Source organism: Uloborus diversus, chromosome 3, assembly GCF_026930045.1.
Source record: "Uloborus diversus isolate 005 chromosome 3, Udiv.v.3.1, whole genome shotgun sequence".
Taxonomy (NCBI): Eukaryota; Metazoa; Arthropoda; class Arachnida; order Araneae; family Uloboridae; genus Uloborus; species Uloborus diversus.
The window spans coordinates 176,388,626-176,460,714 of NC_072733.1; positions in this window are offsets into that span (position 1 = coordinate 176,388,626).

The window sequence follows — 72,089 nt, forward strand, 5'->3', positions numbered from 1 at the left end:
TACCTTCACACTGATAATTAAAATTAATTTAGCCCACCAGCGAAAACACTTAACAATGGTGCATATCAATTCTTATAATGACGGTAAAAACTTAAATTATAAGTTGTTACATTTTGACTCGTTTAATATGTAGTCGTAATGTAAGTACATCTCAACGAATGAAATAGTAATCAATATTTTATTTAGTGCTACTTGTTGCAAAACTTTACTTAACACATGTTTCACTTGAAATCTTTTAGGTTTTCGCAAAGCTTGTTTAAAGGCTTGAAATGAAACACAATCTTATTTAAATAAATTTAAGGTTCAATTATTGTGCTTTGAAAAGACTTTTCTTGTTCAATAGAACTCGTTAACTTTTCTGTAGAAGTGGAATATAAATCATTTGATTAAAGAATTACTCCAAATGAAAAATCACACAGTTGGTACCTTTAATTTGTTCGTTTTTATACCAAGGATTAACTAGAAAACGAGCGGATATCAAGGGAATTATGCTTTTTTGTCTTTTAAGCTGAACTTTGGGGAAGCATTTTAATTGAAAATGCTGAAAAAGTGTTTTACACGAATCCTAAAGTTACTTGATGAAAGAATGGTAGATTTTAAGCGAGCAAAAACCTACATCTACACTAGGAATATTTATATGCAGTAATTAACTATGCATACATAAGAAACACAGTGCAACTGTTAGTGAAAAGATAAGGCAGTACAGAAAATAAGCTTTCTTTTCAAAATATCTGATACAGTAAAATTCCTTTACAACGAATACCATTACAACGAAATTTTTGTTTCAACGAAATACATTTTCAGTCCCGATTTACTTTTCAATACATTGCTTGAACTTCGTTACAACGAAATTCCTGTTATAACGAACAAAATTTGAGGTCCCTTTAAGTTCGTTGTAACGGGATTTCACTGAATATCATTTCCGAATCATTCTTGAACTTAAAATAATTGAATAATTAAAGTGTTATCTCTGATTTATAGCCAATGTTTTAAAATATCGTCAAGATTCTAGAGAGTTCAACGGAAGACATATCGAACACTGGCAAGAAAAGTGACACAACAAAAAAAAAAAAAAAAAGGAGAAAATCAAGGTTTTACTCAATAGTAGTTTTAAAAGATTTAGTCTGAATTATTACAATACGCGAGAAAAAATTATGACGTAGTGTTTACTAGTTAGCTCATGTTATCTAAATTAATAATACATACTTAAAGCTTGGAGACATTTCTTCTAAATTATGAAAATGTAATGATGTATTACTATTGATTATATCGCTTTTACGCCATCACGTAATACTTATGCAAGCTAAATTTGAAGGCGTTTTGTGATAAGAAAGAACAGTAAATTTAGATTCAAAATCAATATCTCGTACGTTTTCCCCAAATTTTTGAGTTGTGTCACTTTCCTTGCCTGGATGCGATACATGGGCGAACGTTTGCTCAATTTCTACCTTCCGTTTTACACTTAAAAATGCACAGTTATCTGACTAATGAAAATACTATTTTACAAAAATAAAGAAGACAGCTGACATATTGGCATAATATTGGACATGGATTTCTGGTACAAAGGTGTTCTCGTTCGCTTCAACACGCTACAGTATGTGCCTTCTATTCGTGCATTTCTGATAATTTGTGCCCCAATAGACGTACGAAAACTTTTCATATTGGTTTTTTCATATCGCTCCTCCCCCCCCCCCCGCCCCAAAGAAATATCACACATAAATAACGTGTGCTGTCAATTAGGCCTCCAACATGGTTGGTGCTACCCAATAAGAAGAGCTAAAATTGCGGGAGTGCAAACTTTAATTCGTGAAGCAAAGAGTCCAAGTCACGTGATAGATTTTAAAGCAAAGCATTGGAAGGACTCAGGTTTCGTTCTCTAGTTTCGCACAAAGCATGTCAACCATTGGTCCTTGTTGAGTCACATGACTTGACGTCTTTGTCTCAGTTTTTGCTAAGTCAATGATTGGACTTGATCCCTCCATTTACAAATTCCTGCTCTAAGGTGCTACCAGTTCTGTTGCAACGGGGCCCGTAGATCGGAGGTTCATGTGTCTTCTCAGAAAAAAAAGAGGAAGGGAAAAAAAGAAAAGAAGAAAGGAGAAGAAAAAACTTGATGTTTTTCTGTTAACACCAGGGTTGCAGAGAGCCAAGGCGGGCCCCTTGTCAGTTATGTCACCGGGCCCCCTCCCCCCCCCAAAAAAAAAAAAGAAGAAAAGAGAAGAAAGAAATAAAAGGGAAGAAACAACAAAGAGAGAAAGAAGAAAGAAAAAAAATCCAAAAACTGTTTACGAAAAAAAAAAATAACTATTTTAAGTACAACAGTAAATGCCAAAACAAAATTTTTTACTTCATCTTTATATTTTCGCTTATTTGAAGTCACCCCTTCCTCTTTTCTTTCTTCCTTCTTTTCTTTGTTTTTTTCTTTTTCTTTCTTTTCTTTTTTTTTAGTTTGTGTCGCCGCCCTCCCCCCCAGAAGACCCGGGCCCTTACGTCAAAATATGTCAACTAGGTTGACATGACCTCTCGTCGGGCATGGTTAACACTAACAAAGTAGCCTTAAAGTGTCTAAACACGCTCAAGCACGTTCAAACTGACTAAACGACTAAACTCATAGTCTGTATTTGCTATCGAACACTGTTTCGTGTCAAGCATCGACTTTGAAGACTTAACAGTTGCATTCTCTTTGTATAAAGCAAGGAAAGTGACAAAATTATTGGTTTATTACGACTTAAGGGATAACCTGAAGCCAGTAGTCACATGGTCGGAAGTCTGACGATCTAGAAGTGACAAATTATGCAAGAGACGGTTATTGAAGGTATTTTTGAGGACGTCTATGCACGAAGTCTAACGTGTAGAGAAGCTTCATCTTGTGAAAGTGATGTAAAAGATGGTGATATCTAATTGATGAATTGGTTGTAAATATGTACATCATTTAAAAACAACCTCTGGCCGTGAAATTGGAAACTTTTCTTAGTCGCTCAAATTCTCAATCTTTCATTATGTTATACACCAAATTTCTTAAATTACTGAGCTTAGTTTTCTCTATAGGATACTTAAAAGTAGTCTTGTTTAATTACAGTCAGATCTTCTCTGTAAAATTGTATTTTTATTCAACTAATCTTTCCCCAAGCCTTGCATAGTACTCGTGCATCAGTGCTTACGGATATTTTTCTTGAACAGCTAAACAATTAGAAGGTAATATTATGTCTATCCATCCAACTTCCTGTATGTCTGACTACCTATGTATATCATTTTCCATGGAGTCGTACTGTTATGGTCAAAAGTGATCTTTGATTGAGTATCATATATTTTGTAATTGTAAATAAGAAAAGTATCTTCTAGAAACTTTTTTGTTTAACTAAACTAAAAACAGTCCTTAAAACGTCAGTCAATAACATTAAAGAGTAAGAAAAATTTCACAATTATATACAACACCAGGACTAAAATGATACACTTTCATAAATTCTGAATACAATTATATAAAAAAATTGTATCTTTTACATCCTCAAACTATTATATTTCACTCTTAATCCTTCCAAAATGCACTCAAAATTTTCCAAGTGTCCTTTAATAATAATTTGAACCGAAGCATCCTCATATAACCAAAGTTTAGAAATTTTGGTCAGGAAAATGAAACTTTGCTTAGTTCATTAGCGTAATCAGGGTGCAGCAGCGGATATTAAGGTGCATTCAATGCTGGTGAGGCACTGCCCTAAGTACACGTTTAAAACTCTGCCAATTAAAAGAGGTTGCATAAATTAACGCCTCGGCGATTAGGTTAAACATTGTTTTATGCTTCCATGAGTAACTCGGATAAGACAGACAACGAAATTGATCCCACGGTAGGCTGAAATTCCGGAATGCATTTAATGAATGCTGTAAATTATTTCCAGCTTTGTTGGACAACACATGTGCTTTTCTGTTCTGCGCTGAAACTTCCGGGAACCGATCTTTGTTCACGATTTGTGAATATTTTTATTAGTACTTTGAGTTTGAATTTTTTTTTTACTTTCAGTGAAGGCGTATAAGTGTTTGTCCGAGAAATATTCAGCTCCATTAAATAGTTTCCGTAGGGTTATTTTATTTCTCAGACGAAAGTAGCTGGTTTACAACCAGTATAAAATAAAGTTAACTTCATAATATGGTTATACTGTTTTATCATCATATTATTTTTCTTTTGTAGTCTTCGTGATTTAATGAAACGCGTGAGCTCTAAATTTTAAATCTTAACAAATGTCTTACAACGCAATATATGTTAGGCCTTATGCTCCATTAAAACACTCATTTTTATTCAAGACTAGGTGTACCCGACGGGCGTTGCTACGCAACAAAAAAAATACATCATTATACTGATTTTCATGACAATCGGTTGAACGGGGCAGAAGTTGATACTCTGCAGTGCCACCTGGTGGCGTGTGGCTTCAATGAGCATATTATGCACCTTCTCCGTGAAAAAATACATATATATAGCAATTTTCATAATAATCGGTCCAGGTATCAAGTGAAGCCGTGACTATACTCAAATTTTGTACTCATGCAGTTTGCAAGATCAATCAATCGCTAAAAATATCAAATAGAAAAAGTTTTAAATCCCCCCGTTTGCATAAAAAGCCATAAAACAATAAAGAAAGAATTTATTTGTTCTAACTCAAGAAAAATGGCAACAGCTAACTTCTTATCAATGAGATCTTTCACGCGAATTAATTTCTGCAGCCGATAATTTTATTCGTATTCACCCAATGGATTGTGACTTAAATTGGAATAAAAAAAGAACTATCGATCGGATTTTTTTCGAACTGGTCTATAAACATTCCCAGTACCAAAAATAACAAACGGTGAAAGTTTCAGCCAAATCTGCCGGGTAGTTTTTGAGTTCATGGATGACATACAGACAAACATTCTTTTTTATGTATATAGATTAGAGTAAAGCCATTTCTTTTGCATATAATTACTGTCTACGACTCCCATTTTTTTGAAAAAAAAAGTATTTAGTTTCTCTATGGTAGATACGGAGATAAAAATTTGAATGCATAAAAAAATACAATTTTAGTTGTTGCTTTTATTTAAAATAGCAATCATGTTAGACATAATTATAAAAAAAATCTCTCTTACTCTACTGCTATAAAGATTTTAAAAAAATGTGTATTAATTTTAAAAAATGCATATCTACTTTCACATTCATCGAGATTATATTCAATGCAAATTTATACATTTTAATAGTTTCTCCTGTGAAGGATCAAGACAACGTTATATAAGAGCAAAAAAAAAAAAAAAAAAAACTTTTTTTTACCACTGCTGCTAAGCTTTCGGAACTCGGAACAGTTTCAATATTAAAAAAGATGTTTATTTTACCCGGAACATTATAAACATGACTATTTTTTAAAGTGACTATCCCTATTGAGAAAAAATATTTGAATTGTGTTATGTCATTTTATAGTAGTTAAACAAGCATGAAGTTATAGTAAAGTACCTTCATCTGACTGCTTACATGTACGTAATCAGAACACAGGGATGCCCAACAACTGATCTCATTCTAATATTCTCACGTAAGCATTCATTTTCAGAAATTCATAGTATCGTTAGCATTTGTCACATGACAGTAAAATCCCTTCAGATACTTTAAGTTGATACGTTTGAAAAAATGGGAAACTCTCTTATGGTTTGCATCGGGCTTTTTTGGGGGGATTTTAATGAAAGAAAAGTGCCGCAATATAGAGACGGAACATCCCAACCAGTGGCCAAAGGCAGCAAGTTCTAGTCACTTTCTATCTGGAAATGAATCCTTTTTCTTTCAATAAAATAGCTTATAAATAATTATAAAGCTTATAATTAATAATTTATAATTAAAAGCTTATACGTGTTTGATGGAGCTAATTAATGTGTAAGTAGAATTAATAGCAAATGATGTACCTTTTCTTTTCTCGTGTTCAATTATTTTCTAAGAAGCTGAATACCGCAAGCTATTTTAATTACTAGCACATTTAATTGTTTTATTTACTTTCATGTTATGGGATTTATTCTTTAAAAATATCCTTAGTCGCATTTTTTATCATTTACTAACACGAATACTATCTCATTTTTCATTTATGAACATTTCTCTTCCGAGAATATTATTACGATTATATTTATGATTGCGAGCACTTTCATTTGTGAGAACATTTACTAGTTTTCATGTTAAAGATTTAATTTTCTGCAAAACAATATTTAAATACGTTGAGATGCTATTAATAGGGCACCAAAAATTGCACAGATGTTCATTGAAATTGAATAGTATTGAAATTGAAAAAGTTTAATTTGAATAGAATTGAAATTGAAAAAGTTGAAATTGAACAGTATTGAAATTGAATAGTATTGAAATTGAAAAAGTTGAAATTGAACAGTATTGAAATTGAACAGTATTGAAATTGAATAGTATTGAAATTGAAAAAGTTGAAATTGAATGGTATTGAAATTGAAAAAGTTAAAATTGAATAGTATTGAAATTGAAAAAGTTGAAATTGAATAGTATTGAAATTGAAAAAGTTGAAATTGAAAAAGTTGAAATTGAATAGTATTGAAATTGAAAAGGTTGAAATTGAATAGTATTGAAATTGAAAAAGTTGAAATTGAATAGTATTGAAATTGAAAAGGTTGAAATTGAATAATATTGAAATTGAAAAAGTTGAAATTGAATAGTATTGAAATTGAAAAAGTTGAAATTAAATAGTATTGAAATTGAAAAAGTTGAAATTAAATAGTATTGAAATTGAAAAAGTTGAAATTGAATAGTATTGAAATTGAAAAAGTTGAAATTGAATAATATTGAAATTGAAAAAGTTGAAATGGAATAGTATTGAAATTGAATAGTATTGAAATTGAAAAAGTTGAAATTGAATAGTATTGAAATTGAAAAAGTTGAAATTGAATAGTATTGAAATTGAAAAAGTTGAAATTGAATAGTATTGAAATTGAAAAAGTTGAAATTGAATAGTATTGAAACTGAAAAAGTTGAAATTGAATAGTATTGAAACTGAAAAAGTTGAAATTGAATAGTATTGAAACTGAAAAAGTTGAAATTAAATAGTATTGAAATTCAAAAAGTTGAAATTGAATAGTATTGAAATTGAAAAAGTTGAAATTGAATAGTATTGAAATTGAAAAAGTTGAAATTGAATAGTATTGAAATTGAAAAAGTTGAAATTGAATAGTATTGAAATTGAAAAAGTTGAAATTGAATAGTATTGAAATTGAAAAAGTTGAAATTGAATAGTATTGAAATTGAAAAAGTTGAAATTGAATAGTATTGAAATTGAAAAAGTTGAAATTGAATAGTATTGAAATTGAAAAAGTCGAAATTGAATAGTATTGAAATTGAAAAAGTCGAAATTGAATAATATTGAAATTGAAAAAGTCGAAATTGAATAATATTGAAATTGAAAAAGTTGAAATTGAATAGTATTGAAATTGAAAAAGTTGAAATTGAATAGTATTGAAATTGAAAAAGTCGAAATTGAATAGTATTGAAATTGAAAAAGTCGAAATTGAATAATATTGAAATTGAAAAAGTCGAAATTGAATAATATTGAAATTGAAAAAGTTGAAATTGAAAAGTATTGAAATTGAATAGTATTGAAACTGAAAAAGTTGAAATTGAATAGTATTGAAACTGAAAAAGTTGAAATTGAATAGTATTGAAACTGAAAAAGTTGAAATTGAACAGTATTGAAATTGAAAAAGTTGAAATTATATAGTATATTTACAAATGTGTTACAGTATGATATACCCTTTTGTAAAATTAGTTTTCAATGACAACTTTAAAACAAAATGAGACTCAAAGTTTTTGATTCGTATTGATTAAAACGATACAAAAATGTTCTTATATTGATAAAACGGAAATGTATAGCATTAGATTGAAACTGAAATTCCATTAAGAAATAATTGAATGCTTCGTATCAAAGTTGTTACTTTAATGTTTCTAATCCTTCTTAATGATGCTTCAATGCTTGCTAGTTGAAAACATTTCAGCTTGAAAGATGAAAGAGTTTTTAACTTTCAACCATCATTTGGGCGGAAGAAAGTAAAGGCTAAAGAAAATAAAATGTTAAAATTAATTAATGCTTTGAAAAATAATGTATCATGTTAAGAAAGTATAAAACAGACACTTTTGAGTACCAAGCCTTTTTAAATTAAGGATACTCTAAAATATGCAAAAAAAAAGGAATAAGTTTCGTCTTTACGCTTCCTTATTCGAACAATAAATGTAAAGAGAGGGAGCCCAATATTAATTTTTGGCACTTATTTTACTTTTGATTGTATTTTGCCAGCATTTTTTTTTTTTTTTTGAACATTAAATCGTCATATTCAGGGCACTGATAATTCGTTATTTTCTGTATTTTTGTTACACATTCCTGCGCACATATGTGCAGCATATGATCATATCCTCCACCTGATGCTCCTGTTAACTATTACAAAGACACCGGTGTGCTAATGAGGTGAATCATGAGTTTCTTGGACTACAATCAATTTTTCTGGGTTATCAAATCGCAGAAAAAATTGAAGGTAACCATCGACATTTTCCTTTTGGAATTCGTCTACTGCATCAATCAGACTTCAAGAACAAAAAACATTTTTTTACGCCAGTAAACTACAGTGCACTATGAGGAAACAAATATTTCTGTAAAATAAGATCAAGTACTTAAATTACAGAAAAAATTGAAGGTAACCAACGACATTTTCCTTTTGGAATTCGTCTACTGCATCGACAGAGGCTGGATTAACAGAGGCTGGATGCGAGATGTTGAGTGCGTGATGTTTTTTTTCCTTTTGGTTTCTAAATTTAATAATTGAAGAAGCAGTAAACATTATAGGGGTAAATTCAAATTTAGAGACTATCTGCTTTTGCGAGACATTTGGGATGCTTTTATTACTGTACAGTCATTACATTTTTCCTCCTTCGAAAAAAATAAGTTTAATAAGCAGGTAAATCAGACTTCATTTCACCCCTTCAATGCAAGGAATACTTCTTAACTAACTTTAAGTAACAATGTTAGAATATTTCATTCTAGTACGCAAGATTTTACAGAAAACTTTTACTTCATCGATCTATTGATAAATTTCTTTGAAGCAGAAAAATACTCCTTTTTCATATTCATGTTTATAAACTTCTCTTACTTTTGATCTTAAACTTCCTAATACTTTTTTTTAGAAATATAATAAAAAGAACATCACGAACGCAAGGGCGTTCAAGCTCTTCAACGATCCGAAAATAACGCGGATAATATTCAACATTTGCTGACGTCATTAAGATGTTCCTCCCCCTTCTGATGTCAGTAATGAACGCAACCTCTGAGAATATGGGCGATTTTATATGCATATCACATGCAAATGAAGATTTAAACGAAGCTCCGAATCTCGACCAAGCATTCTTTATGAACCTCAGCTAACGAAAGAAAGCACGGAAAAAATCTTTAATCTTCTTTCCTCAAAGATAAAGTATATTTAAACAAAACTTGGGAGAAAGTTAAATTTCTGATGTAAAGAATTTAGTTGAAAAGTTCAAAATAAAATATTCTCTTTGTATTAGGGAATATTCTAGCTCAAAAGAATGATAAAGCACAAAAGGAAGCCGATTTAATGATCTTGTAAACGATTCTTTAATTGAATGGGGACATATCAGAAACAAAGGAGCTTTATTTTAAAAATTGATTCCTATACTACAGATATGCACCTGATGTTCATGATCTGATCGACTTTAATGCGAGCAATATTTTGATCATGCCTCTAGGAGATTTTTTATAACAAACAGAAATAAAAAATGTCGGTGAAGTATTTTTTAAACATAAAAATATCAAAATATGCTTGAAGAAATATAAAAATATTGTTGAGGAAATCTTGTATAAGAAAAAAACATGAAAGTATTTTTGATACGTGAATTATCTAACTGCATACAAATATTTAGATCATGTTTGGAATAAATAAATTTGAATTAGCTCTGAGTCAAGTTGCTTCCTCGGGTTTATAATTATTTTTAATGTTAATAAAACTTGATTGCATTTGTCAATCAAATTACATTTTTACTATTCAGACATGTTGTAGGTTTCCGGTTGTAAAGCATGTCGCAAACGGAATTTGAAATATACAATTTCTTTACTCGATTTAAAACATTACTTACAATTCTCTATTATGATAAGGATATCTGTTTATAAAAATTCCTGTTAAATAAGATAAGGGTTACAGTTTTAAAATAAAGTCAACATTCCCTCGAAAAATATATATCTTTTAAAGGAAAATAGTTCCAAAAACCCATTTTAGAATGAGATTTTTTTTCCAAAATAACATCAATATTTTCTCTTTTGATCATCATCAGACTTGGAACAATAGCTTCAAAAAAGTTCCCTTTGAATAAGTTCTTCAAAAGTCTACACTAGAATAGCGACTGTAGTCCCTCAAAATTCACGTCAGCATCAATCATTTTTAAATAACGTTAGCGGAAATTCTAAAATTCCCGATTTGATCAAAATCAATCGTAAAAGTCTCCGTTAATACTACCAGAATCAGTGATTATCATTCTGCCGGCAGTGCAAAAAATTAATAACTTGCAAAGAAATAACCAGAAAGGAAATGATTTAAATCCCTACATCACAGGAAAAGTTTTAAAGCGTAACCAAGAAATGTATTAGTTCACACTCAGAAAGCATCAGATTTTTTTTGCTCAATGATTTCTTCACGCAAATTAAACTGAACTCGCGGCATACGATAAATAACTATTCAACCTTTTTTTTTACTTAGAAATGTGTATAACTTTTAACCTGGTTAATTTAGGCTCTTAAAGTTTTGAAATCCAAAGGAAGAACATATTCTAAGGAGATATTTCTCACAGACTTTCCAATGAGACTAAAATCGAGAGGATACGATAAAAGTTTCGGTAAAAAGAGCCAATTCATGCCACTTTTGGTGTCCTTAAATTAAAATTTGAACGGTTTGATACTTTTTTGGCTTACGACCCCCCCTCCCCCCACTCCGACTCTTCCTGGGTGAAAAGTACTTCCAGGTCGAATTTGCGTGAGATCCGACTCAAACTGTGGATACAAGTCTTTACAAATCGAGACAGGCCTCTTTTTAAAATGTAAAATGAACTTAAAAGGACGAATAAGGGTTTTTTTCTAATTATCCCTCTTTCTTCGTGTAAAGTTCATCTTGTTCAGTTTCTTAAAGGTTTAACATGATGCAAATTATCGAACAAATATGACATTCTTCCGATAAGATACTCTCAAATTTATAATTTTCTTTAAAATTTGAATACAAATCATGGAATCATTTTTTTCTGAACGAAAGGTACTCTACGTCCTATTCTGCACCCCTGTCAATGTGTATACAAAATAACATGATTATCAGTTAATGCGTGATAAAGAAATAAACAATGTCACTTTCGAATTTATCTACTACGAAGGATAATCGTATATTACAGAATATATTTGTATAGTTGAGGAAAAACAAGAAAAAAGTTTCTAAATTGCGTTATTAAACGCTATTAACATTACTCTCCACTCAGCATTTGGAAAGCTTTAAGGAAAGATAGCGTAAAAATCGTAAAATCATTCTATGAATAAATCAGGATTAGTTTATTCTCGAAATCAAGGCACAATCCTCTTGCCGGAAATAATAACAAATTCCGGTTTTTTTTCGTGGGCGTTTCCTCCGAATTCCTTTCTTTTCTTAATCCGAAAGATTTAAGGTTACTTTCAAAGAGCAATAACTTCTTCTAAAAGTCAGAAGTGGCATTCAGAAAAAGCCACGCCTTTGATCACTGGAAGAATGGGCAATTACTGAGCGAGCTTCATACCACGCAAAAAGTCATCAGGAACATTTTTCAATCAACTGAAGTTTTGAACACATTTTAAAAGAAATATACACACACATGGCAAAAGTATTGTCCACTACCCTACATATGTATAAATGTTTTCTGTAAAAAAAAAAAGAAAAAATGAATTATTATCCATGACTGAATTAAACCAAATTAGTTTTATAGATGTTTTATTCGTAAACAATAGGCCAAGTAGATACATATCTCGGATTACACTTCAAGTTTCCCAAATGCAGTTAGTTTCGCTAGTTGTCTGGGTTACTAATTACTATTTAAATAATTAATAAAATGGACTGATGAATGAAAATATCAATCTAGTTTGCATGTTTTTGGCTCAAAACACGCATATTTTTCCGTCCTAGCTTACCAAACTTTCAGAGGACTATATGCAAGAGTTTTATAATAAAATCTGAAACGCAAAATCCAAAAATTTGAAGAAACATGAACATTAAAAGTATATATATATATATATTTTTTTTTTACTGCTCATGTGCGAAAGGTAGCCGATGAGTCGAATTTCAATTAGTCTCGAATGGGCTACAAATCGTAAGGGATCGTTCACAAATACCCTGTTTTTATCATGTACCACACTCAACAAATGCGGGTCAGTGTTGCAAACTTATGAATGATCCTTTGCCATTCTTCGCCTATTTGAGAATATTTAAAATGCAGCGCATTCAGTCGTCGATATTTAAAAAAGTTTTTATGATGTTAAACTGATGTTTTTTCATCAGTTGCCAAATTTATCGTCTAAGAAGTTCGAAATTTATAGAATGCTATCTTTTTCGCGTGCGCAATGAGAAATTGTGTTTTTAATTGTTCATATTTAATCTTATTTTCAAAGTCTGCATTTTAAATGTTACTATATATGCTGCTCTTGTATGCTGTCACGTTTTCTGATAGTTTCGTAAGCCATACAGAAAACTCTGCGTGTTATAAATTAAAAATACGCTAACAAAAAAATTTTTTTTTTGAAAAGCAAAAAGCCAATACATGCGTGAAAATAAGTGGTACTTTTACGAAAACGTATAAAATTATTGTACATACTAAGTAAACTAATTGCTGAAATTCACCGTTATTTACGATGAAGGATTATAAAAACGATTTTGGTTTCATCAACCTGTTGCAGATCCCCTAAATACATGAATGAATCATTTTCTATTGAAAAATATTTCTTATAGTATACATTTATGTGAAAAAAGTTACCGAACGATTGTTCCCTTACTTCTCTTTAAAGATTGAATTTTTGCAAATGATGCAGTATTTTTGACCGCCACTGTACTTGAATTCGATCCAAACAGTTTTATACAAATATTACCGTGCAACATCGTTAGAAAATATTACTGACACAACTATTTTTCAATAGATTCATATAGTAGTTCTGGCGAAACGTCTTTTTGACAGTTATTTCTATCGAAATTGTAAAAGTTCTAATGAGAAATTTTGTATACCCTATTTTAACAGATTATTTTCGTTATTGTTTAACTTTGACACCTTTCCATAGATTTGTCTACGGAGCTCTCGGAGAGGCTTTGATTCCTCACTGCCGGAAGAACAATATACATTTTTTTCTTCAGAAAAGCTATTGAAAAAAAAAAAACATTTTAGAACTATGTTATAGTTCTTAAATATATTTTACCTTTGCATATAATCTTAAAGCATCTATTCAAAAGGGCTTAGATAACCGGACAATATGTTACAATTTGGAAAATTGAAAAGCGAAAATTGAGAAAAGTATTTACCTTTAGAATTAACGTCCAACGATTTGCTGCTGTTTTACGGAATACGTTTTTGATGTTGTTTTTGCTCTTCTGCTTACATTCATCCAGTTCATTAATTCCGAACGATACACGACACATACAAATACTGCAATAAAGATAATATAACACACAGAAAACGCAACATCCGGGGGAATATTGCACGATACTGTACCTGTTTCCCTTCATTTCATTTAAAGCTGTCGCTCAGATTTTAATGAGGACTACGCAATAGGAGGCCTCCATGATTGAGATGTCTTGCGCGATACAGGATGTAGTGGGTTCGATTCGAACCAGTGCTACTGGAGGTTTGTTACGTCCCTCTCTTGGTGCTGTAAATCCTTCTTTTACTGTCTTGTCTCAGTAAAAATTCGAAAACATGTCTTAGTTATAAAAAGTAACTGAGGCAAGGCGCAGAGTATGCAATCCTTTTATAACGGCGAGAGCGGATGCTCTTGATTGAACTTGAACTTATACTTCATACTAACATTTCGCTTTCGGTGCATAAAATAAATATTATTGATTCAGATTCACAGGTAGTATGATCGACTTTACAGCGTAAGCAAGAAAAAGTACAGTCGGAGTGAGGCCAGGAATCCGATGCACCTCAAGTATGTCGAGCAATTGCCCTGACCACTCGGCCAGTGAAGCCTCAGGAACCGTTTATTTGTTTGTGAAGGTTTTGGAAATTTACACCTAACCTCGCAGGGTAATTTATATCCCGGTAGTAATAGTACAAGATTTTTAAAGTTTATTAACATACAAGACAGATTTACTGCACAAAGAACCAGGGGATACAGCTTTTAGAACCAGGGCTCCGGTGGGAATTGAACCCACGGCCTTGGGCTTAGAAGACGAAGCTTCTTCCATAGAGCCACGGAGGCCCCTTCTAAATACTGTACGGTACGGTAAAAAAAAAAAAAAGTAAACACTGTTGTAATTACCAGATTCCGAAAACAAAAATTTGATAAAATATGGAAAATTGTTTTAGCTTTCAGTTTGAAAATCATGCTTTTTTTTTATGAATACTCTGGACCGGGAATAAAACAATTTGTTTGCAGTTTTTTTTTATAAATTAATCAATGTGAAATTTTACATTCAGTACGCGATATTTATAGCTATTTTTTATTCAAGTTTTTTATTTATTATTGTACTTCAAAGAAATTTTTAATTAAGCTTTGAAAGTTAATATTGTGCCCATTTTTCGTAAGTTTTTATGTAGCTCATTTTTTTTTCTATCAACAGAATATAAATCTTATATTTTAGTTAGCCAAAGCGACAGAGTGGTCTACGCGATTGCTTTACACTTTTGAGGCGGCGGGTTCGACTCCCATCCTTTCTTTTGCATTGTGTGTATGTGTTCTGTCTCATATCAAAAAATGTATGTAATGAAGGACAAACGCCGAGATTGTTGTCCTCATCAAATGAACCTAAGTAATAAGCTAGGGGCCTCGGTGGTCGTGTGGTTTCGCCAACTGCTTTGTAAGCAGAGAGACGCGGGTTCGATTACCGCATGTAGCCCTGGGTGTTCCTTCATTCGTATGTAATGTACATCTTTCATGTGTATTGTCCTGGAAATAAAGTATTGAAAAAGGTTGTGGATTATTAGGAGCAAAAGGGGCCGTGGTAACCCGATCGGTAGAGGGTCGGATTCGGGGCCGGAGGGTCCTGAGTTCGAACCTCGATGGTCGAAGACCCACCGTCGTCATTAAAGGGGACTGGGCGACGTTAAATATGCTCGTGGTCTCAATGTCCTCCAAGTGAAACGATACCTCTGGGAGTGCTAGCACCAGGTAGCTATTAACTCCTGGCCTAGTTCTAAATTCTCATTAACTGTTCGATCCGGTGATGGTGCTGCCATCTATCGGTATTAAAAATAATGGAGGCAAGGCACTTAGTATGCAGTCCTCGACATAAATACAGTTGTAGTCAGTTGTGACTGGGAATCGGAATTGTTTAAAATCCGCCATGTTTAGCTTTAAAAGAATTTTTAGAAAATTGATGGGATCTGTTTGAAAATGAAATAATTTGTAGCAAATTACATGCTAAAACAGCTGTTGTCATTTGTTGCCATTGAATTCTCTGTGGAGCTAAACAATTTTTTGGACTGTGATTTCTAATTAACTACACGTTTATGCTGTCTGTTTCAATCGCTTTGATGTATTCAATATGAACTGTTCGTTTTACAGGAAAGATGGAGTTATTTTTTGAAGGTATGTAAAAAATCAAAATAACTAAACATTTTGGGGGAAATGATTTTAATTGAATAAAAAATTCTATCTTTTTGCTCTAATGGTTATTTTTGGAGATAGAATTTATTTCAATGACTTGAGTCGAGAAAAAGTAAATAGAACTTTTGTAGATTTTAAAGGAAAAAATGAACTTTTGTAACAGCCAAGAAAGGAATACTTCCTGAATTGATATTTAATTTCTAAACATAGGAAATCAGTCAATATCTGAGAAAAATAGATGACTAATTCGTTTTTTAAAGTATTTCGTCTGCTTTTAATTTGTAATTATTCCTTTAGTGAGATTATTCACAATACGAGTTGGTATTAGGCAGTTATTTATTTATTTTTTAACTGGAATTGTTTTCCTATATTACATTTAAAATCGGCTCATAACGTAAATTCGGAGACATTTGAAGTTTTAACATTTTATATTTGAGTAATAAGCATGGGACAGTTTCTTGTTTTCAGTTTTTCAGAAGTAATGGTAGCCAGTGCAGAAACTTAAAACAGTTTCACGATTACAGTTGACTGTCTGTGTTTTGATGTTATTGGATACTAATTCAGTCAAGGTGCGTGAATTATTCCATACTGCTATCATTTATTTAATATTTATTCTAAAAAAAATATCAAAAAAGTTTGTATTTTGCTCTCCAATTCTTTCATTCATATTTATGTACACATACGCATATATGGTTCTATGAAATTTGTAATTATTCGGAAAAACTTTGAGTATGGCCTAAGGTACAACTAAGTGGTTGTAAGAGTTGAGTTTTTTTTCAATATATCATTATTGTTTTTTATCAATTTACAGATAATTGTAACATTAATTTTTTAATTTTTTATGTATGTTAAAGACAATAAATTTATGTGTTGCGTGCTATTCCAAGATGATTTTATTTCGCTTGAACATGAAATTTGGTACACTCGTAGTCAGAAAGATCTGACGTTTTACCTTCTATCCAGAACTTGAAAAGTTGATTTAAAAATTTATGTTTGGTGTTTTACTCATATTTTGTGCAGAAAATTATAATTCGTGCGAATTTTGACCATAAAACTGTATTTAATATGCGTACAGAAAGTGAAACACATAATCGGAAAGAACAAACAGTTAACAATAAAAATCTGTTTTCTTGAATTCTAACTAAATTTACTCAATCGATTTTTGAGGCTTAAATGATTCTTGTGAAACTAAATTTGAGATCAAACTAATATGTTTTTGAGGTCTTTTTTAACATAAGCCTTCTTTTTATTTTTTACTTTTAAATAGTTTTTTAACTAACAGTCATGCACCCGAGTTTTGATAGTGATATGATCAAAAATTTACCCTCAATTTCAGCTAAAAGGGGGAAGTTACCTTCTTTCAGCGATTTATTGTAATATTTTTCAGAAGTGAAAAGGTCACAAAATTTTGCTAAATTCCTTAGTAGATTATGTGATTGCCCCCCTCCCCCGCCTCTTTAAAACATCCATCGAAAGTAAATTTAGTAAGATGTACAAAAGAAACAACGTTCTTATGAAATTGTACAAACTGTATTTCGACACATTTTATCTAAAGAGCAAAATACCCTGTAATAAATTCCTAAAATGACTAAAAATATTTTTTTTTAATTTCAAAGAGGAAAAAAAACATTCGATTACCGTATTCAATGCTTTGCAATTACAACAATCTATTGAACACTTAACACCTCTTTAAAGTCTCAAAACACATCTAAAAACTCGAATAAAAACTAAAATTTAAAAAGATAAACATTTAGATCGTTTCCATTAAATCTTTAAGTTCAATAATCATAGTTGTTTCAAGGAAAAAAAAGCTTGTAAACGACGTAGATAAAAAAAATGCAGTTGCATATAAAATATATAATTTAAAAATGAACGCACCAAATGCTTTTATGAAATCTTCTACTTATAATTTCATGAAAGAGACAAACATTATTTGCCTTACAAACCCTTTTATTCTGTATTTTTACATGAAAAGCAAAATAACGTCGCAAGAATAAGGCCCTTTTTTTCGAAGAAAACCTTTTGAACAATATTTTTCTATTAAGTTAAAACTCCTGTCGAAATATTTTGATCTTATTCTTCTGTGTATTAAATTGATGTATTGTGCAGCAAGCAAATGCCTTGAGATATTGATAAAAAAAAATTTAGTAGCAATAAGTAATGCCCGTTGATGTTTCGAAAATGTAAAATGGTTTCTGCATTTCTCTAGTGTTTATGTCCAAGATTGCGATGTTGCATCCAGGATTGATATATAAGGTTGTCTTGAAAATTGAACTTCGTCAAAAATGATTTAAAATCATTTTTGTAACAACAAGTTGTTATAAAGTTTGAAATACGCTTCAGTATCTTCGTCACACTACATTATAATGTATAATAATCAAAAGAAAAAAAATAACAAGCGCAACGAAGGGTCATATTATTTTTTTGTTATTTTTACAACTTAAATGACAATTCAATGTTTTACTGCTTAAATATTTTGCTTAACAGTGCTATTCTGAAGTATTTTGTAATCATTTAGAGCAACTCTGAACTTTAGCAAATTATAATTATTCTTGTTTTTTCTTCAAAGCACAGTTCTAAATTTTTGTATTTTAAGCAGAAAAAAAAAACCTTTCTCCATACATGTAACGTATGAACTTCGTAGGCATTTTGAAAAACACAAGCAGTATTTTAATGTGTCAGTGTATCCCACATATTTTATCATTATTTAAGAAAATATTCGTCGCACTGTAGGGTTTTAGATAGTGGTAAAAAATACGCATTGTAAAAATTAACAGTCATGAGAAAAAAGTGCAATTAAATGCATATCAATGTTGGATTTCTTGATGATTAAATCTGGCATAGTAATAAACATGTCTTTTTGTTAGTGAAATAGTATTTTAGTATTTATCTGATTTATTCACACGGAAAAAAACAGACGAATCTGATTATAATTCATCGACGCAAAAACTAAAGGTTTTTGATTTCTGTAGCTTCCCTCAATATTTTTGATTTAAGACACATAATCGTCGCTTGTACTAAGAAGCACATAAAAAAGAAACAAAACCCCTTTGGTAGTTTATCATGGTCTTATAGAATATGATGATCGAAATATACTCTTTTTAAAGAGGAAAAGAAAGAACTATATAAGCTTAAAATAGCTAGGTACTATACTGCCGAGGGAAAGTAACGGGCAGTATCTGCAAATTTTTATTATGTTTATTATTATTTTGTATTTGTGTCCTCTATTGCAATTTTGCTTTATTGTACAAACTTGCTTATTTGGTTTCAGCTGAAAAAAAGCAGCGGGGGAAGGGGGGAAACCTGTCATCATTTCCCAACATCCATCATTTCCCAATTGTTAGTTTTGGAAACCAAAACGCGTGTCTTCATATATCTCAAAAACTTACTTCTGCAGATATTGCCTTTTACCTTACCACGACGACATACGGGGCAATCCTCGCTTTTTTTCTCATAAGTAGTCTTGTTATAGAGTTGTATTAAGAAGTTGGCCTTCTACAGGGTGTTCCGTTTTAACCTGCAAGACCTTTATTTTCGCAACTGTTAGACCTAGATGTATACTTCCAATTGCAAAAATGTTCAAAATCGGATTCAAAGTTAAGATATTACAAGTTTGAAGCGAAAATGAAAATGAGTCAAAAAATACAAAATTTAACTTTTTATGCGGGCTCTAGGTCCCCGAACTAATATTTAGAGAAATAATCTCCATTGAAAACGATTACTGACACAAAACCATTGACATTTGTGCGACCAAAACTCAAGGAAACGTTTCAGTTCAAAGTTTTAAGGGACCATACAGAAGATGAGACTGGAACTTATCGCCTTTTCAGAAGAATGAGAATGTCGAAGTAAGAAAACAAGGTATTTTCTATTTTTCACAGCTATTCAAAAATAAATGCATTTGTTATGCCGTGATACACAAAAACACACAACAAAACCTCGAAAAATTTCAGAAACCACTGTCTATGCACACATATATATCAAACACTTGTTTTTCCCCCCAAAAATTGTTATTTGCGGCGAGTGAAAAGTGGTGTAAGTCACAAAACGCTGATTTTCATATCTCTGTGAATATTGGTAGTACTAATTTAAAACTTTTTGTGTCAGTAACTCGTTTTCAATGGAGATTATTTCTCTAAATATTAGTTAGGGGACTTGGAGCCCGCATAAAAAGTTAAATTTTGTATTTTTTGACTCATTTTATTTTCGCTTAACTTGTCTATCTACTTTGCATCTGATTTTGAACATTCTTTGCAATCTGAAGTATGCATCTAGGTCTAACAGTTGCGAAAAATAAAGGTCTTGCAGGTTAAAACGGAACACCCTGTATGTGTCCTTTTTCGTTTTATTCAGGAATTAGATATGCAACACAAATATCTATAAAATGCAGTCTAGTCTCGACATTAACAAAAGCCTGCTTTATAATGCATCAAGCTCTGAGCTTCGAAGTGTTAGAAGTCTAAATAGCATTTCGTACTTTTGAGCTGCAGCGTATTAAGAAAACCCTTCAAAGTTTATGACTTAGCTTATATTTCTAATGATAAAATAAGTTTTTGCTGAGCTTGAAACATGTCTGCAGTTTTAATGCTGTATGTGCGTTTAATTTTTTGTTTCGAGAGAATAGATAAAGGTAAACATTTTACTTTTTAATCTAATATGTACTTATCCTCGATACTAAACAAAAATTATTAGTTTAAACAGCCTAATTTTTCTTGTGAAGTTACTTACCTTGAAGGAAAACGTTTTCATGTCATTAAATTTCTGAAAATTAATTTCAAAATTTCCTTTTAGAACAATTCGTATTGTTTTAAATACGTATTTTTACCTATACATATTGGACATGTAGACATTTTTTAGTTTGTTTTTATAAAAATGCCTTCAATTTCTCACATTAAAAATGTCTGTAACTAGAAAATCAAAACAACTTTTAACTTCATTTGGTTATAGGATACCATATGATGCTCATCAGTTAAATAAATGCATAAATATGAAAAAGAGAGGGTAGATCCCTCCCCCTACGATCAAACCTTCCTAGTTTCCATTACCGAAAAGTAGCATTCAAGAATGCAACCGATATAGACACATTTTATATACAATGGAAATCTATTAATAGATTTGAGCTGAACATAAAAATGTGGTTCACTATAACAATACCTTCACTCAGCCGGATTTTTTGATTGAAGTGAACATTCTCTGAAATGAAGTGTGTTCTGCTTGACATAATATGCTAAATTAAAGCTATAGCAACTATATTTGATGCAGTGCTTATTCTTTTCTTCAATTGTGATCAAATAACGGTTCTGATATTAAAGATCAATGACAATAATAACATTCTACATGAAAATATACAATTTATTTGATAGGGAACCCATGAGTAAAACATAAAATGATCAACAACGTCCTTAAAACACCTTTCCACTGTAAAGGAATAGTCAGCGATAATTCCTACTTTTAAGCTCCTTTTGCATAAGATATAAGTTTTGTTCCAAAGTTCTAGAAAGTGTACATTTAAAATTAAATAAAAATCACAAACCCTTGGAAAGTTTTATTTAATTTTGAATGGTCACTTTCTAAAAATTGACAAAAGTTGTAAAATATTTTGAAAGAAATGCAGCAGTTTGTATATTTGATTTAATTAGTAAAGATGAAACTTGTTTTCTAATTCAAATTTCGCCATTTTTCCCCATAGCAATAAATTACCAGATACTTGTGCTAAAACTATATATGAGGTAGTGAGAAGCAAAGGGATGCAAGTGGAAAAATTAAAAATTTGGAGATAAACAGTACAAATTGTTTGGTAAACATCTCCTCTGTTTTGGGGCAAGAGATTGTACTGGTGGTTCTGGTAGGTGCCGCTGTATAGCATGATTTAGAAAAAAATATCAATGAAAGTCTACCTAAGATCTGATCTTTAAACGCATTTTTTCCGAAATTTAAAATAGTCCACTTGCATCCCTTTGCTTCTCACTGCCTCATATGAACTCATGAGATATTTGTGCAGATACTTCAAAATTCTCATCATACAAACTTGGATTTCTGACCAATAATGGACGATTAACCGCTAAAAAGCAGTCACAGAGTCTGCTGCCATTGCCTTTGATCTAGTTCATGTAAGCTCGCTCATTTTTCACGGGCAAATAAATCTCGAAGTTCACTCAAAGAAAGGGGTCCATTGTTAAAGTGTGTATTGAAAAATCTCGCTTTTCACTCATTTTCTGCCCCAAGAAGCGCGCGATCTTCATACGAACTGCAAACCGGAAGATTCATTGCGGCGAAAAATGCTGTTTGTGACACGTGGGTTGGCAAGGGAATACTTCGTTGAATACTTATAAGTACATGTTCTTCATACATCCACGCCTTCCTCAATTGCCCGTGTCGGATGAAATAAAGACGCCCTGTTCGCCTTATTAAATAGCAAGCTGGAAGAACAAGCTTTTAATAGTTTGTTTAATCCTCGTTCAAGCGTAAGGGACTCATGCATGACTGCCCATACGGCCGCAGAATTGATTAGTGGCTATGGTAACACAAAGAATGAATTCATTTCTATTAAGAATTCTAAAAGGCATTTCGAGTTTTTCTGTTATCGTCTTTTAAAGTTAGCCTACGCTTTGTTTGGATCAGGAAGAAAAATCCTTGCCAAAGTTATAAATACAAAACAGTTGGTTAAGGTTGATTCGGATAAATAATGCATTTTTGGTTTTGGATTTTATATACTCTCTGATTATTATCTTGCAAGTAAACCAGGCGATTTTTGTAGAAGTTGAATAAAAAATACTAGTAGCCTTGAGAGTTGAATAAATACCATTGTGCTTAAAAAGTGACATAAAAGTAGCAATGTTTAATTGACAGATTACTGTAGAAATCTGTTTCGGAGTTACAAGGAACGCTGCTTCAATGCAAAAGAATTGGGTTTACGGATGAAAAGACATCCAGAGCAATTTGTGCAATTAAATGTTGCTGTTTCTTATTTCGCCTGCAGCCTTGTTAGACACAGAATATTTTTAACAAAAGAGTATCATCTTGTTAGAGTTTTCAATCCTTTTACTTAATACAGTCAAATAGTAAAAATGAAGCTATACTGCATTAAAAAATGTGATTCTTTCACTAACAAGCTAAATTTACTTTCATGCTTTCTCTTAAACTTGATTTTTAATTCTTGAAACGTTGGTAAAATGTCCATTTATATTCTGTTTAGTGTATTTTTTATAGATATACGTATGCTTCAAATATCGTTTAGTGATTATTTTACAATTCTTATCAAATAATTTTGATTTCATCTTTTCTTTTAATTTGTAATAACATTGACGGAGCGACCTTGTTAATTCTGGCAAAATAAATGACTATGGCTACAAGTTAATCGAAGAGCGTGACATTTGTAGTAATATTCACATAGTTGACCTTGACAAAAACCCTTTGGCAAAAGAAAAAAATATGGCTACAAGTCCATCGGAGAGCGTGAAATATGTACTAATATTGACATAGTTGACCTTATGTGCTCCTGCCAAAGAAAAAACACTACGGCTACAAGGCTGTCGAACAGCGAGCAAATTCCTAAGCATTTTCACGCCCTTACAGCTTTGATAGCTTTACGTATGTATACCTTCATAAACAAATATATTTTACTAATAAAATATTTTTTTCCACATACGGAAAACAAGGCATTATTAACTTTCTCAGTTTTACATGCTTTGCATAGTTTTACTCTAGATAACATCTTGCCCAGTGTTTTATCTTTTATTCGAGGAGTTTTTTTTTCAAAATAGAGAACAATACTGCTGAAGTCGCTTTATTAACTTGGTGACATTTTAAAACTATTTTAAGATATCTCTATTTTTATATTCTCACTTAGTAAGCACTAAGCCATTGCCACCATGTTTGACTCTGCGAAAGTAAAGAGATAGACGCTATAAAAATTGAATATAAGCTCACTGAATTTTAAGAAACATATGTTTCTTATCTATGCTATTTATTATGAAAGTAATTATACTAAAGTATCCGTTTGAAGTAAAATGTTGATAATACTAATAGTTATAATAGTTTATTTATTAAAATAATTAGTGATGTATTGTGTTACGTTTAGGCATTATCTTTAATTTATTCAAATGATTTTAAACACCCTGTATTTGAGCGCACACTCTAGAAAAACATGAATTTTATCTAAAACTTGATGAGCCTACCTGCTTATTTATCTATTTTCATATATTTATAGTTTTCTCATTCCATTTCCAACTCTTTTCAGAAATTTTACAAGCAAAAAATAACTTTTCTTGGCGGTATTAGTTCTCTTAGAAACCATTCCATTACTGATACATTCCATTATTGTTTAGTTTTATTACATGTATGTATGTTATTTGTTTAATTTGTTCATCTCTTGGTTATTTTTTACTTTTGCTTAAGATTGTTTTGAAGAAATATATTTGCTGTAGAAGTGCTGCATTGCGTGACGATAGCAAAAATTCTTTTCTTCATATTGAATCGAAATGGGGAAAATCAAACTATTCCCTCTCTTTATATAAGCGTTTCTTTAGTTTTGGGAGTATATTTAAATCAGGTGTATATTCTGATATCACATCACTCCTTTTATTATCAATTATAGCACACAGTTTCAAAATTTTTCCTTAACAAGATTTTGATATCGACGTATAGAAATTGTCAAAGAAATTGCATTACTTTTTCAGTGGAAATATTATTTATTTTTCGATATGGCATTTTAATTTGTTCATTTATACAATATCTCCAAAGTGCATAGTAAAATATCTATACTTGTTGTGACTAAGTGTATATAGCATATACAGAGTGGTTCTAAAGTGGGCGGACCCCCATTTTATTTTTAACAGAATGTTAGCTATGATTGAATGTATGTCATACCCAGTTATCTTGAAGTCTCAGTCTCCAGAGTCGTCCATTTTTGGACTGCTCTGTAGAATAAAGATCTAATACGTTACGTGTACAAGTAAAACTGATGCAACTATATGCGTCATATGTATGAAAAAACTCCAGGATATTATTGGAAGAAAATGTATTGCAATTCTAAAATTGAGACGTAACTGCAACGATATGGATGCGGTGATTAAAAATTGGGGATCGTGGTGTTACAAGTGGAAACAAAATTATTTAAAATTCCAAACAAATATGCTTCATTAGTGTGTTTTATCTGTAAATTCTACTAGTTATGATACTTAATGTGATTACCAAAGCATTTATAAACACTGAAGTGAACAAATGTACGACTAATTCGGATTATCTTGTTAGAACGTCTCAGTTTCTGGCAAGAAAAGCTAAAAAGTCCAAAATGACTTAATGTTTTACTTATAACCTCATGATATGCAATAAAAACTGATAAAAAATTCAGCACAATATCGGGAAATTGTCCGATCACTTTGGAGATAGATTGAAGGTAATACGTTGTCGCTGAAATATGCTTTCCAGACTATCGCGGCATTTTTTTTTTCCCATTTGAACAGAGCTATAAGAATACATTCGGTTTCCCTAAAGTTTGATTAAAAATTTCTCCAGTTTGGAAAATCAGAAAACTGATATAACCGGTCGAAGATAATTGAAACTTAAGGTTTCACTTGAAATTGCTTTTTTTTCTTATATTTTTAAAAAAGTCAGCTGCTGATGACTGCGCTACCATTGGAGATAAATCATAAATGAGCGAGATATTGAATGACGAGCCTTAGGTTGGCCTTATTGAATGCACCTACAGTAAAAATCATCCAAAATCACTTGGGAAACTAAAAGCATCATGTTTTAGCCATTTTGTTCACATATATCCGCGGAACGCACACATACACACACAAGATGAGGATGTGGGAAAAAATGAAGGATATTGTATTTAAATTTTTAGATAATAAATTACAACTCTAATCATGGGTTTGTAAGAAAACAAGTGCGAGAGACCCAACTGACCAATCCAAAACGTTAGTAGATAATTTCATCCCCTGTTGATGTGTTTGTTTGATCATCCAAGTGAATCTAATTTTTGTTCCTGGTATAATATGGTCTCATCAGTTCAAAGTAAGTCGCATTTACTTTCGTTAACTATTTTAAATAATGATGAACATTGCTTATTCATACAGTGCAATATAATTAAGTAAAATAACAGTTCATAAATCTCTGCCACATGAGGCAACATGACGAACTCGGCGTCTATTAGAGAGAAAATATATTGCCGTAGTAATATTTACACAGCACATCAATTGCGAGCATTGGATATTTCATTTTTGGAAAACTAAGACTTTTTTCCCGTCATGCCCTCGAGAATGCTTTTGTGTCACATCCTAGTGAACCAGTTATGAAAACATATATTTCTCAGCTTTTAAGGGAACAAGGGACTTTTGAATTTTACTTTTCAATTTTATAATTTTACACCATGTATTTGAAGTAATAGAACAAAAATAATATTTTCATATCAATATTAGACATTTTAAATGTTAATTTAAAAATCTTAGGGTTAAAAAAGGTGTTTTGTGAGGCATATGGAACGCAACATGGGCAGAATTGAAAACACTCCAGGCGCAATTCATGTAAACGAAAACCAACAATATTTTTTTTCCAGATGTAGTTTATCCGTATGAACATAAATGGGCATTGAATTCAATCTATGTGCGTATATAAACTAGAAAAAAAAAAGCAAATTATGAATAGAATTTTACGTTTTTTTAATACGTATGCTACTTTGCTAACAGCGGATAAATAGTAAATTTTTGTATTTGGGTAAAGTAATGCCCAGTTTTATGAAGTATAAGACTGTTAATGTGCTCAAAAAATTTTGAAGCGATACAGTGAAAAATAATACGGTGGGAGCATTTCGAAGCCACAAAATACACGAGAAACGTAAAACGGAGAAAAGCGGATTTTAAAACTGAGAATGAGAATATAATAAGATTTAACTGGATATAGGCACAAAATAATGTATTTACATAACTATAACACATATTTACTCATATTTTTTCTTGACTACAGTATTCTGGCATAAATAATAACTTCATTTAGTGAAAAAAGTAAATTTTAGAGATATTAACCGCATGACAGACGTTTACATCAAACAAAAGTATGGTTCAATTTATACAGAAATTGAGTTTAAAAGTTCATCAAAATGAACCTGCAGCATATGACACATCTTCCTTCTGCGTTTGTTTTCTTCTTTGTTGTGTTTTTTTAAATTTTTTAATCACTCTTGCTTTTTTATATTCAGAGCTGCTCCGATGCTGACTTTGTTTTAGTCATCTTTTGTCACGCTTTGTAGCTATTGCTACACTTGCGCTGTTTATTTTTTCATTTTCTTTCAGCCTCAAACTGGCTTCATATCCCATGTTAAATTGGCTAACGGCTGAAACTGCAGCAAATTCCACCCTTTTCTTTGACACAAACACTTCCTTTGGGCAATATTTCCATATCACGCTATGAACACTCTCATTCGAGTTTTGAGTCTTACCCGATATACACCTTTTTAGCAGTTCATCGCAAGCAAGTCTCTGATATACAGGCATTATCTTCGCTACAACTGTTTCGGATAGCCAGGTCTTCATTTTGTTATGATCGGGAATTTTTGTCCCCGCTGCTAAAGCTCGTTTATAAAAACACCACGATTCGACAGAGTCTGGACATTTTTTATGCCGAGGTTTATCATTAGTAGACATGCAATGATACAACGAAGCAAATTATTGCTTCCTTCATTTTCGGTACACATGGTGCATTATCTCTCACAGCTTTTCGATAATAGTTAGTTAGTTTCATGATAACCCCTTCTGTTAAATTTCCTTTTGTCTTTCCTCCTAAGCAGACTCCTTTAATTTTCCACTCACTTACTTTTTGCGTAGTCCAGTGCCCATTCTTTTTGCAATGTGATTTATACACTCTTCTTTCAAAATCTCTTTTTCCCCATATATTCTTAATTTCGACAATGTAGAAAATGTTTTTGATTCCCCATCTGAAAGTATTACTGTGTACCGCATTTTGCACATTTCAACGGATCTTTTCCACAACAATTCAGCTGCATAAGTTTCCATGCTGCAGGAAGAACCTTCATAGTTCTTTTCGCAAGAACCTGATTCTTTGTGAGCACCAAACCAAATATCAAACTCGGGACTGTCTTTTCCCAAATCAGCTGCTGTTTTTGTGCAATGGTGGCAGTACTTGGACAGCACCTCAAAATCAAGAACAAGACCGGTCAAAATATCGATGACAAGGCCAACACAGTACAAAGATGCATGGCCTCTTCTTCGCCAGGTTGCATCGTACGAAACACCTATGTCTATTATTTCATTTGAAGGTTCATCGAGAATTTCGTGCTGCTCCCTGACTATACATCGCGCTTTTTCTAGTACGCTTTGACGCATAATTTTTCCCTCTTCCGCAAGATTTAGAACATACTTGTCGAATGTTTTTCTATCCATTCCTTTGATTCCTAGAGTCAGTGCGAACGCTTCCATGGCTGCATGTCCTTTGCCGATATTCAAAAATGCTTCTACAATATTTTTGTTTACCTCAAATTTCTTGCTTTCCGGAAGACGAGGGCTTGAGAAAGAAGTACTACATATATTTTTACATGATGAACAGTACAGATGTAATTTTGATGAAAACCCAAAGTCACCTGATGTTTTTAAATTTATGGTTTTTCGGTCACAATGATCACATGAAAAGTTTTTCAATAAATTATCCACCATGGAGTGCTCGACAATTGTGTAGGAAGGTGCTTGACCTTCATGCAAATCCTCATTTCCAAAGAAACTAAATTTTTCTTCCGTTCTAGAGGTGTTTAAAAGTTCAGTTTCAACTATTCCACAGGATTCATTACAACTAATATTAGCAGAAGTATCTGCTTCTGTAACGTTAATACCATTTTCTGGCACTTCTAACTCTGTTTGTTTATGTTTTGTCCATCTGGACTTTGCTTTCAAAGCAGCAAGCTTGCTCTTCTTTGATGGACGACCTTTCGGTTTTCTCCATCGCGAACTTAATTTGTCCATATAAACAAATCATAAAAAGCAAAAAACTGAGCAAAGAAACGGAAAATATTTTGTTTAAGTATGCAAACGAAGTTGTTCGCACTTGTAAACATACAAGCTCGTCAAAAATATAGAAAAATACTGAACGCAATCGAAATATACCGCAAGCCGCAAGTCGGAATGTAAACAAACAAGTATAAGAAACACGGTTGCAGTTTCACAGTTAACAGTTAAAGAAAAATCTATTAATTATAGCCAAAAATGATGATTAAAAACGTGTAAACAAAAATCAGCTGATACTTTTATCCCTTTAAATACCACGCCCCCCTTTTTTAAAAATGTAAATAAAATGCGTAAAAATCATAATATCGCAAAAATGAAAATGGATTATCAAAGCTGGTACTAAGCTCTATTTTTTTTGGCGCAAAAACAATTTTTGTGAAATTTGGTTGATTTTCCGAATGTATAAGGTCCCTTGTCCCCTAAGCACTGTTTGCTACTATATTTTTCATTAGGTGTTACAAAAAAATAGTAGTTATGCATGCAAAATGCTCCATTATTACAAATCTATTTCTTTCATATTATCTTAAACGAAATTGATCATATCGTTTTGTATGAGGAGCAAAATGACGAATAATTTAATTTTCAAAAAATGTCGCGATATGCCACATTTAACATCCTTTTTAAGCTTATTACACTACTTTATAATAATTAAATGTAGGAATTTCAGATAAAGTGTCAGTTGACATTTTTGTAAGCTCATGGAAAAATACAAAAGCTGTTAGGTCTTTGGCTCATTTAATCCAAGGCGGAAATTTATTTTTGTATTTTCACAGAGAACTTTTATTACTGTTATAGAGCATCAATTACATCTGAAAATGTTGAAGATCAGTTGCGATTTTGAATAAATAGAATTACATTTGCAAGATGACATTTTTTTTAAAAATTCATGATAAACTTCTCTCTTTTAAAATCAAACTAAGAATATCCCTTCAGAACTGATGGCTTTTTCAAACTATCCCGATTTCCAAGTTAACTAGAAGAAACATGAGAGGCTTTCGATTAAATTTATGTCCTCATATATATCACCATAAAATGATATCATTTGGAGGCCATTCTTTTCTAAAATATAACGCTTATTCCTGAGAAAAGTAAGAAGTAAAATAATTTTACAGCTATGTGCCACTGAACTTTTATTGCTTCAAACACAAATCCTGAAAAGAGAAATACGGTGCAGTTGGTAAATCGCTTTATTGCCATAATGTTTGTTGGTTGGTGTCTTAGTCAATGCAAAAATCGTAAAAATTTCTCAATGCGGAAAAGAAGGTTTACATACATTTATCTGTAAACATCAGAGCATTCGTCAATTCGTTTTTGTTAGATTTACATAGAAAGCACAAGGTGTCACATAGCAAGCGTATCGTAGTTATTGCGTTTGTAATATTTACCTTACAACCTTTTGTCTCCTCTACGGAACGAGGATTAGTGAGCGCAACGAGTAGGGGATGGATTTCCCTAGTTTTTATTAAAATTCGAAATATTTGAGTAGCCCTGTTAGTACTTTATTGAAAAATTTCCTATAAAAACAACCAAATGTAAAAAAAAACCTATCTTAAAAAAAAATTAAAATAATAGTGAAAGTAAAGGCTCGAAAAAAATCCCTATAATAAAAGAAGGTCAACTGTCACATAGTATGAACGTATCATAGTTACTGCATTTGTAATATTTATCATAAAACTTTCTGTCTTCTCTACGGAACTTGGATTGGTGGGCGAAGCGAGTAGGGGGCGGATTTCCCCGATTTTTATTAAAGTTTGAAATATTTGAGTAACACTATTTGTACTTATTGAAAAATTTCCTAGAAAAAAAATCAAATGTTAAAAACTATCTTAAAATAATTTAAAAGAATAATGTAAAAAAAACGATCGAAAAAAACCTCTAAAATGAAAAAAAAAAACAAACAAACAAAATCTCAACGTAGTCTTAAAAGAATCAAAAACTCAAATGTGATCAAAATCAGAATCAAATGTTACGCTGAAAAGTACTTCCGTTAACGTTTTACAACGTATCGGGTGTTGACTTGAAAAAAAAAAAAAAAAAAACTTATTAATCAATTTTGACTAATTTTTTTTCAAAGTTTAACAATAATTTTATCTTTTTTTGACTGTAATGGTATTTTATCACTAAGCCTAATCTTAACAAATAGCTAAATATGCTGAATGACGCGGAAATTGAAGTGTATGAAGAAGATTCTTCCTTGAGAGCATATCAATAAAATAAGAAAAAAATTGCGTGATAGTCAAAATATGAAAACTCAGACATGCAAAAGAGACAGAGTATCTTTCATTTAGAGTATAAACATGTCTCCTATAAATCAAATTTTTTGCAAACACACCTTCATTAAGTATGTGATGACGCAAAATTAAACAAGGGGCTTTGCTAAAAATATAAAATCGTCGGTAATTCATTGTTACATGGGGCATCTAATGCATGCCAGTAAAATGACTTTTTTTTTTGAAAAATAGAAAACTGTTATTTATTTTTGGACTAACAACGCATGTGGCTAATGAAAGTCAAAGTTTTAGTCACGCACTTTGAGAGAATTAATTCATACATAAATTAAGCGAGAAAAATTTTTGCACCCATAATGATGAAAAAGATTTAGCGTGAGATATTTCCAGAGAAATACTTTTTTTATTTAAAAAAAAATACAATAGCTCTTTTAGAATCCACTTCCTAGAGAGCATAGATGAAATATTCGCTACTACCGTTTTCTTTAAGAAAGTTGACAGTTTTAAGTACTAACCATTTTCTTTTAATCGTATTTTCAGCAGTCTATTGGAGTGGAGATAAAGATATTATGTCTTTTGATGGATGCTTTTTGCTTTCAAAACTTTATTTTCTCTAGAATGTGTTTTTAAGATGCGAAAAGTAAAATTTCGTATTTTTGAAAGTTCTTTTAAGTGAATCAAAAGTCGTGTACGGCAAGTGAAAAGTGCGAATGTAATTGTTTTGTTTGAATTCAATATTGCGCAGAATGTTTGAAATTCTTCTTAAACAAGAGCTTTTGTGGACATTGTTTTGACTATTTTTAAATCTAATGTATGGAACTATTTACTTTATTTCCATTAATTTTTCTATGAGATACACCGCATAATGAGTGACTTTCTTAGAACAACGGTCCGTAAACTAATTTGTTTTCCTCATTTGCATCAGTATCTTAATTAAGTAGCTCAATCTGTTATATGATTTTAACACTTCCACTGCATGTAGATAAAAATATAGCAGCGTGAGAAATTATTTAAAAATCATTGCAACGCAATTTTTTCCGACCAAGTCTTTTATCCACAGTAGGAAAAGATATCGCTGAAATATTCTGATTTTATTGTTTTTGGTTAACAGAGGCTTTTTTGCTTAATTAGTCATTAAATAAGAAAGCATTGAAAAGTTCCATGATAAGAAGAATAAAAACATATACAAGGTGTCCCCGAATCCGTGTACACATTTGAAGAGGAGATAGAAAACACGATAAACAGTAAGAATTATACTGGAACATACAGCCGCCAAAACAATTCTGACACTCAAAGTGCACACAAAACCAAAATCGGATGGAAGGAGGTTGCAAGTTTATTAAAATAAGACGATTTCACACAACGTTTTAGTTTTAAAGAATGGAATCGATAAAAGCTTGTGAAAATTACTCGTCATTGCGACGACTCGTGCGTTGTCATTCCGACGCATATAATAAAGCTGAAGGCCTTAAATTTTAGAGACGGTTTTAAGCCTTTATAAAACCGTTGAAATAGCTAAAAGTTGCGTGAAATCGTCTTTGTGTAACAAATTTGTAGCCTGTTTCGTAGGGTGGTTAAAAAATCTCTTTTTCAGCTAGAGCCCAGGACACCCCCTATTTTTTTTTACACTTACTAATAGTATTTTGCTGCAAAAACCTTAACTTCTTACTCAAATTTTAAGACGGTGCTCAATGACCCCTCAATTTAACACTAGCCGTAGCATAGAAAATACCAAAAATTTAGAAAAGTTTAATTTTCCCAGCTTCTTTTTTTAAATGATTATTTTATTGCAATGTACAGTGCTGTGCAAATTAATTGGGACAAGCAGGAAAATTTAAAAATTATTCATAAAGCTGTTTATTTATTTATTATATCTATACATTAATAATTGATATGTCCACCTTTTGCTTTAATCACGGCTCTTACTCTCTTTGACATCGAACTGACTAGTCTTTCACACATTTCTTTTACTTCTGGATCGCGAAACCACACTTTAATCACACTCTCTATTAACTTCACTTTGGTTGTACAATCCATTCTCCTCATTCTTGCTTTGCATATCGCCCATAAGTTTTCTATTGGGTTCAGATCTGGTGAGTTGCCCGGCCACTCAAGCAATGACAACTTTTCTGAAGCGAAAAAGCTTTTGGTCAGCTTGGAATTGTGACAGGGTGCCAGGTCCTGCTAAAACACACAGTCGCCTTCCGTGAACCTCCTCCGCAGTGTTGGGATGAGTTTTTCTTGTAATACTTTGATGTATTTCTCACTATTCATCATCCCTTCGATGGGATGAAGGGTTTCTGGCCCTGAGGCAGTGAAACAGCCCCAAAACATCACTTTTAGGGGGTGCTTGGGGACTTGCTGGATGTGTCCTGGTCGAAGAGGCTCTCCAGTTGTGCGACGAACGACACTTGCTCTGTATCCATGCACTTCGAAGTGAGTCTCGTCAGAAAAAATAACTTTTTTCCACTGTTCCACAGTCCAATCTTTATGTTTTTGTGCCCACTTGAATCTTTTTTTCTTCATTTCACTTGTCAGGAGCTGTTTTTTGATTGGGCGTCGCGCACGACGACCACGCTCAAGAAGGCGGCGACGAACTGTAGACTCATCTACCACCACGCCATGGTCAGCGATGGCTCTTGTAATATCGCCACTGGTCTTTTTAGGGTCCATGACACTCATTCTGTGGATCAGAGCATCATCTCTTGGTGTGGTCTTACGTTTCCGTTCGCAGCGCCCTTTCCTGGATGCCTCCACTGACCCCGTTGTTTCATTGAGTTTTATAATCCGTGAAACACTTGATTTTCCAACCCCAACAGCCTCTGCTATCTTCCTAACTGTGAAAGAGGTGTTTTCACTAAGTGCGATTATTTTTGCTCTTTTGCGTGGGGTAATATCCATTATAACTGAAAAATAAAAAAATACTGAAAATCGCTTTAAAGTCCTGCAATTCGCAGAGAAAGAAGAAACACATGTGAACACAACCAAGCTTTATTAATCAATGTCCAACTGACGAATTGGTCGTACTCAATACATAAGACACAAGTTCAGACAAGTAGAAGACAGTTTTGGGCAGGTTGAGACTTGCAAGTTGCAGTAACAAGGATCCAAAGTCCTTGTCCCAACTAATTTGCACAGCACTGTATATGCATATTATTAAGGTATATTATAATGTATATGCATATTATTAGGGTATATTATGATGTATAACTGTTTTTCCAGTTCAATATATTTTTTTAACCTTCCTCCTCATACGTTGGAAGTTTTGGGGAGGGGGTTGAGCACCCTCTTTCAGTTGAAATAGGGAGCTAAAATTCTCTAGTATATTGCTATTCACAAGTGTAAAAATATTGAGGGGTATCCTGGTACAGTAAAACCTGTAAAGTTGACCACCTTTATAAGTTGACCACCTGTCTATGTTGACCGCTTTTGTCAGGAACGGAATTAGTCCTATGTTATATAATGAAGGAAAACCTGTGTAACTTGACCACCTCTCTATCTTGACCACCTGTCTATCTTGACCACTAATGAACACCAAATTTGGTTTGGAGTATTGTAAAAAGCCCTTTGTAAGTTTACCACTTGGTTTATTTTTAAAATTTTACTTAGCAAATTATTTTATTTTATTTTTTTAAAGCTTTCCAAGAATATTTTTGATACCAGACCAGCATTTTACTAACTAAATGGTACAGCAGCATAACTAAACCTCCTTTTGAGCTTAACTACATGGGAAAACTACTAAGAACCCTATAGAGAAGTACAAAGTATTTTTTTCCAGTTGCAATATTTTGTGGCAACAATGGAATTGTGTTAAAGAGTAAAGTTCCTTGCATTGCAGTATTTCTGGTGCAAGGGATTAAGAGATACGACCTTTTCATTTTCAACTGCTTTTTTGAACTATGAGTTTCCAACTTGTTGCTCTTTGTGTTATAGTTTTACATAAAATGGCTTCAAAAAGAAAGTTAGTTGAACTTGAGATTGATAAAAGATATGAAATATTAAAATTAATTGAAAAGGGAGAAAGCCAGAGAAAAATAGCTGACACATATGGAATTTCTAAAACTAGTGTCTAATAAGTGCTCCAACTTCAATAAGGAATTATTTTGTTGAAAAGTAGATCATCATGAGGTTATAAGTGTATAAAAAATTTACAATTTTTGAGAAGCTATGAATTTTTAGGCACTATTAATACCAAATGAGTAACTTTTCATATTTTTTTTTTTTGATCAATTTACTGAAATTTTAAATTTGCATGACACATTATGCGTCATTCCGGGAAAATAATCTTTAAAAATATTTGAATAACATTTTAAATTATTGTTTCAAAGTAATGCTAAACAATGAAAATGAATTGAACAGAAAGAGTAAGTGTCAATCAATCAAAAAATGAATACATGGTGCAAGAAATGACAAAAAAAAAAAAAAAAAAAAAAAAAAATCTTTACCCCCTTTATAAGTTGACCACCTGTCTAAGTTGACCACCAAAGTACTGCACTGCAAGTGGTCAACTTACACAGGTTTCACTACGTAGGAGAAACTTTTTTTTTACATGTAGTTTTAAACCATCCTACTGTTTCGTATCAGTCTGTTTCTAGCTCCGCGCGCATGTAACACGTCAGCCTTGCTTTTGTAGCCATAGGTCTCTCCGTAGTTTTTGCTTATCATCGTGTTGTCTACTTCCCCTCCAAGTTTGTACGTGGCATTCGGGAGCACCCTGTGTTACAAAAAAAATCGCTTTAATATTTAAGAAGTATCAAGATTCTTCGCACAAACTACACTTTGTTTTCTGCAAACAAACGAGTTGTCTGCGGAGACTGTATGTTTCGTACATTTAGGAAAACAGATTACTAAAATTAACCTAAAATATATGCTGCAATGTTTTAAAGAAATCTTTAATTCTAAATTTTATACAATAGACACTCTTACCAAATATTTAATTTTTCTACGAGGGCAAATCAAAAAGTCTTTGCTCCCATTTTTTTTGGCCAAAGTATGGCTGTGAATACAAAGCAAACATATACATTCCCAGCAGTGACAGTTCCTTGAACCGTTCCAGCTGTATCTGCTTTTTGCTCGGAAGAGCGGAGCTGCTATCGGTCATTTAAGATGACGGTTGTTCTTCAGATATCCACAACTTATGACCAAAAAAAATGTTATTCGTTCTGTATGAAGCAACAAAGAAAAGCCCATAGCAATTCACAAGGGCACCTACAATCCAGACCTTGCCCGATCGATTTTCAAAGTTTCGCTCCAGTGAAGAAGTTTCTGGCAGGACAGAGATTCACATGTGACGAAAAAGCCAAGAACGCGGTCTGGCGGTGGTTCCACAGGCAGCCGGAAGAGTTTACCACAAGGGGATCTCTAATTTAGTGCTGCGATGGGACAAATGTCTGAACCGGTGTGGTAACTAAGTGGAGAAGTAATGTAAGGTACGTAGTTCACTACGTAGATTTGTAAATACCTGTATGTACCTGTTTTTGGCGAATAAAAAATAGGCACGAAGACTTTTTGATTTACACTCGTATCTTTTATCATATTTTTCACAAGCTATTCAAGATTTCACGTTTAAATTTTGCGAAACCAAAAGCGTTTCGAAGTAAAAAATCGGGCAAAATAGAAAATAGCTTAAGATATTTTATTTTAAATAAATTAAATGAAACAGTTAACGTGATCTCAGTCATCAATAAATTCCTCTTATTTTCGACTAAAATGAGTTACACTGCGTAGATTATAAGCAATATTATATATCTATCATTACATAAATTAGTAATTTATTCCTCGTTGATTGAACATTTTTTAAAAATAATTCCCACAAAACAATTTAGAAACGATTAAGAGACGAATGATTATGTAAAATGAGGGAAAAATCGGTTTTTCATCTCTTAAAGAATGTAGTGTAAGTAAAATTGTTTAAAAAGCTTTTTGCTATTTTTATAGCGCGTTTACGCACACAATTCAAAAACATGGCTCTATAGGAACTACCAAAGCATTAAGGAAAGATATAATAGAATCGGAGTCGATAGCCACCGAAATCAGGGAAGCTCAGTTTCATCTCGATGGTCCTCACTTTTTGTTTGTATTATAATTTTACTAAGGAATTTGTGTATACCGGGAAAAAATAAATCTCACTTGAGCTACAAGATTATCTTTCAAAAGCGTCTCAGTAGAATTTTGACTAAAGTTAACCCCTTCCTTCGACATATAGAAATTGTGTATATTACATACGTTTTGCACGGTAATTCGCTGCAAATTCGAGTGGTTTATCACCTCAAAAAATTAATTAAATGCTTTAAAAGTAAATTCTGATACAATTGAACCAAATCTCGAATTTGAAAATAGCTTGTTACCACATTTTATGAAAAAGTCCTTACAAGTTGTCGTAACTATATCTGAAACTATATACTTATATAATAATACTCAGTATTATAGATGCATATTAGCGATTTAGTACTTCGAATTCTTGTTAGTTAAACCTGAGCTTTTATTAAAATTAAATTTTACACATAAACTTCAAAACGGAACGGTTTAAAGCTTATTTTGAAATTATATTGACTTTCATTTATTTATTAGTATTAATGTGATTTATTTATTTAAGCCTGTGTACATGTTTTCACTAACTTTAATATTAAATTACGTGATAGCTAAAATATAAAGTAAAATGACATAATTGGTTTGCATGTAAAGTAATCGAACACTGAATATTGTGTGCATTTCATGTATACGATGATTCGTAACTTATAAGAGAAAAAAGAACACAGCAAATGCTAATATTTAAAAAAATATATAAAAGAAAAAGTTATTTGAAAAGGAAAGGGGAAAAATAGTAAATGATAAAAAACTGAAGACAATCCGGATAAAATGTCTTTGCAAAAAAATAACTGCAGAAGACGACGTATTTTGAAATAAAGTGAGCTTAATGAAAGACGGTGAAAAATGAGGAGAAAGATCACAGTCATATCGAGTTTGATGCACAGGAATAAACGAGCATAGAGGTGATTTTTGTTCCTTCATTTCCAATCTATTCTATTTTACAGCTAAAGAAGGAAAATCTGTTTTATCCGAAAACATTCTTCAGGCAAAGCGATTCTATTGTTGGAAGTAAATCGAATTAAACACATTCGTGTGAAACGGAACAAGCAAGGAAAGAGTATAGGTAATGCTCCTGTCATGCTACTGCAGAATTTATTCTGTTTATGCAAGTTATCTTAAGGTCTTCGTCGCAAAGAAGCTTTATATGTTGAGTATCGCTCGGGAAGGTTGGACAGAAATTTATATACATTTCCTATTCAGTGAAAAGGGCTCACGTCTAAGGTATTCTAAATTTGGCTTCGCAAAAAGTCTTTGTTTATATTGAGCAGAGAATTCAACATGGTTGACTGGTTTCCATTTTAGAAACTGTCGAGCTAATGTCGTTCATGGCGACGGTGGAAGCTCCGAGAAAAGATTTCTCTTGGCGCGTTATTGACAGAAAAATGGTGGAATGTTAGCGTGCTCTTGTGAATAAGAGCACACTGGGGGGTAGGGGGACGCCGGAGCTTTCTCATTCCTGAACAAAAAAGAGAAGGAGGAGATCGCTGGTATCGAAGAAACGTCAAGGCTAGGGAAAACCCGTGAAAGTAAAGGATTTGCTCGAAATTGGTTTGCGTGATGGTGAGACAAAACCGTGGCACACACGAAAAAAAGGGGCTTCAAATACATAAATGCTATTGAAGCAATGTCAACAAAGAAGATATAACGCATGCACGATGCATATTCTCAGCGTTAAGATTTATTTTTGAGTTTTCATCCCAAAAATGGCTCAAAAAAAAAAAAAAAAAGCTTTTAAATTGATCTGAAAGGGTACTGATATTTTTTATTGTGAATCGATGGTTTATAATATATATATATATATATATATATATATATATATATATATATATATGCACACACACACACACAGTGCGGCGCAAAAGTTTATGCACAACCAAAATCTTTTGATAAAGAGAAAATTATACTTCGAATAGCTTTGAAATTTTTACTGTATTTAAACAATCAGCTTACAGATTCATGTTTCGAATTTGGAACTGATTCATAGAAATTAAAACGAGCTGATCTGTGCATCACATGACTTCCTTTTACTCAAATTTTAATGTCATTTTCCCATTATTGGCAATTTTAATGTGATTCAATAGAATACTATCTAAATATCACCACCAGTGTTCAAATTGAAGCCAGATTTAAAGAAAATAAATAAATAAAAAGAGTCTCCAAATTTGTCGCCAAGTTGGCGACAAAACGTGGCGACCAAAAAACTGGCGATATATCGCCAAGTGCCCCCCAAATTACAACACCACTTGAGTATATATCGAACTTAACAATGATTTCCCCACAATAAGGGACGAAAGAACCCTTTAGAAACACCCAAATGCAGCCAAAAGGGGAACTCCACAACTAGACCTCACTAGGAGTCTACGTACCAAACTTCAACTTTCTAGGACATACCGTTCTTGAGTTATGCGACATACATACGCACATACGTATATACGCACATACATACATACGGACATCACGGGAAAAGTCGTTGTAATTAACTCGGGGAATGTCAAAATGGATATTTCGGGTGTTTATACGTTCTTAGGCACTTATCCGCGTGTGGTCGGGTTGAAAAAAAAAAAAAAAAGAAACCTCATTACATTAATTGGGGGCTGAGCAAAATGGAAATTAAGGCCGAATTTTGAGTGAATTTTTTTTCGCGAATACAATACTTCCTTTTTTTTTTTTGTGAAAGGAAGTAATAATATTTCATAAAAAAATCAAATTTTTACTGTCGCAAAAGTTTAGGCAGAAAACGAAATATTTACATTTAAGAAAGCATAAAAATCTTAATAGTCTATGGTGTTACCGTTGCATCTGATGAGCTCAAATATGCGATTTTAAATTGATAGTGATAGAACAATATATTGGAATGTTTCGGGAGTGAGTCTGTACCAGGCTTCCTTGATATCTGATTTGAGCTCTTGTACAGAGGAATACTTCTTCCCATTCTGGTATACGTCACGTGAGAGAAGTCCCCAGATGTTTTTTTTTTATGGGATTGAGATCTGGGATAAGTGCTGGCCAGTTCATTACACTAATATTTTGAAACGCAAGCCATTCTTTTGTACTACGGGGAGTGTGTATTGATGCGTTGTCTTGCTGGAAAATCCAATTAGTACCCCCTAGGACACCAAACGGCAACAAATGCTCGCTTAGAGTATTTTGATACGCTTCTGAGTTTAGTCTGTCGTTTAGAAAGCTAAGGGAAGTTTGTCTGTTGAAGCAAAAAGCGCCCCATACCAAGAACCAATCTTTCCTCAAGTCACGCCAATAGTATGAGAACCCATCTTGACCGTCTAAATTCCATTTTTTTCATCTGAAAATGTAACACTAATCCATTCGTCACACTATAATGCGTGTGCTGATATACACATGCAATTGATATACAACGCGCTGATATACACACTATAATATTCGCACACTGTAATGCGTCTGCCCACTGCAGTCTTGCTTATTTGTGACACTGCTTCAAAAAAGTTTTACGAGCTAACTTTTGTTTTTTGATAAATCCTGATTCGGTTATTCGGCTGCGTATGATGTCACGTGATATTTTTGATCCAAGACGAGTTTTTATCTGATTAAGACACAAATTTCCAGTTAGAGCCATTCTTTTAATCTTCAATCCTCACGAAAGGTAGTTGTTCTCGGCCTTCCAGAGCGATACGCAGGTTTGAATTGTTTTCCACGTTTCAGAACATTATAAATACCACGTTTAGACCGATTTAAAATTATTGAAATTTCCATAACAAATTTACCTTCACCTTCCAGAATTTCGCAACTTCTTCAGGCGAGAACTGCAAAGACTTCAGCATCTTAATTACACGTAAAGCCATTGCTACACTTTATAATTCGTTGAAAAGAACTGCACTGGTCATTAACGCATCACGTTCCAAGACATATTTGCATAAAATCTTATTTGTGCATAAACTTTTGCGATAGTAAAAAAAAAAAAATGTCATTTCCACTATTCGATTTTCGTTACGGTTATACTTTTCAAAATTTCAGACACATGTTAAGGATCATACTAGCCATCTACAATAGAAATTTGATATATATATATATATATATATATATATATATATATATATATATATATATATTCTAATCAATTTCTAATTGCGCGGAAAACTTTCGCATTGGCATCTTAAAAACTAAAAAGTAATTTAAAAAAAAATTATAAACAACTTTTGAAATCGCCCAAGAGTTCTAAAGTTGGGGAAAAAATAGATAAATTCAGCAATTTTTAGAGACGTATATTTTTATCTTAGTAGTATATTTTTATCGTATAGTATAAAAAAATACACTTTGTAGTTACTGAAATGTATAGAAAAAAAAAAAAAAAAAACAGGGCACATTGTCGATCATTTGAATTCGCGAGGAAAACCTTAAAATACCATTTTTAAAGTAAAAGATATATTATTTCAAAAATTCTTAAGCTGACTTAGAGCTATAAAATATACTATTAAACATCCGTTTTAATGTTTTTCATATATTTTTCTTATGCTGAAACGACTCAGAACTCAATTTGTGCAGGCCCGTCATTTCAAATTTTTCCGGAAGGGGGGATGTCAAAAGGCACAAATTCAAAGGAAGTGTCAACTGAAAATAGTAAAAACCACGCCCACACACATAAATGTAAATACATTTATTTCTTAAACCCGTGGTGGGGGGGAGCAATAGACCACCCCCTGACCCTCTAAATGATGAGTCTAAACAGGTGGCGGTGGCAGCAAGTCGAGTCCAACTCACCACCCTATCCAATAAACAAATTCATTATGCTGAAGTTTTTTAAATTATGACTTCGTATCTGATGTTCCTGATCTGATTGTTATCTACAATGAAAACTTTCGGAGTTTTCATGCTTGCACCAGTTTCTCGCAGCCTCTGATACAAGTTTTGCACATCTCTCTTCAGATTGAGGATGGTATTAAATATTCACACTATGGCAGGACTTTGACTTTCAATAAAATTCAAAGTCTTCTGTTGCCATATTTGACAACAATGGTAGTGGTATCAGTTTACATTTAAGCCGATCAATAAGTTCAGGATAATCTGCGGCTTGAAAATTAACTAATGAAAGCTTGAAGAATCTAACGTTACGTACTACTGGCGTCTCATTTTAGATTTTCAGTACTCTCCTGTAGCATAATTCTCGAATGTGCTGGGTGTAGCTCAATATCATCTCCACATCTTATTCTCTGGGTGACAAAAGAACGAGTTTCTATGAATGACGGGATTAAGGATTTTTTTTAATGTTTGGTAAATGTCTTGTTGTTTAACTGACCTTTAGTATAAGCTTCAGGCCTTCTTTCACGGTGTCATGAATCTTAATATCAACCCAAACGGGAGAATAGGTCCCCCCGTATATGGTTTTTCCGGTATCTTCATTACGCTTGTCGGACTAATTTGGGAAACAAAGTCCTACCTCCAGTTAGCACAATTAACCGTTGGGAATAACTGAGGGGTCTGGAATTTTTAACAGCTAATTCTGGATCACTTGTTGAAATAATTTCTGTACTCGCGGTTCGGAAATTTCAACGAAAAGGTGAAATTTCCGTGCCATACTCAGTAGAGATAAGTGTAAAACTTGTGGCAGAGATTGGTGGAAAAGTTTGCGTGCATGAAAACCCGAATGGTTTCATTAAGTAGACAATACTTATGACGACAAATTTGATACTAAATCAGAACTTTAATAACTTAAACAGAAAAATCACACACAAATTGGTTGGTTGGTTGATTGGGTACGGTGTGTGTGTAGGGGGGGGGGGGGAGAGAACTCGACTTGCTGCTACATCCACGTGGTGAGTCCTGAGTCCTTTTTACATAGTGAAAAATAAATAAAGCACTAAGCGGTTTAATATTCATTAAAAGCCAAAGCCCTGCCATAACTTGAATATTTGATACCACACTCAATCGGTAGAAAGATAAGTAAAACTTGTGACAGAAGCTGAAGGAAAGAACCCTTGCGTGGAAGCCGAGAAGGTTATCATAGTAAATATTAATCAGATTAAGAACATTTAATACGAATTCAGAATTTAAAGAACTTCAGCGTAATAAATCACATTCAAATTGGTTGGTTGACTGGGTAGGTTGGTGAAGGGGGCTCGACTTGCTGCCACCGCCACCTGATTAGGCTCGTCGTTTAGGGGGTTAGGGGGTCCATTGCCCCCCCACCACGGCTTTGAGAAATAAATGTATTTACATTCGGGTGTGCATGATTTTTCCCGTTTTGCGTTGAAACTTCCATTGAATTTGCACCTTTTGACCCCCCCCCCGCGAAAAAACTTGAAATGACGAGCCTGCATATGGTGAGTCCTGAGTCGTTTCAGCGTAAGAAAAATGTATGAAAAACATTAAAACGGGTGTTTATTAGTATATTTTATAGCTTTATGTCAGCTTAAGAATTTTCGAAGTAATATAATTTTTTTACTTTAACAATGGTATTTTAAGGCTTTCTGCGCGAATTCAAATGATCGACAATGGACCCCCGAGTTTTTTCTATACATTTCGCTAACTACAAAGTGTATTTTTTATACTATTAGAAATGAAGTAAATATTTTTTTAAAAAAATATACGTCTTTTAAAATTGCCGATTTTATCTATTTTTTGACAACTTGAGGGCTCTTGCGCGATTTCAAAATTTCTTTATAATTTTTTTTAAAATTATTTTCCCCGTTATTAGGATGCTAATGCGCATTAATATAACATGTTTAGTTTTTCCTGATAGCAGTGAAAATTTTTTAAACAATTGTCTTTTTTTTGAAGTAAGGAAGTTGTGGAGAACACCTTTGAGAAATAATATTTGCGCAATTTAACATGTTAATTCTTTTTTTTTTCTGAATTTAATGCGACAACAAAACTGGTTTGGAATCTTTCCCTAATGAGTTAAGGAAGGTTTTGGAATTCTTTCCTAATGAGCAAATTTTTCATTTTTCATTTTTTTTTTTCATTTTTTTCATCTGTTGTACGTTATCTTTATTGTACAAGCTCGCTTATTTTTTGTTCGCTGAAAAAAAAGCTCAAAAGAAACTTCTAATTCCAACATTTTCCTATTGTTAGTATTGAAGCTAACACACATTTCTTCAAATATCTTGAAAACTCATTTCTGCAGATATTTCTGCTCATGGAAAACTACATTTTTTCGCCTATGAAAGAATTGATCCTATACCCTTCGAGTTATTAGCACAACACTCTTAGCAATTGAGCTATCAGACCGCCATCTCTTGATGCTATGCACTCAAATGCTTTTTAAAGACTCAATTTTCCACGACTCAGGCACTAGTACCCTGTGCGTGCTCATTCAGGCCCTGAATGAAATTTGAACATTGCATTGATATATTTTACAATTTTAAAAGCTACTGAAAAGTATAACCGAGTTTTCCAGTTCATGATGCTCTTACGTTCAAATTGCTTACAGATTGTGGATAATGTAACATTATGTTTAAAATTTATATATAATTTCACTTTAGTTTAAATAAAATTGCTAATACACTGAAAAAAAAAAAAAAAAAAACTGACGTAATTATAAATCGAGTTTATGAGAGGAAAACTTTAACGAAACATGTTTTCTATCGTTCTTTTTAAAATTAAAGTAATGACGTGACAAAAAATATGCAGTTTTAAAAACGATTAAAAATTTCAAAGTAATGCATGACCATACGATGTCTGCTGATGAAAAGTTGGAAATTTAAACTAAGAACGAACACTGGATTTCGTTTGAACGATTTTCAGTTCAGGTTAAAACAAAATTGTTGTATTAAAAACAATGTTGACTATCGGTCGCAAATTACGAACGATCCGTTCTGATTAAAAAATTCCCAGACTTCATATTCCCTTTTTTACTTCCTTTTACAAAAAAGGAAGTATTGTATTCGCGAAAAAATTTTCACTCAAAAATCGCCCTTAATTTCCATTTTGCTCACCCCCAAATGAATGTTGAGTTTTTTTTTCGATTCGACCACATGCGGAAAAGTGCCTAAGAATGTATAGACACGCGAAATATCCATTTTGACCATCACCGAGGTAATTACAACGACTTTTCTCGTGACGTCTGTATGTATGTGCGTATGTGTGTATGTGCGTATGTGCGTATGTGCGTATGTATCTCGCATAACTCAAAAATGGTATGTCCTAGAAAGTTGAAATTTGGTACATAGACTCGTAGTGGGGTCTAGTTGTGCACCTCCCCTTTTGGTTGCTTTCGGATGTTCCTAAGGGGGTCTTTTGCACCTTTTTGGGGGGAAATCATTGTTAATTTCGATGTAAACTCAAGTGGCGTTATAATTTGTCGGACACTTGGCGATATATCGCCAGTCTTTTGGTCGCCAAGTTTTGTCGCCAACTTGGCGACAAATTTGGCGGAGTTTTTTTTTTTTTTGGTTTCAATTTGGCCATTGTTGGTGATATTTAGAGAATAAATATTGAATCACATTAAAATAGCGAATAATGGGGAAATGACATTAAATTGGAGTAAAAGGAAGTCATGTGATTCACACATCAGCTCGTTTCTATCAAAGCATGCATTAAAACATATCGTATTAGGCTAAGGTAACCCGTTCGCTAAGGTCCTGTACTCGTAGCCGAAGGGTCGCTTCCGATACTGGCCTGATGATGACCATCCGTGTATACTAATGGTGACTGCTGCATGTTAAAACTGTCGTAGACATTAGATCAAGAATAAAGATTGGTGGACAATCCGCCAGTAATGTTCTTAAAATAAACCGTTCTCCGACCGTCGATAATTTCAATAAACCCAAGGTATCTATCGTATGTCTAGGCTCACTTATTGCTAAAACGATTATTTTAATGACTGAAAACGAAAGCGTTAAATCAATACCACCTCTAAACCAGTTTGAGAAATCATATGTAGTAATAAATACATTAAAATATTTTATGAAATAAACGGTACACTTAATATAAACAAAAGTTAACTTAAAGTGTTTGGTGCATTTTGTAATTCTGATTAATTTCGTAGGGTTTGCACAATACAGGAAAAAATATTGTTTTAGAAGGAATCTGTATCATATACGAGATGAGTATTTTTAAATATAAATGGGAAAATAAATATATCACACTTCTCCAGATGAGTATATTGTGTTATTATCGGATCTAGAAGTTATTATCCCTAGCTGATTAAAATGTGTAAAAAAAAAAAACTATTTTAACAAATACATTACATTTTGAAATTAAGATTTAAAATATACTTAATTAGTTGATAGCAAATTTCGAGAATTTCTGAATGAAAAAAAGTCAATGAGCATAATGAATCAGGCATGGGCTTAAGTGAAATCTATTGTAGATGATCTGTTCTGATTTTCTTGACTAGTCGGATCAATTTACTGCGTCTCAGTCAATGGCAATTTCTGCTGAGCATCTAATCCTAAGTCAGACGGAAGCGTTGGTAATCCAACACTATTCCCAAAAAGGATTATCGGGAAAGGATTAGTGCAACCGAATAAAGTGTGTGTCACCCTGAAATCTCCAAGGGACATTGCTCCAGGAAAAATAGCTCGTAGACACCTGAATCTCTGAAGCGAGATTTCGCTCTACTTAAGTAGCTGTCCAACTCACCGAACAAATGTAATTGAAACTTCACTGGTAGATAAAGCATTAAAAGAAACAGGGAAATCAGCCTGAGAAATAAGTCTCATATAGCATTGTCCCAGGAGAGAAATGTTTGATGAGATAAAAACACGAAGCGCTTCCATGTTTTATGCTTTGGTAACTGAGTAAATCAAAGAAAATGGCATAGTGTTTTTCTTGAAGACATTGGTAGTAATATTAGTTTTTAAAACTAATGTTGTAATTACAACACCTATCCAGGGCTCATCATAAGCTCACAGAAGTGCATTAGCTGGAAACAACACAACAATATTACCTAAATCAAGCATAGCAAATTGAATCGAAGCAAAACATTTGGAACTAACTTCTGGTGAAGTTTTAACGGGGCTATGTATCATCTGCTCGCCATTAACAGACAGTTCATTTCCCAGAGTGGCGACCATTCTTTCACGTCACATTTATGGACAAAGTTGCAACGATAATTTTGATGCTAATATCCACCAAATGGAGGCTGCTGGGGTCTCACAATATGAAATTGTACTATAAATTTAATTTAGCTTTAAGTACCTAAAACATTTATACACTCTAAGGATCTTTAATTCGCTGCGTACTAATGAATATTACGGACACTGGAGATTCTGTGTAACTTGACATTCCATCAATTGATATCGTGTTTGAAACCTTGAGCTTGGGCGTAAGATGCGGACGCTTAACCACTACGCCACCTTGTAGGCATTTTGGTTGTGTTTAGGGGAATTTAGACATCATTCTTTGTTCTGCTTTTTCATTCCTTTCATCTCTCTATACAGAGTGCCCGCTGGAGTCCATTGCAAACCCAATAAATACAGAGTGATATGAGCTATTGTCATAAAAGTTGAATTTAGGTCAAGAAAGTTGAAATGCACAGAACAATGAAACTACTCAAAATGCAAAATAATTCCGAAGCGCTACTGATTACCTCCGGGCAACGTTTTGGGATTTAAAGGGTTTGTACCAGTTTCCTGCGAAAAACAAGTTTTAATTCGAAAAAGTTTCCTGAATAGCAAAACGTTCCATGAATGCCATTTTTATGCTTTGGTGAAAAACATTTTTAACAACCAGTGTAGAAATATATTAAGCTTCTTTATTAGGTCTTTCTATTTCGGCTGAGTTGCGGCCTTTCCGGAGCGACTTAGCCCCAATCAAGGATGAAATTCCGTCTCCAGATATTTGACGGAATTTTTTTGAATTTCCGTATTAATCTTGTCCACATTCGTTTTATGAGCTTTCTGGTAAGTCAGGAAGGTTACAAGCTGTCGACTATATTCATGCTTTAGTTTTCATTGAAGTTTCCAGAAACATAATTAGTTTTTATTGAGAAGGTTTCTGAATTATTAAGAAAGATTCCAAGCTAATTTCAGAAACTGAATTGACTCTTATAACGAAACCTTCCTGTTTTTTGCAAGTTATGTTACTGTTAGAAATTGGGCACGTTAGATGCCCATTATTTTCCAGGAGCGTTTGTAAATTGTTTTTACAGTGCAGTTCCATCTGGTGGCAAAACTCGAACTTAAAGGTTTTATCTCAGAAACGGTACGAGTTACGCGAAAAAAGGCAACTACAAAGTTATTCAGCATCTCCAAATTAAGAACGAACAGTAATGTATAAAATAGTAGGCATAAAATGCATTTCAGCTAAAGGATGTTTTTTTAGAGGTATAGAACTTTAAGTCGGGAACATTGTTTGATCTGTGCGCCATTTTGATAGTTGTCACTTGTTTTGTGTTTAGTTTGGTTTGCCATTTCATCATGAATAGACAACAGGACGATGCAACACGTCACACAGCGCGTGTCACAATTGATGTATTAAAAGAAATTTTCGGTGAACGAATAATTTCGCTTAATGGACCCGTGAATTGGCCTGCGAGATCATACGATTTAACTACGCTGGACTATTTTTTGTGGGGCTGTGTAAAGTCTCAGGTCTACACCGATAAGCCACAGACGATTGACGCCTTGGACAAGAACATTCGCCACATATCACTCTCATACGGCCCCCATTGCTGCACAAAGTGATAGAAAATTGGACTTCCCGATTAGACGTTCTCCAAGCCGGCCGAAGTGGCCATATACCGGAAATCACATTTAAATAAAAATGGCAAAGAATCATCTTTCGAATAAAGCCAAATTCATGGCGATTTATATCATTAAACAGTGTTTTATTTGAACCAAAAGTTCTATATTTCTGAAAAAAACACCCTTTACAAGTCACTAAATTTGGCGGTTGCGTAGAATGACCTCCACGTTTACCTGACCTGAATCCTAACACCTCTGTTTTTGGTATGAATATATCACACAAAGAATGTTTGCCACCCTTCGAGTGTAATGCCCCCCTCCCCCTAGAAAAAAATATGTTGTCTGATTTATTTTTTTACTCAATGCAAAACTTGGCTACTTAATGTAATTTTTTTTTTAACTTTACGTACGTATATTTGCTGTTTTAAATATTAAGTTTTTTTTTTATTGTTCGCGTAGCGAGTTAGGCCGCTTCCTTCTGTCACAAAAAATAAATAAATAAATAAAAACTATGGTTGCAGCATAAAGAGTCCCTACTACGTGACTTATGCCATAAAAAATTATTAATGTTTTGTTCAGCACCGAATTTGAGTAAATAATGAAAAGTAGCTCATTCCTATTTTAGGCACGTTTGCGTCGTTTATGATTTCTAGCATGAGTATGAAATAGTTAAGAAAGGAATAGCATTACTTTTGTGTACTAATTAAAAACAAAAAGCAGTTTGCAATGTTTTTTCTTTTTAAACTTTTTTTTTTAAATATGCACCAGTAAACAGTATAAGTCAGCAAATCTTTCTTAGGTATGTCCAAGTTAATATTTAACTAAGTTTCTCTACTAACTAGTAAAACAGACAAAGTATGTAGGGGTAAAATATTTTAACATTAAATAACGTGCATTTTAAAACCTTGCTCTGTCTGAAAACTAAATTAAATTAATCTTTCAACGGAAAAGAGGAAGTATAGAATTTCATTAAAAATACAACTTGCAACAAAATTAATTTTGCCCCCCCCCCCTCTCCCACATTATCAATTTTTTTTAATACATTTTCTTACTCATTTAATATTTACATTAAAAGAAAAATTGAAAACTAAACTTTTGAAACTCATGAATCATATGTAAAAAGGTGTGTCTGTCAAAGGTCAATGACAAGTATAATCAAGCAAACAAGTGGTGGGCAGGAAAAGAAAACTTGTAAAGAGAACCAATGTTGTCTGAAATTGAAAAATTTATTATTTGAAGCAAATAATGTCTTTGTTGATGTGCACACCAATGCTTCAAATAATTCTTGTGATCAGCAAAATTTAGCTATTGATAAAATACCCGTATAAAAATTCAAGCATTGAAGTCAATTATACCTTTAACTTTTCTCAAGTAGGGTAATGGCACCAGTAAAGGACATGCTTAAGACAACGCTCTCAGTTTAACTCAATTTTCTGGGACTTTTAATGTATTAAAACTTTTAAAGCTGTTTTTCTCTCATGCAAATACATCTCAGCTAACGTTTGGCTGCTTCTGGATCCTCTGAATTTGTTAATTCTATTTTTATTTGCTCAATTTCGAAAAAAGGTCCGACCCCCAGTAAGGGACATCGAAGGTTCTGACGATATCCAGTAACAAATAGGATATGGAGAGGATCAGAAATGGGCAGAATTTTTCTTTTCTCTTCAAAATGTGCAAGAGTCCTATATTTTTACATCAGAAACCTTATTAAATTTAAATGAACAGAAAACACTGACAGACCTCGTGGTGGCTGTTCATATTGCTAGGCCGAAACCCCATAGTGGAGTTAGGTACAAAGTGTTGTGTTTGATTTGGTGGACTTTTGGATTGTAGAATATAAGAGAAATAATAGTTGGATTCATTTTTGCACATTGAAAGTTTATTAAATAAAATAGTTCATATACAATTCTAACCTAAGTTTAGATATTTAGTCAGGAGTTAAATATTTATATTCAATACATTAAAGATTTCAAAAATTAAACACATCATAGTTCTGCTCTCCAAAGAAATTAAATTTTAATATACTGGTATGAATTAAGTAGTGGGAAGTGGGAGCGAGTATGGTACGTACCAAGATTTCAATCCCATATCAATGAAGTAATCCAAAGGCACTCGTTTCTATCATGACTCCGGACAAGACGTCTCGGAGAAACACCCAGAGCTCGGGAAAGCTCTTCTGTCCTCAAAACTCTATCCTCTCTCTCTCCAAACTATCTCTTCTCCTCACGAAAAATCCTAACTCCCCGTTTTATACCGGGGGGATACAGTTCCCTGATCGGGGCACATTCTCTGAGGATCATAGTTCAACTCTGGAGAGCCAGCTTCTAGGAAAACCCTATGTTTTATGGAGTACGGAGTGTCGCAAAGTGTCAGAATGGAATTTTGTTATTCCCAAGTCTTCTATTTTATGGGCTCGAAAATGTCAGAATTTCAGAAGTTATATCCTGCAGCTGTGACTCGGAAAGGGGAAAATGTTTGAAATGTCCGAAAGAAGCTAACCCCTTTTGACCCAATGCGGGTGTCACAGAAAATTCCAAGTGTCGCTTACTCAAAACAAGCGGAGGGAAACTTTCCCGCCAAAATGTGTTAATTTCTAACTCTCTATTTTATGAGATGCAACTGCTCGGGGGTCTGAACTTATTTCCTGCACGGGAAAATGTACCGCCGCGCCGCGACAAAAAGGTCAACTTTTCTTAACCTAAAAGTTGTTCAAAAATGCGAGGGAGGCTATTTGTAGCGGAATGAAGGTTCAGGGGATGGATATCCCTTTCCAGGCATGTGGGGCAGAAGGTCAAAATCGGCCCCACAATATACTTCCTCTACTGCCTTGTAAATACCAAATGACTCAAAATTCACTCTGATAAACACTAGATGGTGGCACCGTATTCACGGGTCGCAGCAACATAGTTTTACCCGCCTAAAATTTTTATTATTTAAATCCAAACTTACGACTGTCCATTACTAGACCTTTGTCTGTTACTGGTGCCGTTGCCCTTGTTGTTTTCCCCGCATGTGAAAAAGACTGATGCTGGATGCAATCGTCTCACGACACGAGAAAAACTGAAAAAAAGAGGATCGTAATTACTTAAATTGAATTCGTCTACCACCTCAGATTTCTGACTAATTATAAGTAGTAACTACTTATAATTATGTCTACTGAAAGAAACTATGAGCGCGTGTAGTTACAATTTCAAATGTTATGCATTTCTTTGTCGGTTACTAATCTAAAGGTTCAGATTTTTACCTAAACGTCAAACTAAGGATTAAAAGCCGACAGCGTGAAACAAATATCAATGGTTTAAAATCTGAAACTATTTTCCTAGACATATTTTTTCAACTGAACTAATGATTACAAATCTATCAAAGACAGTCGCCAAAGAATTTAATTTTGCACCTCGTTCAACATCACGTGATTTCTTCCTTTGAATGTATGGTAAATTACTATATGATCCTTGACTACATCTTCAAAGTTTATGCAGACTATGCTCTTTAGGAAAAATATAAAACAATTAGACAGCTGTATTAGTTTATCAAGTATCATCACGTTTACAATTTGAAAAGAGAAAAGAAACAATAGTATGTTCTGTTATAGTCGTGAATTCTGATGTTTTAAAGTATAGAGAGAAATTAAGGCAAACAAAGTATATTGATGATTAATCCCCAATTTTGAATTTTGTCTTTTCTGAATCAAGAAACACAGCGAATTTTTGAAAGAAAGAAACATTTTTTTCTCTACAAAGAGGCCATTGGCAAAAGTCTGATCGGGTTTAAAGTTGCTTAAAATCATACTGAGATACCAGTTACCGATTTTGTGCAAGTGAAGTTGCTGGACGTGGGGGACAAAATGCTGAAGACTAATGAGTCATTCTTGTTTTTATCAAATTAGATCCATTCGTTATAGACAAACTCTTCTTTTTTCATGAGGATCACCCAACCCCCTCTCGTGATTGGGGAAAATCCGGAGTGCACACGGAGTTCTTAGAATTTTTTTGGTTTGCTTTTATCTAGTAAGAAAGCTGAATATCGACCGAGCAATTCAAACCCTAGTACCTCCCTTATTTTATGGAAATAAACTAAAGTTTATCATTTTTTTTTTTTTCACTTTATTCAACGAATAAAACTCTTGAAGTAAGAATATAGAGATTATCTAATTTCAAGAAAAATAAACATAGGCATTATATTACAAATAAAAAAAAAATCCAAAAAAATTATTGACCAAATGCAAAATGCAAGCGCACTTGAGTCTCGAAGCTACAAGGTACCCAGTATTTAGTGTTTGAAAATGTAACTATGCATCTCATGTATATGCAATTCTCATTTCAAACTGTCTTTTGGAAATATATATCGTTCGATTTGATACAGACTTAGAAACGTAATGGATTTTAGCTAAGGTTTTCATGTCTTTTATTCAGCATAAAATGTAATATTTTCTCTTACAAAAAGGACGTCACATTTTATTTAACTATTTGAAAATTTTTATTTGTGGCAGCAATTACTTAAAATTGCGAAGTTTATTTCTCCAGAAACTTTTCTGGTTTATTTCTCCAGAAACTTTTCTGATTTATTTCTTTCCAATAATTGCCAGATTTCACCCTTTTAAATTTTCTCTCAGCTGTGTTTACAGTCAAAAAATACATACCTTAAGATCTGGCTTTTGCCCTTGTTTTTAACTGCATTACGTGGATGTTCTTTTATGATACATAATTAGTTTACACCAGGTACTCACAATGATCTCACGTATTTTAAGTGTCCACTCCTATGGATGGTGCCAGTAATAAGAGAGCGATGGCAAAATTGGGCGAAAGTCTCAGTATGAGTATCTGAACAAATAATATAGTATTGCGATGAACTTTTCTCTCAGGAAATAGAAAAAAATATTTATGCCTCCTATGTTATTTAAAACTGCTTTTATAAGTAATAGCTGATGTACTTTAACCAATATTGGTGCAACTGAAAAGAATGAAAGCTATATATTCATGCAGAGTGATATCATACCTATAAACAACACTTAATTCCTCCGAGCAAAATATTCCATTTTTTTTTTCTCATCAAGAAATGTTTTTTTTTTTTAATCTTTCTCATACCATTTTTATTATTTCAAAGCATATATATATTCTTTGAAAAAATGCAATGTAGAACTATTTTTCAAAAAATATTAAACATCTATCATAAACTTGAATAAACATTTTATTGCCTTAGAGTATGTAATGCTTTACTCTCCTTCATTATCTAACTCAACGCTCTCAACGATCTCTTCATAAGACCACATTATAAGTTATCTCATTTACAAACATACCCCAAGTATTAGCATCCAGAACCTAATTTTGAGAATGTAACAAGATGCCGCGCAGAGAGAATTTTCGAGCGAAAATTTCTGCACAGCATAGAGAAGAGTGTTGTTATTAAACGCGTCTGTTAATGATGTAACAACCATGAGAGAAGCTACAAAGCATAATTTGAGGATTACCAAGCGAGAATCTCACGTTTAAATTATTGGTCTCATCGACGGCTTCTCGATTTGACTTTAAACAAGATTAGTATACTGTGAGATGTTTAGAACGGTTTAGTGATTGCGTAGCAAAGTCAAAGTCTGACAAGATCAAACTAACTTAACGTTTAATGTGATATATGTCTATGTGTGTATGAGTATGGCTAAATTTGCGATAAATTGATTTGCAGTTAGCTCAGAAATGAAACAAGGCTTTTTAAAAGCATGTTTGTCCGTTTAAATATGTACTATTATTTAGCGAATAAAAATCTAATTGAAACTTTTTGTACTTTTTAAGAGAACTAATTGTATCGCAAAGGATTTAAATTATATTTATAATTTCTTGTAGTTTTGTTAATCTGTATATATTTGTTTACTTATAATATTTCAGATGTCTTAAATATTTGAGTTACGTAGCTCTATTGGTGTTTTTACTTGTATTTTATTAAACTGGTTTGAACTACTTATTTTAGTTTATTTTATGTTGACTATACGTACGCTACCGTTTTATTGACATTTGTTGATTTGGTTTGCTTTCATTCAGAGACATTTATTTGAATGCTAGATATTCATTTCTGAGTAAAAACTGTAGGGGACAATTCATTTAACAATGTTTTTTATTTTCATCAAAAATATATCGATATAAACCTGCCAAAAATTTTTTAATAATAACTTCTATTTTAGTATATTTTTGGTTCACAACATGTGAATTCTCACCTCCGTGGCATATTAACACCTTGTGTGACTGTTTATGTTGCTTAATAACTTGTTTAATTAAAGGTATATACTTATTTATTTATTATTCCTTTCACAAGTGTCTCAAATACTAATTGTTTAAGTATATTTAATTCTTTAATATCGTGTTTTAGTTCGTTTTAGAAGGACAAGAAGTTATGTAACACAATGAATTCTCACCTCCGTTACCTAAACACAAAATGCCTTTCCTCATTAACACGTGGCAGTAATGACATCAAATTTTATTTTCCATGGAGACCCTTGTTTATTTTCAGCCATAGTTGAAGTTGTGAGTTTTGTCGAAAAATAAGAAGATAGATTTTGTTTTAAAAACTTAGTGTGGTTATGCTGACTCTCACCTCCGTGAACTTGAATTTCAGGTATGTAAATTAATGTAAAAAAAGAAGTGAACATGTTTTCATATGCTTTACATGTGCAGACTGTAGCAACGAAGAAAAAAAAAGTTTCCATGTAAAATGTATCTATTAGGCCTATATTAATGGAAAGATCCTCACCTCCATGAATCTCACCTCCGTGACAGACCTTATCAATGTCATTATTTCTGAGGTGAAAATAACTGATGGAGGGAAAATACATCAATAATAGGCATTTTACCAACATTATAAATTGCCAGTATATCCTCAAATGTACTAAATACTATTTTTTAACATGCATTTGAAACTACTAGCTAAGACGTACTTTAATTAAGCGAGGTTAGTATTATATTCCCACTAATCATTAAAATAGTTGATTGTTTGCATAATTAACGAAATTACTACTTTGATATTAAATTGGCCTCAATTTTTAAGTATTTTTTTTATTTCCGTGAACAAGGCATTTTTTTATCAGTAAAATAATTGGAACTTAGCTGGGCCATTGTTTATGGTTACTTCTAGTAGATAACACTTTCATGTAAAAAATTTAAAAAATAAAACAAACGGTTTCGAAATTGGAAATTATTTGCGTTCAAAAGTTACGTTTTCTGGAGAATGACCCATCTCAAAAAAAAAAAAAAAAAGATTTATCACTGAATATAATACTTTTCCAACCTTGTTGCCCCTGTCCCTGTATGAGCTTCTCTTTGCTTCAGGAGAATCGTGCACTTTTCTGCTTCATGTTTATCTTTGGTCTTACTTCGTAGATCTGCAATTAAAACTGCAGTTCATGCAACTGTCCAAGTGTAGTTAGCATGAACAAGATAACTATACATTCTTTCCAACACTTATATACGAAAGAAGCATTTTTCAACGATTTGTTTGAACTATTTACTTTAATTTGGGTTCATCTCTGCCAGGTGTTACAATTTTTCTCCTCGTTTACTTCGATTACTTTTTAGTTGGTCAGTCCTTCTATATTCCTTTAAAATCTTACATGCCATAGATTGTAAAGCGTTCATTTGAATTGAGTTGGATAGTTTTTTCTAACTTTAAGAAATGATACAATATGTAACTTCGTTTTTCCCCTATTTATGACCTTGACGACCCATTTTGAGCAAGAAAAGGCTTTTAAAAGAGCGTAAAATTATCCGGGCTCCAAGTTCCATACTTGTAACAGACTATCGGTTAACAGGTATGCAGATATTTTCTGTAATTTTTAAAATTCACATTGAATGAATGAATTATTCTATTTTTTTGACCCATATGAAAAATCTATTTATTTTTCCAATGTGTTAATGATCCACAAATTGTTAAAATAATATATGAAAAGTTGTTTAAATTGATTTACCCATTCATGAATAACGAGTTTTACTCTTTTTAATTTGCATGCGTTCATTTTCTCCGACTCAGGGTCAAGTTTTAGTCAAACAGTTCTGATATTCTATTATTTTGAATTTGGGTTGTATTAACCGGAAGAGGAAGCACTGACAAACATAAAAGGTTTTAGTAGATCTTTGATTGAACCAGATAACGAATATACTAGTGAACGGGCAGTCTTTTCACTTATGTTTGTTTTATTTCTAAAGATCCATTATATTACTGCAATCACGTAACTGTTTTCCCCTATATTAGTAGGGTTTCGCGAAAGTTTTTTTTTTTTTTTTTCTGAAACTCATTTTTTTAAGCCATCTCCTTTCTTTTTCGTGGTTACTTTTCTTTTTTTCGTCTATAGTGTTTTTAATTAATCGGTATACTTTTACACTGAAGTATTGGTAGCAAAATACTCTTACTCAGTTTCACGGTTAGTTAAACTAGGTTGAGTTAAGTTTAAGCGATGTAGTTAAAAAAAAACATAAATTTAATAAATAAATGCAGTACGAAGTTGACACATTTTCAACTGCGGATTCAAATTTGTGTAATTAAATTGAAGACAAAATTATTTATCGAAAATGCGATTATTATGGACACTAGATGCCCCCAAAATATTAAGTGTTTAACGCTTTAGATATCTAATTACCAAAATTGCATATTGTTCACTATAATTATAATATCTTAAAAGAGTGTATAATGTAAGAAACGAAATTTGCGTAAGCTCTCCTTTTGTTCACATTTTTCAATAATCAATATATTTGGTTAAGAAATCTAATTTGACTCATACAAATTATTTTTCGATATTGTCAATTTTATGCTACACAATATTAGTGCTTATTCAATTGTTGAAGATTGTTTGTATTTATTCGTTAAAAAATGTTTAAAACACCCTGTTAACAATAACGAATTCTACCACTTAAAGGGAAAAAAAAACCACTACCTTTATGAGCTCAACAAAGCGTCGCTACTGGTATCCGCCCCGGGTGTCAACTATTTGGGGAGTTACACCTAAAATGGAAATGAAAGTTTTTGAAAAATATAAAGCTAAAATGCATTTTTCAGACTTCAAATTTAAAAAATTTTCCGGGGGGGGGGGGACCCCCGGACTTCCTCTCCCTCGCACAGGTTCGACAAAAAGCCATGTCAGACTTGTCAGAAAGAACTGGCCCGGGCCTTGGAGGGCCCCGGCGACACTGAGACAAAAAAAAAAAAAAGAGCTGATGTGTGCATCACAGAACTTCCTTTTACGTCAATTTAATGATAAAAGTTGTGCCTTGAAGTCAGCAAAGAAACACTTTAAATATTTTTATCCCAAGTTTGTGCGAACTGAAGGAAAAAAACGTTTTATACAAATTAATTTTCCCAATATTGGACAAATTAATGTGATTCAACGGTTAACTCTAAATATCGCCAATAGTGGCCAAAATAGAACCAAATTAAAAAAAAACGCCAATTTTGTCGCCAAGTTGGCGAAAAAACTTGGCGACCAAAATTCTGGCGATATATTGCCAAGTGTTTGCCAAATTATAACACTACTTGAGTTTGCATTGATATTAACAATGACTTCCCCCCAAAAAGGTGTAAAAGACCCCCTTAGAAACATCCGAGTGCAACCAAAAAGGGAGGTGCACAACTAAATCCCACTAGGAGTCTACGTACCAAGTTTCAACTTTCTAGGACATGCCGTTTTTGAGTTATGCGAGATACATACGCACATGCACATACAAACGTCACGAGAAAATTCGTTGTAATTGATTCGGGGATCGTCAAAATGGATATTTCGGTCGTCTATACGTTCTTAGGCATATATCCACGTATGGTCGGGTTGAAAAATAAACGCAACATTCATTTGGGGATGAGAAAATGGAAATAAAGGCCTAGTTTTGGGTGAAAATTTTTTCGCAAATACAATACTTCCTTTACTTCGTAAAAGGAAGTAAAAAGAAAAGGAAGGAAAAAAAGAAAGAAAAACGGGGGGGACGACGACTTCTAATAAGATAAAACGTAAAAATTAAGTAAAATTTACTCTTTTGATATTTACTCTTATGGCACTTAAAATAGAGTTAATTGTTTTCTAGTAAGCAGTTTTGTTTTTTTCTTCTTTTTTTCCACACTTTTTCTTCTTTTTCTTTTATCCCCCCTTTTTTATTCTTTTCCTTTTTTTTTCTTATTTTCTACTTTTCCTCTTTTTTTCTTTTTTCCCCCGTTTTCTTTTTTTTGAGGGGTGGGAGGGTACCGGTGACATAGCTGACTAGGTGCCCGCAATGGCTCTCTGCGGCCCTGCCCCCACAACCAGGGCTGTGAAGTCGGAGTCGAAGAGTCGAAGTCGGACTAATTTTGGGGTAAAGGAGTCAGAGTCGTTAGAAAACATGCCGACTCCGACTCCGGGCTTCTTTTTTTCTTTAATTTTCACTGACTCTCCTTGCATTTTTTAAAAACTGACTGCCAATTGGTTCGATTACATGTATAAAAAGATACTAATGAGAAAATAACTGCCATTATGGTAATCAGCTAGCTTGAATGCTTACCGAACTATATGTAGCCGTTCCCTAGTTTGCTTGCTTTTTAACTTAACTAATAGCAACTGTCAGCAAACGGTTTTGTTGCCTAACATTTTCAAGTAATCACTTTCAAATAAAAATAGAAATATAGTGTTTTGTTCGATCTCAGTTATATAAAATAGTAAAAGAAACGTAACAAATTAATAAGTCGAGGCCCGTAGCTAAGTTTGAAACGTTTAAGGGTGATCGGCAAATTCAAAGAAGTTCTGGCGCGGAAGCACGAATCCAAAAGGCTCGATGAAATAATCTAATGTTTTTCTCTTTATTAAGACTATTTCTATAAGCTCGGTTCTCACTAAAAAGTATGGAACAAAATACGTGTAAACGATTTCTTGATTACAACACTCAATAATTGCAGTTAATTTTAAAATCTTCATATTAAGGTTAATTCTAAAGCAGCCAATTAAATTTAAATTAAAAATTTAGCGAAGAAGAAACATAGGTATAGTAAAAGCTATTCGTACAAATTTGTATACCGCCGCATTTTGTGTAAAAATTAGCTCCTGACGTATATGTGCCCTATTTTCGTTGAAATTTTAGTGATGAAAAATATTTTAAAATATATTCACGAAAATTTTAAGAATTAAATTATTTATATTTTTTATAACTGTGAAATTAATTTTGGGTGTCATCTACCAAATGGGTATCACCCGGGGAAAACCACCCCCTCTCAAGAACTTGGATTTAGAAAAACAGCTTTTTTTCTCTCAAGTTACAGCTTTCAAAAATTGAAAGCACACGATTTGATCAATGTCTATTTGTTAAACAAAGGGGGACAAATTACAAATCATCTTTTTCAAATATTTTAAAAGAGATTTTTAAGTCATCTCACTTTTTAAATCGTAACAGTTGGAAAATTTCATTTTTTAATTGAATTTCTAATGTTGTATGCGTCTTGGGTTTGCAATAAAAAACAAAATGCGAAATTTTCATAAAAAGGAATTAATATTTCAATCTCTGTTTAGAGATTTTCCACCTTCCCCTGAAGGGAGGGAGGGAGTTGAAAAAATACAATTAAAAGAAATTTAAAAAAAGTTGGAGTCAGGCGTTTCAAAATCCAGGAGTCGGAGTCGACCATTTTCTTTCCGACTCCGCAGCCCTGCCCACAACACATCGTAGAGTGAATATTATGCTCAAGATTAGGTTCATATTGTCAATACTTAAACGCAGTTCTAACTTCTTCTTAAACCAAAAAACTAAACCCTGTTATCTTTCATTGTGTTGGAGATACGTTTAAAATATTTAAGGAACCATTAATTTAATAAACTCTCTTACTTTTTTGACATCGCGACGGCCCTGCACATATGCGTCTAGGGCAAGTTATATAAAAAGTGTTAATAGTTTTATTTGTCTTTTGTAGATTATGTCACTTAATATTTCGTTATAGCTCAAATGCAGGTGTTTCTGAAAATTGGCATTTGTTCATTAGACAACTTAAAATTTCGTAAAACACAAATCTAGTAGTTTCTGTAAATTTTTTGAATTTCATGTTTGCAAACTTTTTTTTTTGTGTGTGTAGGGGAGGGGGATGACACCACGAATTCCGCCCGGTTGTCACCTTTGCTAGGTACGCCACAGCATTAAGTAATATTCAAGTACATTTATAAAAAATAAACGAATTAAACTTATTCACATTATTAAAGTATTAAAAAGAAGTATGAATTACTAAATGAACATTGTTAGTTTAGACAACACTTCTAGGTCAACGCATTATTTTAAGGAAAATGCTTAGTTCGTAAGAAAGTTTTTTTTTAAAAAGTATATCTTTTGTGCTATGAGAGATTATAAAAAATGCAGTAAATTCTTGATTCTGCAGAATAAATAGGAAACGGGAATTCCAAGATAAAAAAAAAGTCCTAAATCCATTGTATTTGCGAAATTGAAAGAGTAGTTACGTTATTTGGAAAGTTACTATTTTCTTCATTTGTTAAATATAACAGCGAATACTTTTTCTCTTTCATCATATTAAATGACTTCTTAGTGTTTTATCAAAAGCATTTTTATCCATTTAACACCTTATAAAAGCCTAAGTTACTTTCATTTCATCAAAATTTTGAGCAACCTCTCGCGTGTTTTTTTTCTCTATTCAAGATTAAGAAACTTCTAGTAGTTTTCCGTTAAGATTTTTGAAAAATTATGAAGTCAACTAATTGTTTTAATTACTCCAGCTAAAGTGGCATTACTCCTTTACTTCAAATGTACTAAACGTTTGACGCTTGAGTGCTGTTTTTGCTTAAAATGTTTGAAACTACTGTAAACAAGCCTATACTTAAGTTACTGTAATTTGACAAGTTGGCTCTTTTTCACTTCGAGGTGAAAGTGAAGAATTATTCGTGCTGTATTTAAAATGAGGAAGAAGCATATATAATTTTCACTCAACTGGATGTGCAAAAGAGTAGTTTTTCATTCTGCAAGAATTCATAATAATTTTTCAAAACGGTATCTCAACTTTAAAAAAGTGGAACTGGAATCGGAAAACATCAGATCTAACACCAAAGTTCTTGTCGCTTGCTTGTGAGACGAATCTGTGTGACAGTTTCTTGTCCTCATCAAACTGTTTTATAAGAAAAAAAAATCCGTTTTTTTTCCACTTAACAAAATGCAAATAAAATAAGCAAATGGTAAATATGATGGTTCTTAATAAGCACATTTTGAATTTAAGGGACTAAAGGGCACGTGCCTTCTGAAGAGAAGTACATTTGTAATCATGTCGCTATTTTTTGAAAATATTTCTGAAATGTGACTTTTAACATTCCAATGAAATCAATTTTTCTCTACAATCAGAGCCAATAAAGTGTGGAGTGTCATGTGCCATAAGAATAATATTGGAGTCGGAGGGTCTCTTGTTCGCTTCAAATTCAAGGCTGCAACATTAATACCACGATTTGTTCATTGATATTACTTTGATAAGTTCATATATTAACAGAAAAGATCGTGTGAAATTTTGTGTTGATGTGTAAAAGGAAGATTCCTGCACTCATTTGATAAACCTCAACTTTTTTGAAGAAGAAAGTCATAGAAATTAATTTCAGTAAGAAACATTAATATGCTTAGAAAAACATCGTGATGCGTAAAACAGAATAATAAAAGGGTCAGCAACGATTATTGTTAATTGATTTTATTAGCTTTAAAAAAAAAGCTAATAACAGGTAAGGAAATGATTCTTGGGAAAATTCCAATCTATTACTATCATTCGCATAAATTAGACTTTAATGTTTAAAGCATTTATTTTCTTCAAGAAATATAAATTCTACTATGTGACTATACAAGTCAATAACTGTTGAAGTTTCCTCTGAAAATTTGGAAACATACCTCGTCTGGTCGATTATAGCCAGTTGAGGCTTCTAAGTCACTAAACAAACATATTGTAATTTACGTGAAATATTTTCTAAATTAAATTTATATGTTGTTAAAATACATTTGAGCAGATAATTCATTTTCTTAATTAAAAAATAAATAAATACATCTAAACTAGCAAAGGCATTCGGCAATGGAGTGAATCATACACAAACCAGCACTGGTTCAACAAAACTTTAATACGCAAAAAAAAAAAAAAAAAAGATAACGGAAGTAAGTATTGACGTTTATCAAATACATTTATGCAGGTAAATACTTGCTACCAATTGACGAAAAATATTTTTAAATTCCTTTAGCAAAGGAACCCCGAATATCAACTTAAGCATGCACAACCCTGCACTGGTTCAACGAGACCTTGATGCGTAGATAAGAAGATAACGAAAATGTGTATTGACGTTTATCAAGTAACATTTATGCAGGGAAATACTGGTTAATAACTGACGAAAACAAATTCAAATTCCGCTAGCAAAGGAACCGAATATCAAGTTAAAAATACGCAACCCTGCACTGGTTCAAGGAAACATTGATATGTGAAGAAAAATATAACGGAGTCAATGTTATCATGAAAATAGAGAACAGAGTCACTAAAAGAGTGATCGTTATGTAATCGATATTGATTAAGGGGTCTCGGAAGGCGGAGTGAGCGCTGATGTTGACAGGCTGATCTGAGACATTCCCCATCCGCACCCATTAGAGAAATACGTTGTTTAATAGCCTTGGCTCGCCAACCCTCTTCTTGTTCAGTCCCTGCGCCACTAAATTCCTTTTTCCATTTCCAGTTTTCGAAATAAGCCACTTTTTAGGCCTCCCCTTGTTCATTTAGTCCACCTTGTGTATTCTTTGAGGACTTTGAAAATGTGTTTTCCGATGAATTGATTTTTTCCCCCTATTCCGAGCACAAATTTGCTAACTTGGCTTTGTTTCTGCGTTGGTATTTCTTTGATGAGGGTCTTAAGCAGACTCCGATTACTTTTGCTTTATGTGCCATCTACGCTATTTTATCTTTGTCAAAGTGAAGGCTCCGAAACCATTTCTTCAAATTTATTCGCGCAGAGAAATTACTGGTTTTTGTGGCTGTATTAGCTTTTTTGATTTTGACAGGTTATGCATAAAAATACCGAGAGTTAGCATATATTTCTGATCTTCATATTTGTTTACATACTTAAACTTTTTTAAAAATATTCTAACCGTTAGTAAACATTTATACTAATATAGGTAATGTGCAATGAAAACATTTACTTGATTACGATACTTATACTAATAGCGATTTCATGCACATAAGACAAGAGGAACAACTTAAAAACTAAAAATTCCAAATGCTTACCGATATTTATGAAGCCGTGATTTACTAAACAAAGAGAAATGTTTCAGATCCCATCACATCTAAATATCCCGTTAGAGCAGTCGAATGTTGTTTTTAAATACTCAAAATAGTAAATCAGAGAATAAAATATGAGAGAAGGCAACTCGCCCAAGAGTGCTTAAAATAAAATGTCAGTTGCAATGAATCATCTCCTAAAAGTTTTTTGAGGGGTGGGGTCTGTAGCTAGTCTGATCGGCACACATCTACACATATTTCCTACTTTACTTTTTTTTTTCGATTTACATGCATGACATCTAGATTCGCAAACATTAGTGTTAGGTACGTAATTCAAAATGCAAAAAATGATCAAAATATGATGTATTGTTAACGGGGGGGGGGGGAGAAGGGACACCTGTTGGCTTGGCCCCGAGCCTGAAGGAGCCCGAGATTTTTAAAATGAGGGGTGACAAATATGTAGGGACGTAGGGTAAACAATATGGAGGGGATTCGTGGAAATCATTTGTGACGGGCCCAGAAATTTCTGTTTACGCCCCTGATAAGATATCACATGTTTAGAGTGATTTTGGAGCACACGTAGTAAATAAATGCTAAAAATAACTTTTTATTCCCTAACTTGCCCTTTTTAATCCAGGTCCTTAAACTTAAGTTCAAGTGATCAGCCTCAAAAAACAGTACAATCATAATAAGTTTGAAACGGTCATAACAAAAATGAAAGGATATACATTCAAACCTGTTTTTGGGCGGTAGATAGGGACCACATAAAAAATAGCATTGAAAAAAATCGCTCAAAATTTACCTATTAAGCTCTCGTTTTAAAGATAAGTTAGTCAATTTAGTAACAATTTGATTGAAATTAAGAATAAAATTAATAAATAGAAGGAGGTTTTAAACATTTCCCAGGAATTGAAGTTATAAAACGCAACTTTAGAATACAGTCGAACCTGTTTATCTCGAACCTGCCTATCTCAAAAACCTCTCTATGTCGAAGCTCTTCATTTTCCCTGCACATAAAGGAATTATTTAATGTTTTCCCCCATGTTTGTCTCGAATGAAATTTTCTGAAAACCCGTATATCTCGAATTTCGACTAAAGTGTCTTTCTTGAATTCGATCCCCAACGACCTTTATTAACTTGAATTTGGAGACAAAAAGCATTTTTCTTAATATTAGCAGTCACATAATCCTCCAAAATTAAAACTTTATGCACAAGAAGCAAGTTTTCCAGCAATTATATCCATTCGGAAACTGAGAGGAAGGGGATATTGTTGATTAGTAAAATTGCTTCCAAAGTTTTACTTTCAAGTCATTGCTACAATTACTTATTTTTAGAACTTTTTTTTCAAAACCTCTGTATCTCTAAACCTCCATATCTCGAATTTTTCTTCTCTCCCGTGAAATTTGAGATAGGCAGGTTCGACTGTACTTATTTTAGTGGAAAAGGAAATGAATAGGTTTGGGGACTCACTTGGTTAAATCTCTTTAGTTTAGTTGTTTTAGATAAAAAAAATCGTGCCGTTGACATTTTTACCTTCCTCCCTCCCCCCCAAGCATGTCTAATCATATACGTAGAAAAAGGTATGTTGAAAAAATAGCCGCCGCTCCTTGATTTTTTTTTTTTTTTTTTTTGAATCCGCCCTTGAGTTCTATTGAACAATATGTCAGATTCAAAGAGTTGTTTTCTTTCTTTTTTTATAGTGGCCATTCTGAGAAAATTTGTTGCAAAAGCTGATTTTTTTTTAAATATATTTATTTATTTATTATGGATAATCTTTTTTTTTTTTTTTTTTGCATTTTCTACGTACATGACGTCTACCATACATGCTAAAAGCTACTTTTTTCTTTTAAGGTTTTATTTTCCCGTATTTGAAATGAAGAGCATGCATCTAAAAATATTTGCTCAATATCTTTAGAATTAAAATATGCTGTGTTTATACACTTAAAAAGCTTCTCTTCAAAATTTTTTAGCACATTTTACGGAATCTCTGATTTGTCGTTCGAAATAATTTTTTGGTTAAAAGTAAAAAGTTGATATGCGAAAATCTATAAGCGATTCTTAAAATGTAAACACATGATGAATGTAAACAATCCAGCTTTAATAGTTTTTTCAAAAGATATTTTACTAGGGGGTAGGCTTTCTTTTTATGAAGGTTGTAATGGGTGAGCTCAAACTAGTCCGTATTTTTTTTTTTTTTTTTTTCAGTTTAAGCCATTGTTTCTGGTGTAACTTGGAAATAAATTTTGAAATGAACTTTGTAAATTCTGAAAGTTGTAAATTAACATTGGCATACGAATATGTCCAAGAAAAATTTTAACGCTAGTTTTCAAATATTGACGAAGTGAATACCGAAAGCAAAGGGACACTTGTTCGTTTGCTTCGTTATTATTTATTTAGTCATTTTAATATTAATAAATCCTTAAAAAAATTTAAAAAGCAATCAAGGAAGATAAAACTTCACGATATGAAATAAATCTTAAGAGAATCAGCTTTTCCATTTTCTAACAGATTATTTAAGCATATTTTAATACTTTTGAAAGAAATATTTTTGGAAAAAATGCGTATCGTGCATGAATAAAAAATTTATAAAAATATTTACTCTTTTAGCTCTCATTTTAAAGAATGAAATCGCTTCAGTAAAAATTAGCACATACGTTAGAAAACACACTATTTTTCTATTAAATTACTTGAAAAGACATAAAATAATCATCATACAGATAAACAAACCTAATTAATTAAATTTGCAGTACAAATTCACTTATGTGGGTTATTCAATGCCACGGAAAATTTTCAACTTTAGTGTTAATTTCTCCTTTTGCTTAATTGCAAATCGAAATTGACTCTAGATTTGTAGTTTATTCACGAGTAAATTGATTCTACAAATGCAATTTCATTTAACTTAGAATGAATTTATTTGATAATACAACATGAATTATTCTTGATTGTAAAAGTATCATGTTTAAGATTACATAGTTGTGAATGATACGCTTTAATAATAATTTTGAGAAATCTGCCCAAGAGGGAATTGAAACGAGTTTAGAATTTCGCTTGAACTTTTCTGCACTTATGCTTGGAAATTTCAGAAACTACATATCGGTTGTTTTTCATTATTTTACACATTTAGACGAATATTTGGTTCTTGTAATAAAAAAATTATGTTATAATTTAAAAAGATACACAGTTTCACTCTTAATGTATAACTTTCCAACGATTGGATAGATTTTAAAGTGAACGAGTTTTAGATATAATTAAAGAAAATAGGGGAGGGGAGAGTGTTGTACCTTGAGACACTTTCCATATTTTAATTTTTAACGTCAATTATTTTAATCATATTTAAAATCTGAAATTCAAATTAAGATACCCAAACACAATTCTCTGCAATATATTTTCTAAAATTCAGACAGTTTGAAAATAAAATAATGCCAACCATGTAAGAGTTCCAAACTGTCCAAAGGTACAATATCCTATTGGACCTTGGGATACATCCTGTTGTACCATGGGAAACTCTCCGTGATTCAGAAAACCGATATATTCTTAAACCAATTTTTCACCAAAAAAAAAAAAAAAATCGTAGTTATGAATTAAATTATGAATAATGAATCACATGAATAATAAAAAAAAAAAAATAGTATTCTATACCTGTTTTTTTTTTCGAAGTTCATGCGCGGTTTGAAGACATAATTTTTTTTTTCATTATTTTCCCCATACTTAGGAATAGATACTTCCTCCATATATTACCAATTTTTAGTTGGGTGTTCCCTTCAATCATGCTTAAACGCAAGGCTTATTTGACAATTTATTTAACCGTGCATTATGTTTCAAAGAAGAAAAAAAAACACAAAAACACTCACTTCATGAATAAAACAAAACGGTTATATTTCTATATTACCTTGATAGAAATACAGCAAGTTTAGCCTTAAATCAAGTTGGATTAGCCAAGGACATAAATACTGCCAAACTATGCATGATGGGGCTATCATGTTAGGAAGAGAAAACCTTTTTTATTTTTTACACTTTCACTGGAGGACAAGAAAAAACGTATTTACCTAGAAATTTAGACGTGGGACAGTCAAATCTCATGGGTTCATCTAATAGTGACAAGCATCTGTTTTAGTTTGCAGTTCTTTTTTCCGCTTAAACTTTTTTTGTGGCGTGCTCTCAATCCAAATCTAATATGTAAACACATGCCCATAAATTAGGTTTACTCTCTTTACTCAAATCTTCAGAGACTACCTAACAGATGCTAAGTCAGTGTTATTTCAAACACAACTACAAAGTCCTTTTAACTTGAACATGGTTTTTGCAGCAATGGTCGAAGAAATGCGAAAGGAAGTGCATAAATGAAGATAAAATTACCCTCGCACTTACGCAAAAAATTTCTTTTATTTTACTTAACTTTTCAAACACCATTACAAACTAATAAAACATACCCTTTTTTTTTTAAAGTGTAGATATAACTTAAGTCCCCAATGTAAAAATCTTAATTAAAATACTTTCTTTCGGCATCGGTGTCATAGAAGTGAAACTGAGCATTATATCTATATACTGGAGAAAATCAATGTAGCACATCTCTCGAACATTCCTCTTCATTACTTTCAAGTTTCCGAAGATCAAAATAAATTGTTAAATTATAAATACTTTAAGGATAGTCAGTACCCTGTATACCGTCAATGTTAATTTGCACAGGTTCATGTACCTTTTTCTGAAAATCTATTAAAGATACAAGTATGAATTTTTTTTCTGTACCTCAAGTAGACTCTGTTCTCTATACTGAAGTAAAATTTTACAGAAAGAAAGCTTAGTTTTTTTGTAAAAAAATCTAATGTGTAAGTCACTGTATTTGTTTCAAAAAATACCATTTTGCTACACAAAATAAGCTCTATAAAAAGATAATTTTCGAATATGAGAAAAAGTTTACTTCAGTATATGCAGTTAGATGTATGGAATATATGGTAAAAATTTCAAAGCCTAACACAATTTAGTTTCTGAGAAAAATGAACATTTAGTTTAAAAAATACCATTTCGAGATATTGCAATTTAAAGGGGAAAATCATACCTTATCAAAATCGGTTTTACATTTTTTAAAGCTTATTTTAACTTACTTCTAATATGAGCGCGTTCAAGATGTTTGATTCATTAAAAAGATATTGAAATCTAGTTTCAAAATATATAAAAATCAAAAAATCGATTTTTTGAAAGTATTTAGGGTACTGTCTCCTCTTAAAGTAAGGATTGAAATCTATCAGTTCTTGCTAAAAAAGCCTTAGCTGGTGCAAAGAGGTTTAACATAAGAATTCTGTCGAGCTGGTTACAAGAATACTTACTCAGCCAATGAAGTTTTACGTTTAGTTTCGACAATATTTAAACATACAAAAGCTTGTGTAATAGCATTGTTTCAACGTTGTTTCAATTGAAGTCAAGTAACATTTACTTATTTAACTAAATAAGTAAAATGTACTTTATTACCAACTACAAATGCTTCAAAGTATAGAGTGAAGTGTCTCCTTTCTTCCCGAAGTGTAGAAATACAAAAGTATTAGCTGGTGTTAAGAGTTTTAATCGCATATAACTGACAAGCTGTTTACATGGATACTTGCTCTTATAATCTCCTTAGCGTATAATTTCGAGTTCAAAGTTTTATCGATTAAATTCGATTTATATTTATCTATTTAGTTCAGGAATTTAACGTATGTTACATTATTCTTGATGCGTAACATCTTTAGAAATTTCTTCAAAATAATTTTCCACGTTTACAGACTAGTGCAATGCTGATTCATTTTGATTTTCAACTGCTCCAAACAAAAGGGAAAAAAATATCTTACGGTGGACGCCGTTTAATTGAATCAGTGTTTAGTTGAATGAACTGCTTTAATGAATTAAATTGTCTAAATTAGAGCAAAATTATTGAAGTGGCCGCTATATTGAATCAACCGCTTTGTGGAATCAAAACTGTTAGAACAAACGTGATTCAAGTAATGGCGACCACAGTATTTCTATGTGCCATTGTTCCCATTCAGTAAAATTTGCAGCGTTAAGTATGATTCGAAATAATTTCTCATACAATTAGACATTTTTAATTTTTACAATGCTGCCAAACAAATTTTTACAATGCCAAAAATTTGTTGTTGAAAAACATGCAATTTAAAATAATAAACAAAATAGCAATGTACAGGTTCTTTTAAACCTAAATCTTTTTGAAAACTTAATTCTTTCAATTGTTCCGTCGAAGCTATCTCTTAAAATATATCAATGGAGCAACAAGCGACGTAACTTGCTTAGCTAAATTTAATAATTATTCTTCGAGCTATTCATTTTTTAAATAATTTTCATAGACTAGAACGAGTAATTGTTTCATTACATCATCAACTTTTAACATATTTTTTAAATAATGCACCAACATTTGAAAATTCTCCTAACTCAATTTGGAAAATTTACATATGAACCTTTTAGTGAATGTAAAATTTATTTTAAATATAAACTTTGAACACTAAAGTACTCATCAAATTATCTCGCATTTTAAATTTTTCGTAAAAACATAATTCAAAGGAAATTTTTCTTGCAATGAAGTTACAAATTTGTACTGATAGAGGTGAATTATAATCTAGATAAAATGTAAAAATGTCAGTGGAGCCTAAATCAACAGCATAACAACTTCGAAGTTAAAGTTATTGCATTTTTTTGTTGTTTAGCATCAAATTTGGCTGACAAAGAATATACATACTAATTTATTTTGAAAACAATCCTTATGTAATTATTGGCTCGTTTTTTTAATGCATTTTTGAGAGATAATCATGGACTATCTCTAGATAAACCCTTGGTGAATAATATTATGGTTCTAATATTACTGAACTTAAAAATCTTAACTTCATGGTTTTAATAAAACAAACGTATTACAGATTAGTGAATTTCATAAATTAAAACTGTAGATGGAATTCCATTTGTATTTACTTACTGAACGAATCCCTTCAGAGTTTTTGGCTTCTTTATGTGCTGCCGTGGAAAAGCAAAGTGCGATATCTACAGAAATAAGTTTCTGAGATATTTGAAGAAACACGTTTTGCATTTCCCGTAACAATAGTAAAATAATAGTTTCACATTTTCCTGCTCGATTTAAGCATAAACGAAATAAACAAGCTCGTACAGTAAAGCTGAAATAAAATCGATCACAAAAATATAAAAAAATATTTATACTGCGGCAGGATATGAAAATGATCACCATAAAGTTCCGGAGCATTGGGTCTTAAAATAAAAAAAAAGATACATTACATTTACTATATGCGCTCTCATTAAACTAGTTATGTGTAGAAATTGAGAATTAATCAATGTGTTGGTTGTTTCTAGTAAGGTTATTTATGTTATTAGTCTATTGAGATGTTAACACTATTACTATAGTTTGAAAGAAACTGCGAATAGCAACCTTTGACGGAAAAAAAATTATTTGAAAAATATTTAGAAACTCTAAACTTCTATCATTAGGTACACATGAAATAAAAAATAATTAACCGTGTGTTAAAATAAGAATAAATTTCGATTAAAAATTCCTATTCGAAAGAAAAAAAAATAGAATAAATGATTGTGTACGTAATACGGGAACGTATAAAAGTATTAATTTTGATTTTTATAGTACTTAATATATTTTGCACACTTTTTCAAAAGAAAAAATAATTTGCTCAATAAATAAATTTGATTTGCTCAATCAAATTGAAAGCAGTAATTTGCTCAATAAGTGTTATAAAGTTTGCAGTACACTCACAAAAATAAATACAAATGTTTTCATCAGTACATACTATTTTTGTTATTGCTTTAAGGTTATTCAACATTCAATAATCTTCTATTTGTTTTTCTACCAGAGTTCTATTTTCATAGCACAACGACTTATCGTGTGCATACAGAATACTATAAAATAAAGATTCTAAGGACATTTAACCTGCAAATTTTTCGATTTTCTAAAGTTATAAATATATTCTCAAAAAATATTTCATGTTTGTTTGACTTGTCTATCTTTATAAGCTAAATCTAAGTTCTACTTAAAAATTAAATTTAATTTAAAAAAATCCCTCCAAAAGTTTAATAGATTCGACATTATTTTTAAAAATGTCAAATAAATAATAACAATAC